The following is a 72,089-nucleotide window of genomic DNA, read 5'->3' on the forward strand; positions in this document are numbered from 1 at the left end:
TCACTCAGTCGTGTCCGACTCTTTGCAACCCCATGAAGTGCAGCATGCCAGGCCTCCCTGTCCATCACCAACTCCCGGAGTTCACCCAAACCTATGTCCATTGAGTCGGTGATGCCATCCAGCCGTCTCATCCTCTGTCGTCCCATTCTCCTCCTGCCCTCAATCTTTCCCAGCATCAGGGTCTTTTAAAATGAGTCAGCTGTTCGCATCAGTTGGCCAAAGTATTGGAGTTTCAGCTTCAACATCAGTCCTTCCAGTGAACACCCAGGACTGATCTCCTTTAGGATGGACTGGTTGGATCTCCTTGCAGTCCAGGGGACTCTCAAGAGTCTTCTCCAACACAGTTCAAAAGCATCAATTCTTTGGCGTTCAGCTTTCTTTATAGTCCAACTCTCACATCCATACACGACTATTGGAAAAATCATAGCCTTGCCTAGACGGACCTTTGTTAACAAAGTAATGTCTCTGCTTTTTAATATGCTGTCTAGGTTGGTCATAACTTTCCTTCCAAGGAGTTCAGTTCAGTTCAGTCTCTCAGTTGTATCCGACTCTTTGCGACCCCATGAATTACAGCACGCCAGGCCTCCCTGTCCATCACCAACTCTTGGAGTTCACTCAAACTCAAGTCCATTGAGTCCGTGATGTCATCTAGCCATCTCATCCTCTATCGTCCTCTTCTCCTCCTGCCCCCAATCCCTCCCAGCATCAGTCTTTTCCCGTGAGTCAACTCTTTGCATGAGGTGGACAAAGTACTGGAGTTTCAGCTTTAGCATCATTCCTTTCAAAGAACACCCAGGACTGATCTCCTGCAGAATGGACTGGTTGGATCTCCTTGCAGTCCAAGGGACTCTCAAGAGTCTTCTCCAACACCACAATTCAAAAGCATCAATTCTTCAGCGCTCAGCTTTCTTCACAGTCCAACTCTCACATCCATACATGACCACTGGAAAAATCATAGCCTTGACTAGATGGACCTTTGTTGGCAAAGTAATGTCTCTGCTTTTGAATATGCTATCTAGGTTGGTCATAACTTTCCTCCCAAGGAGTAAGCGTCTTTTAATTTCATGGCTGCAATCACCATCTGCAGTGATTTTGGAGGCCCCAAAAGAAGTCAGCCATTGTTTCCACTGTTTCCCTATCTATTTGCCATGAAGTGATGGGACCAGATGCCATGATCTTAGTTTTCTGAATGTTGAGTTTTAAGCCAACTTTTTCACTCTCCTCTTTCACTTTCATCAAGAGGCTCTTTAGTTCTTCACTTTCTGCCATAAGGGTGGTGTCATCTGCATATCTGAGGTTATTGATATTTCTCTCAGCAATCTTGATTCCAGCTTGTGCTTCTTCCAGCCCAGCGTTTCTCATGATGTACTCTGCAGTACATCATGCTTATTAGGTTAAATAAGCAGGGTGACAATATACAGCCTTGACGTACTCCTTTTCCTATTTGGAACCAGTCTGTTGTTCCATGTCCAGTTCTAACTGTTGCTTCCTGACCCGCATATAGGTTTCTCAAGAGGCAGGTCAGGTGGTCTGGTATTCCCATCTCTTTCAGAATTTTCCACAGTTTATTGTGATCCACATAGTCAAAGGCTTTGGTATAGTCAACAAAGCAGAAATAGATGTTTTTCTGGAACTCTCTTATTTTTTCAATGATCCAATGAATGTTGGCAATTTGATCTCTGGTTCCTCTTCCTTTTCTAAATCCAGCTTGAACATTTGGAATTTCATGGTTCATGTACTGTTGAAGCCTGGCTTGGAGAATTTTGAGCATTACTTTGCTAGCATGTGAGATGAGTGCAATTGTGTGGTCGTTTGAGCACTCTTTTTAAACAGTAATGTCTTTGTTTATTTGAAAAAAAAATTTTTTTTTTTAAACACTGATGAGGGCCCGAACTTCAACTTCTGGATGTTAGAAATTTTTTCCAACTTAATTATGAACTAACAATTGTGCTGTCACTGTTTTCAAAGTTGTCACTAAGATCTTAAGGCTTTTAGTGATTTCTGTGATGTACTTTTAGTCAGATGTTTACCATCATTACCTTTTATCCTTACATGGGCTTTGGAGAAAGACAGACCTGAGTTTGAATACTATGCTGCTGCTGCTAAGTCACTTCAGTCGTGTCTGACTCTGTGCGACCCCATAGACGGCAGCCCACCAGGCTCCCCCGTCCCTGGGATTCTCCAGGCAAGAACACTGGAGTGGGTTGCCATTTCCTTCTCCAATGAATGAAAGGAAAAGTGAAAGTGAAGTCACTCAGTCGTGCCCGATTCCTAGCGACCCCGTGGACTGCAGCCTTCCAGGCTCCTCTGTCCATGGGATTTTCCAGGCGAGAGTACTGGAGTGGGTTGCCATTGCCTTCTCCCGTTTGAGCATTTTTTAGTATTGCCTTTCTTTGGGATTGGAATGAAAACTGACCTTTTCCAGTCCTATGGCCATTGCTGAGTTTTCCAAATTTGCTGACATTGAGTGCAGAACTTTCACAGCATCATCTTTGAGGTGTGATTGCATCTTTCAAATAGCTCAACTGAAATTGAAATAGCTCAACTGGAATTCCATCACCTCTTCTAGCCCTTGGACTGCAAGGAGATCCAACCAGTCCATTCTAAAGGAGATCAGCCCTGGGATTTCTTTGGAAGGAATGATGCTAAAGCTGAACTCCAGTACTTTGTCCACCTCATTCGAAGAGTTGACTCATTGGAAAAGACTGATGCTGGGAGGGATTGGGGGCAGGAGGAGAAGGGGACGACAGAGGATGAGATGGCTGGATGGCATCACGGACTCAATGGACTTGAGTTTGAGTGAACTCCGAGAGTTGGTGATGGACAGGGAGGCCTGGCATGCTGCAATTCATGGGGTCGCAAAGAGTCGGACACGACTGAGCGACTGAACTGAACTACTAGCTTTGTTTGTAGTGATGCTTCCTAGGGCCCACTTGACTTCACCTTCCAGGATGTCTGGCTGTTTTGGGCTTCCCTGATAGCTCAGTTGGTAAAGAATCCGTCTGCAATGCAGGAGGCCCCGGTTCAATTCCTGGGTTGGGAAGATCCCTCCCCACTCCAGTATTTTTGGGCTCACCAGGTAAAGAATCTGCCTGCAATGTGGGTGATCTGGGTTCGATTCCTGGGTTGCGAAGATCCCCTGGAGAAGGGAAAGGCTACCCACTCCAGTATTCTGGCCTGGAGAATTCCATGGACTGTATGGTCTATGGAGTCACAGAGAGTCGGACACGACTGAGCAACTCTCACTTTCACTCGTATCCCCCTTAGGATATGCATGGAAAGTTCCCACTAAGACCAACATTCTCACTGGCTTCAGCTGCCTTTCCTCATACTTCTTTTCCTTTGCTGTTTCCTTTGCTTGGAAGATTCTTCCTACTTAGCTTTGTGTACAGGTATCTTGGGCTTCCCAGGTGGTGCTAGTGGTGAAGAACTTGCCTGCCAAAGGAGGAGATTTAAAAGACCTGAGTTCAATCCCTGGGTTGGGAAGATCCCCTGGAGAAGGAAATGGCAACCCACTCTTAATATTCTTGCCTGGAGAATCCTATGGACAGAGGAGTCTGGCGCACTTCTGTCCATGGGATTGCAAAGGGTCAGACCCAACTGAAGCGACTTAGCATGCACAGATATCTAATCCCATCCTTAACATTATGTATTCCAACTTCATCCCCAAAGGTGCAATCTCATTGACTCTTAATAATTTTGAACTCTTACAATATGACACCCTATGCTAATGTGGCCCCAGCCATTCTGCTACCAGTACTCCTCTCAAAGGGCACAGTTCAGAAGAGACCACATCTCCTAGAGTGTATGTCACACCAACCTCATCTTCTGCAGGCGTACACACACGCACAGGCTTATTCATCCATATTATATTGTGCCCCCATGTTAGTAAGTAGGGTTGTTCATAATATTCTGGTTCAGTCCTTTTAGGTCCGCTTGAAGTTAGATGTGACTCATTTTAGTCAATGAAACAAACCAGGTAGAGGGAACAGGTAAAAAAACCAAGTGTCTGTAAGACCCTAGTGTTTGGATGAGACAGACATGATCTGGACCAGCCAGGAGACCAGTATGGAAGTGGAGGGAGGGAGAGGTGTGTGAGAAGTCACAGGGACCAGGTTATTTAGGGGGCTTTGTAGGGAGATCATGTAAGGCCTTTGATTCTTACTGAGTGAAATGGGAGCCACTGACTAGGGATGGGGGGCAGGGGGTGGGTGGGTAATTTTAAGTGTGAACCTTTCAACCTGACCCGCACTGCTGAAGGACTTTTTTAAGCTTCCCAAGTAATTCTATCTTGCTGGCAGATTGCGATCCACTGCTTCAGAAAGGCCAGGAACAGATAATACTGTACAAGGGAAATCCTTATCATAAACCTCCTTTTGATTGCTTTCCCAATGGGACCTACAAGTGACAGTTAACACCTGAAGTTGGTTCATTTCCTTCTCCTAATACAGGGCCTTTGGAGGGACTTAATGGAGAGCAAAAAGAGACTTGACTAATTCATCCACTGTAATGCATCACTGACTACTATAAAACAAAGATGATTTATAGGGACTAAATTGATTAATTCTATTTGGAATTTCAAAACAAAATTTTAACTTAAAAAAGATACTTTACTTTAAATAACCTCCTATTGTTGCCTTTTGTATCTACTTTTCTGCCCCTCCTCCACATTCCCTTCCTCCTCCCAAGCCAAAAAGAAAAATGCCAACTCCATTAAATGACTGCAAGTTAATGTTTAAGAAAAATCAGATTCTAAGATTAAAAATTATAATTCTTTTTACATGAAGTATTCCAACTTTTATACCTGAACGAATGATTTCTGAACAAAAGTGTTAACTTTCAGTCCAAGAAACTAAAGTGTCAAGACAGTTCCAACAGATTTAGAGCACCAAATATGTGATCCTCAAAAACCTCTACTTCTTTCTTCCTTATCTCCAATTATGGAGACTCGCCCTCTAGGAAGTTTCCTTGGAGCCCTGATCCTTCTGAGATGAAGCATTTATTTACACTGTGGTCCTGTCAGATGTCAAATCCATCTGGTGGTGAAGCAGGCAAACCTCTCTGAAGGTCAGCTTGAACCAGTAACAGTACTGATGGGTACGGTGCAGTGGGCCTTGAACCAGGATATTTATACATGCATATATAACACACTTATAATCTCACTATCATTAAATAGTCCAGTCTGTATGTTTTAAAAGTCAGAACACATGATAAACCTTCATGATATCCAAGAATACAGAATTCAAAGCTTTCAGGTATTTCTAAAAAATATTTACAGAAGTCCTAAAGTAGAATGCATGCTAGGAACTTAGGATATTTAAGACAAAACCAAAGGGAAAAAACAAGGCAATCATTCTGGTTTCAGATAGAAAAGGAAATATTGAGGAAGGACATCAAGCAAGCTTCCTTTCTGTGACCTAGGCACAGAAACAGTTTCATTACCCTTAAAAAGACCTCTTTCCATTAAGGATCATTGCTGCAGAGTTTGGCAAAACACATCAAAAAAGGCAGGCAGCTATAAAACCTGAATGTCCCTTAGGGGTACTTTTATTTGTCTAATGCAAAGTTTAAAAAATTACTTCCCATGTGCTTCTACTTCAATCACTAGAAAATTTCTTAAAGTTTTTGTTAGGAATGTTCTGGAGACTTTTAGTCTTAAAAAACCATACAGTTTTGTTAGTAGGCAATTAAAAGACCAATGGCTAAAATAATTGAGAATAACTCTGCTCTCATAATGAAAGGAAAAATGAAATGTATTAATTGCTCAATCGTGTCTGACTCTCTGTGATCCCATAGATTGTAGCCCACCAGGCTCCTCTGTCCATGGAATTCTCCAGGCAAGAATACTGGAGTGGGTGGCCCATTCCCTTCTCCTGGGGAATCTTCCCAACCCAGAGATGGAACCAGGGTCTTCTGCATTGCAGGCAGATTCTTTACACTTTGGGCCACCAAGGAAGACAATGCCATAGAGGTAAACATTGTTTTCTTCATTAAATAAACCAACTATACATTCAAAATGTTAACACTGAGGATTTAAAAGACAATCCCAGAATGGTTTCAGGATGCTAATATGAGGGAAATACATAATCCCTTTGACTTAGAACAAAAACTTTTCTAGCAAACCTTTTGATTTTTAAATACTAGGCAATTTTAGCCACTTTTTAACAAAACAAACACAAATAGCAAAAAGATCCTTAGAAAGGGCACAGCTTGACTACAACCTAAGTCAGAGTCTGGTCATCACCTAGAACTAAATTAGAGCCTTCATCCACCTTTAACAAGGACTGAACTTAAAGAGTATGATTCTCGGAAACTTAATTGATTGTATGGATCCAACAGTCAAAGACTGAGTTGGAGCCATACATTTCAACAGCCTTAATATAATGTTTGAAAGGAACTCTTCACTTATCTCAGTTATGTAATATAATTTCCCCACCTTATCTTTTATGCTTTATTACAATTCTGCCTGAACATTTAAATTCAATTTTATTCCCTTTCTGGGTCACTGCTAGAATAACATTTCTCATACCAATGTCTATGCAGCAAGTTGGATCTATCCTAGAACAACTATAGGGGCTTTATGAAAAGTGGGAGTGACAAAGAATAAGTTAGTAATATGAATGGTATCTTAAGAGCTGTCAGTTAATTTCAAGGTAGAAATTATAAATTTGGTATTGTCTATATTCAACAAACTTCATATTTGCAAATGTTTTCAATGCTATAGCTTTTCTTTAAACTTGTCACCCAGTCCTAAGGATCAATTCTAAGGAGATATGATTTAACTGACATAAATGACAAGTGCAGGTGATCCTTGACCACCACCAGGCTTAACCGCACAGGTCACTTGCAGGCGGATTTTTCCCACTAACTATGTGCTACAGTACTACCCAATCTGGTTGGTTGAGCCTGCTGACGCAGAAACGAGGGTTTGGAAGGCCAACTGTAAGGTTATACGTGGATTTTCAACTGTATAGAGGGTCACGATTACTAACTGCCACATTGTTCAAGGGTCAACTATACTGACGCACAATGTGATCATTTAGGAAGTAATTTCAGAAACTATTAAATTGAGCCAGATAAAAACGGCCATTTTGGTAGATCAAAAATGATCAAATATTGGCAATTTCACTGAATCAAGTGTCTAGAAAAACATCTGTGTAGCTATAAGGAAGGCCATAGAGAAAATGATGTATCTGAAAGACCCAACCTGGTACCCCAACTACAGCAGAGAATGACACACATTTAGTGTGTTTAGCTAATGCACCATTTAGGTAACAGTAACATGAAACACAATCTTATAAAAAGCTTTGTCGATACTCTGAATAGCGTTATATTAGGTATGAGAATAAATATGAGTCTCATGTAGACAATAGGCAGCAGAACACAAATCTTTTACCAGTTTATGGTTAACTGTGTGGTTGTGAGGCAAGAAAACCAAATTCTACAGAGGGCATTCATGCCAAGGTTTTCAGGGTAGTTAATCTAATAATGAACTTCCCTGGTGGCTCAGACGGTAAAGCGTCTGTCTGCAATGCGGGAGGACCCTGGTTCGAGCCCTGGGTTGGGAAGATCTCCTGGAGAAGGAAATGGCAATCTACTCCAGTACTACTGCCTGGAAAATCCCATGGACAGAGGAGCCTGGTAGGCTACAGTCTATGGAGTCACAAAGAGGCGGACACGACTGAGTGACTTCACTTTCACATCTAAGAATAGACTTTTTAACTAGAATTAAAATGTCTGTGATTTGATGGGAATTTCAAGTCTGAAGTATTAAGTGATAACAAAGAAAAAAAGAAGGTACCCCAGTATCAGTTTCTCAGTATGTGACTAATTGAGAGAGACAACTGAAATCAACATTTTTTACTAAAAAAAACACAAAAGACCCCACAAAAACCTAGGTTCAACATTCAAAAGAATAACTACAAAAAATCAAAAACAAAACTGCAGAACACACTTTGACAAGTGAACGGATACTAGTTACGCATAAAGCAAACTAATCCTTATTTACTTCAATTTTACTTAGCTATAAGACTTGCTGCCTTTGGTTATGATGTCTCATTATTGTGTTTTCATTACAAATTGCAAATGAACAAAATAAGCCCTTGCAGTTCATAGAACTTCACTTACATCATCAATTCAATGTACTCTAAAATCCCTCTAATTATACAAGCTTATAAAATAAGTCACACTTTCAGACATGAATGAACACAGGGCAGAGGTAGTACAACCAATTTTCAGAATGAGCAGAGGAAGCAAGCACCCTAAACACCCAAGTGTCTACTGAGAAGGGCTCTACTCCACTAGCTAGGTGGAGAAGTCCTTTTCCAGGCCACTCCCCACGCAGTCTCAACTCTTTAAGGGAGTAAGAAATATACATTCACAACATGACAAATGAGATGTTCTTGCCAAGAGGAACAACTTATGGCTTTTTTTTATTTCTGGGATGTTTTCATGAAAATAACCATCAATCTGAACTTCCAGGCTTTCCGTTATCTTCCTAAAATCAGGGAGGGACAATTCTAGTTCAAATCATTATCAGATCTATCTTCTTTTAAGCAAATTAACCAAGTTCAATTGAACAAAAATTTTCTTAAGGTCTCCTAATGAATAAATTCAAAATTTCCAGGTTTCTTGGCAAAACAAAATGCTGCTTGCAGTATCAAACAATCATAGATACACACACATTATGCAATTGCCTGTTTATTTGGTGGCACCAGTTTTGCAAGCTAGAATTATTTCTATTTTCCATTTCATACAATCTATAACCACTCACAAGTTGAATGTGATTTCTTCAATGGACTTGAAAACAAAAAGTACATTCTTAAAAGTTAGAACTGAATTTACATACTTTCTTTGGACCAGGAAATGTACAAAATACAACATATACATTAATGGAGTTTCTTTAAGAGTCTGGATCACATAAACTACAAACAGTAGGTGAATTACTGTGGAGAATTTTGTTATACACTGTGTTTAGGAAATACTTCTGTATTAGTTTTACATGTAGGATTTTGAAAAATATATAATGCAACATGCTTTTAACATGGTCTCTCCACTCATAACATTTATACAAATTAATTGAAATAATTTCAAGAGTGAAACCAACCAGTATTCGGGCATATTACTATAAATAAGCTATTCTGCTGCAGATACGCTGTTGACTTAGGTAAGGGCTAATCAGGTAAGACAACAGTCTCTCTGTTTCAAAATTCCCACAAATGGGAATTACATATACTGTAACCAAACATCAATTCTGGCAACAAATGCAACAAGCTAATCCATTTTTTCATGGCAGTTATGTTTAAAAGAAATCTCATAATCCTGTACATTGGTGGCTGTACGTTAGATCCTGTTTTAAAATTCTGTATCAGTAAATACCTAATTCCTCAGAATTTGAAGTGAATTAAATACTTAATAAACTCTGACACAAGGAAGCTTGAAATCTTAAAACCTGAGTGAGATCTGACAGTCAAATGTGCTGTTTGTGAATATATTAAATCTATACTACACAGGTCAGAAATGTTCCATAAACATTTGTTTTACCTCTTGTCTGTTGAGATTCAAAAGTGGCAAATTTAGAAATGATGTTATCCTCCAAAACTAGCCCGGATACTAATCATTCTCTTTCCAGCCCTCAAGATACAAATTTTTTAAAGAATATGTTAATACTGATATTAACATAATTAATATCAATTAATCCTAGCCTAGACTCCTGTCTACCTCTTCTACCTTTTAAATATGGAAACTATTCTTTAAAATAGACTCAAATTATTTTGACATCCTTGATGTATTTTTTATGGGCTTTGAAGGAGAAAGGCTGATGTGCCCTGTTGTATTGTAGTATAGGGTCTCAACCAGGAGCCCATGAACCACTACAATACTGGAAACTTTGAGGAGTTATTTGCATTCTATGCATTTTCCTGGGTGACAAATTCCTAGGATTATTCATTCTCAAAGGGCCTGTGACCCTAAAAGGTTTAGAAGCATTGCGATAATTTGTGCCATTCATTATACCTAATTAAAATAGTACTAACTTTGTTCTGCAGCTACCCAATTTCTTACACAAATCTAACTTCAGATAGTACCTTACAAATACGAATGTTACTAAAAGTTCTTTACTGGATGAGGAGGACTATGTTAAAAAAAAATGTTTTTTAACAATTTTCCTAAACATTCAGTTCAGTGAGAAAGCTATTATAGAACACTGGCTTTTGGAACAATGAAAAGAACTGAAAGACTTCTTTTTCTCAGTTGTTTCTATGCTGGAGAAGCAGTATTTTTTTTATCATCTAACTTGCTAGAAAAATCAAACAATCTGCAAAAGCAAAGATTGGTTCTTGCTGGTTTATGTGATGCAACAGTTCTTATTAATATAAGCTAGGTCCAAGGAAGACTTTTCTATGGCTTTTTAAATAATTAAGAGTAATCTTCCTCTGTCCTCCTCACTGGCATCTTCCCACTCCTTTTCCCACATTTTCCCATTTTCAGCCCACGTTTACACAGTTATTAATTGGCTTGGTGAGGTAATGCACTAAGCTTTCTTGCTCAAGAAAATGGAATTGGCCTGTTTTGGTTTGAAAAAAAAAAAAGAAGCCACCAAGAGGGTAGTAGAGGAAATGAAGCAACATTTCCATAGGGGAGTGACATAAAAATGTCACTCTGTTGTTATATCAAGTTAACCTTTTCCCCCACTTTTATAAAAGTGTAAGCTGTCAACTACAATTTCAGTTTTAATAAGAGTGTTTCTAACTGGCAAACTCCTACCTGCTGGTAATATAATTAGGAAAATATGAGAGCAGAGGACACTAAATACATAAAACAGGGAAAAGGGAAAGAATCTGTGTCAAAGGGAACAAAAGTGGAGCCAAATGCCTTCCATCATCTTTGTGTAGCATTCTATTGGTAATAACACATAACTGAGACTTACTGTTCTGACCCAATGAAAAAATACAGTATTATTCTCATAATATTTAGAAAATGTATTCTTAAATCTTTCAAGCATATTCTGAAGTATTGTATATAAAAATTAAATACAACTCTAAACTCATACCACATTATAGAAAGAAGTAAAATTAAGCTTAAGTTTTAAACTATAAAGTCTTTCTAATGCCTAAAAGAAAAACTTAATTAGAAGACTAGATCACTTAATTTAAAAATGGTCATCTCACCAGCAGTATTTGAAAGCAAAAGTATATGCAACTCTGAAAGTTTGCTTTGAAGAAAAATCTAATGAGAAACATTTATATATGGAAATATTTACATAATATTTTCTAATTCCAAATCCTAACATAATACTGTACAAATGGCAATCAAAACATTAAAGGTTTAAACCTCTCATTCAAACTTTATGAATTAGAAGTATACAACACCATGAAATTCAAAATTAAAACAAAAAAACCCTGTAACCAGTTTCATCAGTTCCTTCAGAAACTACAAATAGAATTTCTATATGAATTTGTTCTGTAAAGATGGTCAGTAAAATTATTTAGAAAAAATTAAAACACAGTAATCACTTAGCTAAAATTAGATATTAACACTGGCAGTGTTTTTTCAAGAAAATACAGATTTTTGGTAAAATAAGGTTAGATAGATGTTTTTACTTTTTATTTTTTTAACTTTTTTGTCTGCACCATGTAGCATGTGGAATCTTAGTTCCCTGACCAGGGATTGAACCCACGCACCCTGCATTGGAAGCCTGGAATCTTTCTTAACTACTGGACCACCAGGGAAGTCCTAGATATATGTTTTCAAATGCCTTAAACTCCTATTCCCAGGGTTGGATACTTCTAAGAAATACATTAACCTTATTTCTATGATTTGCTGCTGTCAGCAGGAAGTCTAAGCCATTCGTTAAAGGCAGTCAAGCACACTGAAGAGACATGAGCCTCATCAATCCAATTTTATTTCTATGCAAAGTAAAATTTTCTTTTGAATAAGATTTTTAACTCTGAGGAGAATAAAACAAAAGGGTTTTCAAGTGACTAAGGAACTGCAGATAAGCTCTTCGGGCAGACCCACCTTGTTCAGGAAAGTATCTGGCAGAGAGCAGGTGGGCAGTAGCTATTTCTTGGATGAGTGATCCAGTTATGATACTAACATACATTAGATTATAAATTCTATTCAAATGTAAACTCCTTGAGAGCAAGGACCTGTTCATTTCTTGATAGTTCCAAGGTGCTTACCCTAGAAGAGCATGTTGCAATTAATACTTAATTTTGTAGAAAAGGTGAATGGATGGATGATCACTGAAAGTACTGCTATAATTCACATTATTTGAATTACATAGTTGATTTGTTCTTTAACCCAAATTTCTTAATTTTATGAAGTTAGTAAAAAAAAAAATTAAGTGAGCAGTACACTAATTGCACAGAACTCTAATAACAAATTAATGCATCATAATTAAAAATGAGTTTGAAACAGTTCTAAAGCTGAGTAAGAAAAATACCACTTAGATTTTTAAAATTAATGCTAATATTAAGAACTGCTTCTGTTATCTGTAAAAGTATACTCCCTAAGAAAGTGGAAATTAAGAGAGCCTACCTTGCTAAAATATAGCAAGAGATCAGTGAAATTATTAATGTTATTAGGGTAGCAAGAATCTGCTATACAAAATGAATGTCCTATTAAAAGCAGCAAAGTTAAAACATTTAAATGAAAGTACATTTGAATAGTATGTTATCATCACACAAGAACTTTTTCCCTCCAAAGAAAATATCAAACATATAAAAAAATAGAGGCATTGCCCTGAGTCGCTAATTAGCACACAAAAGGGGATAGGAGGTCAAAAATTTAAGTGGTACAAAAGGGAAATGCACGACAGAGGTGCAAAAGTGCCTTTAAAAAGTGTGCTGGTTCCCCACACACCATGAGCCCCAGGAATCAAGAAAACACACACTCTGCCGTTATAATGCTTACTTCCTTCCTGTACTTTTATAATGAAAAATTCTATCTAGTATGGCAATGTTGACTCACATGGAAAAGATTTAGTCTTCTTAGATCATGTTTAACACAGTTTTCTCTCACTTCCAGGCCTAATTTCAGTACTAATAATTCTAAGAGAGGAATTTTTAACCTCCTCTTTTTAAAAGACTCTCAAATTAAAAAGTCACTAAATATACTACAATGGTTTGAAATATAGCTTTCCATCACATATTTCAGTTATGATTTAAGATTTTGCATCTCAAAATCCTGTTCAAGTTTTTGAAATTTCCATAACTAAAAACTTGAGTCTACTTAAAAAATTAAGGAATTATAACAGGAATTTAATTTTCAGTACTCGTAATCTATACTAGAAGCACTGGTGTTCATTAAATGTACATTAGGATGCTTACAAAGTTGTAACTTAGAACATTATCATACTTTGTACCCTACCACAGATTTAGACATTAAGCATTTATGTGTAAGTAAAGTACAGAATTGCATCTGTAATTTCAACTGTTACGGATTTCTAAATATAAATAATACTTGTTTTTCTTCATGCTGGCTTAAGACATAAATTAAATACAATTAAGTTACATTTAATCACCTCACAAATAAGATGGATAATGGAAAGATTTTGCTGGTATGTAACTACTTAAGTCTGAGACATATCACATTATTGTTTCCAACACTTCTCTAACCTTACATTAGTTTTGAAGGTTATATATACAAATATGTATATTTCCAAGTTAGGAAAAAAAACAAATATAACAAAATTATACTACTTTTTATATACAGTTTTGATTTTATATTTGGTGTTGTATTTAAATCTTACATTTTAAGAGGTTTGTAGTGGGGAATCTGGGAAAGATTGAGGGAAGGAGGAGAAGGGGACGGCAGAGGATGAGATGGTTGGATGGCATCACTGACTCAATGGACACGGGTTTGGATAGACTCCGGCAGTTGGTGATGGATAGGGAGGCCTGGCGTGCTGTGGTTCATGGGGTCGCAAAGAGTCAGACACGACTGAGCGACTGAACTGAACTGAGTGGGGAGTCTGCTTACTGAATGATTAAATTAAATGGTGAGTACATACAATATTCAACCCAAAGAGACAAAAATACAGAAGAGCACAGAGCAGTAGTCTTTTCAATGTGACAGATTTTAAAACGTACTTTCACATGCTTAATCAGAGGAATTGAAACCTAAATTAGGTTATTTTTATATCTACAACTCTTTAAGCTGTTGGAACTTATTTTTAAAGGCCAACTGCTAATTATCATCAACATGCAGTATTTCAAATCACTAAATACATCTTAACTACCTGGATTCTAAAGACATGGGCCACTTAAAGTCACAGGCACGCACACACACACACACACACACACACACACACACACACACACAAACGCACACGCCCCTACCACTGTTAGATTGTCAAGCTTTGACAATTATTTTAATTATACAGTAGGCAAATTCAAGCTGATACACATCTTAATGAAAAAATAAGTAGCCAGAAAGAAACCCACTTAAAAATAGATCAAGGAACAACATAGACTTAAATCTTTTATAGTCTTTCTAATAGAAGGGAACCAGTTCCATCTATGCCTTGAGTAACAGTATTTTCCAATTAAGAGACTAACATCTTTCCCCATAAGAAACTTCTCATTTACAATGGTATGGTGTTTTAAAATAAGGGCGGAGTAAAGGAGGAATTACACATACATGATTAAATTTCTTGTTTGTTAAATCAAGCTTTATTGATAAAATGGAATTCAGAATATCTTACTAGGAACAGCAGCAGGCCCAGCCAATCATGATAGCAAAAATGTGGCAGTCTCCTACTATTTGTAGGAAGCTGCTGCTTATCAATTAGTAATTAAATGTAAGGACTTGTAAAAGAGGTGCAAAGAATCAAGGCATTTTAGCCCCAAGATTGATATTCTTATGAATATATTCTATTACCTGCAATACTCATGGCAACAAGGAGAGAACCTAAAAGACAGTTAAATGAAGGGATCAACTTTATCAACAATTCCAATCCCACTGCCAAGAACATTAAAATAGTTTGCAATTAACTCCCTGGATATTCAGCTTTGTAATAATATTCTGGAATAATTCTCCATAATCAGGTGCACATGTGAGTGTCTAGCTGACACGGCTGCTGCTCTTCCTGTCCCAACCCCAAGTCCAAACACAACATGACTTGAAAGGGCTATATATCTGTTGCATCACACAATAAGCCAAATATTTCTTATAACTTCGATAGTGATTTAAAGCAGTTCATAATTAAATATGAGCATTTTGTACAAGGACAATTACACTTTACAAAAAACAAAATCATACAACAAAAATTGCTGGAGTCTGATTTACAACATATGAATTATGGTTTGAAATCACGTTTACATAAGTCTCAAATTTACAACAACAAAAAAAATCAGTTCTGGGCTAGCTGTTGTACTGCTGAAGTTCTCTGGTGTAATCATTCTCACCCATGTCATATATGCCCTTCTTTAAAGTTGAGGATGGATGTTTAAAAGGTTCAATGAAGTTGAGCTGTACTCTCCTTTGGAGGTGAAGGTAAACTCCATGGCTAGATGAGCAGTTTTACCACATATCATCAGTTGATGTAGAGTCCTTTATTGAAGGAAACAAAGCAAAACAATGAACTAAATTAAAACTTAAAGATGCATTATTTTCTGGGTAATGCAGAAAGATAAGGTTTTGTAAGACTGATCTTTAGAATATAAATGTTTTCTATAGTATATATGTACATGTGTTTATGAAATATCAATATATAATCTGTTCCAAGAATTGTTACAAGGCAAAAGAATTGGACACAACTTAGAGACTAAACAACAAGAACCTTTTGGTTTGGTTTTGGAGTAAAATATTTAATATAAGATTTTACGATGAGGTTGACCAAATGTATTTCTAAACCAATAAATTACCAGAAAGAATTTTATTTTTCTCTTCAATAAACCCAATTTATTTTTAGAATATTATCTTTATAAATTTTTATTGCATGAAAACCTCAAGTAACAAGAGATTTGAGGATGCTTCATAATGCAGTATATAAAATATTTCAGAGCCAGGCTGAAATGATTTTAAGTTACCAGTTTTTTGTAATCACAACAGTACAATCGAATTGTAATAGAAAACTTAATTGAAGAATGTTGCTGTTGTTTAGTCACTCAGTCATGTCTGACTCTTTTGCAACCCCATGGACTACAGCCCATCAGGCTCCTCTGTCCATGGGATTTCCCAGGCAAGAATGCTGGAGTGGGTTGCCATTTCCTTCTCCAATAGATCTTCCCAACCCAGGGATCAAACCTGCATCTCCTGCATTGGCAGGCAGATTCTTTACTGCTGAGCCACCAGGGAAGCCCTAATTGGAGAATACAGCATTCTAAACATCTTTATATAAACAGAATTCTCTACTTTAGTATTTAAATGGAATGTGTAGGGTTCTTGGCAAAGAATGGGTATTAATGGAGATGGGCATTCTGAGGTTCTGTTGCAGCTGCTTACAAAACTCAGAATCAATTCAAGAAACTGAGCAGAGATACTCCCAACTTCAAAAAAATATTTAGTGGGAAAAAACTTCTGAAGTTGATTGCTTGAAGAGGCTTAAAAAAATAATTAAAAGGGACTTTCCTCCTGTTTGAGTTAAATGGCCACTCACCATGATTAATGTCCTCAAGCACTAGGACTGTGATACAGGCAGAGTTTAGAGCAATCAATCAGGGGTGTGTGTAAGAGAATGGGTGCAATAAACAGCTCTGCAAAAATAGGTAGCAAGGATATGCATTTAGAGTGGAAGGGAAGGGAAAGCAGAGGAGCTAAAATGTTACTTACGGTGTCATCATTTTTGTATGGATTCAGTCTATTGTAAACGGCTTCAATTACATTCCGCCTAAATTTAGAAAAAAAAAATACAGAAAGTTAATTCTTCAGAGCACAAGACTGCTTAATAACTCATAGCCAGGTGTTTATTAAAATGTCAAGGATAATCATTCACAAATTATTTTACTTATATTTCTTACTGCCAATAACTGAACCTTATCTTAAGATATTTGGGCCCCATTGTTAAAATACAGGTGAATTTATTCTAAAATGTACCATTCTACTAATACAATTAATAGAAGAAAAAAGTCATGGCTTGGGGGAAAAAAATCAGTCTATATGGTCTATGTCTATTTGAACTGGCATTTAGTTTTTTATAAGTCAAAAATGATGATACATTTCTTAAAAAATAATATATTCTGGTTAAGAGTTGAATGTTTTGAAGTAGATATAACTTCAACGTCTGTTATAGTAAAATAATTTAGATATTTTACATATAGGTTTCTGCTTTTCATAATGCCCCTTTAAAAAAGCTCTATTAAAACTGAAATGTCAAATATGACATTTCCCTGGCAAGTCTAGTAATTACTTTTTGAATAATATTTTATTAGAAATAAGAATCGGTAGTGGTACTTCTGAATTATAGCCTCCCCACTTACAAAACTGACTTGAAGCAATTTTATATTCAATCATTTCACAGAATATCTTATTGGAAGAAACAATTTCCAAGATATAAATGCTTCAAACAGGAAGTTTTGAACAATTACATGATATTTTTAAAAACATGGCTACACTCACAGAACAAGTAGAGAAACAAGGAAATTTGTCAATATATCTTTGTAGATCAATTACATGGATATCTGAGGTAAAAATGTCTTAAGCCTTGAATTGTAAAACTGTGTAAAGTCTCCACTGCAGTTTACAAAGATGTAAGGTTAATATTTAACACAGATTAAGTCCAGTTCTATGAACTAAAGTGCAGAGAGAAAAAAACAAGAAATGCATCTACCTATCTTCCTTCACACCAAAACCCAAGCAACCAGCATCGACATCCAAAAACATCAGGAAAATCAGATACAGAGAAATGGTCCAGGTGCAGGAAGAGACAGATGCTCATCCATGGGGTATTCAGTTATCCAGGGATTAACAAAATCAAATTATAGTAGGAATAATACTGACACCTGGAATTTTATAGTACTATGCAATTTAGTTTAAAATTTTATTTTACTGTATTATCTCATTTACACTATTATGAAATAATCAGTGTAATCTAAGCCTCCACTGAAGACAGTCTTCAGTATAATTAGTTACAATGATATTCTGATATCTATTCTAGATAAGCACCATATATCATTAACACTGAAAAGCAATGAACCACAAGTTAAACATTCTAAAGTCACTTTAGAAATTATGTAAATACAAATCTGACCTACGGACGCCAAACATTTTCATGTACTGAGACAAATGCTATGAGTATTCAAAATGTAACTTACTTGCTTGCCAGTTCACCCCCTGGTGGGAGGCTGGGTATGTTCTCACTCGCTAATGTGCGCATCACATGGACTAAGTCAGGGACGCCTTCCCCCTGCTTCTTTATGATTTCTGGGAATCAGAAGTACTTTTTTTGTAAGTGTTATTCAAACTTAATAATAATAATAAAATGAAACAAAGATAACTTAGGTTTTTAAAGATGGCATATACCACATCTGAGATTTTCTAAACTAGTACAAGGAAAGAAAAATCAAATTGAACTTTGAAAATTGATGACAAAAGGATGTATAAAACGATACAAGAGATACAATACTTTCCAGATTAACTTCAAAGACCAAATATAAACAAGATTAAAAATGTGAAAAAATTTCGTATTAAAATCAATAAAGTACATAATCGGGGATACGTGTGTACACATGAGGATATTCCTCTTAAGATGCCAGCTAGTTACTTCTGAGGAGATTAACTCCTCTAATTAGACTGGAAACATGTTTCCTGAATTTTGCTCTGAAAATACAATACACAGATTAAAAAAAAATAAACAATTTCAAGATCTTAAAAAAGAAAAAAGAAACCCTATAAGTATGTGGGATTTACTGATGATACACTAACACAAATCATATTTACATGTTTATATTTACAAAATGATACTTAAGTAGCATGGGCAGAATAGGTCATACACTTGAACACTACTCGCAGCTTAACTTCTGTCTAAAGTATCTTTAAGCAATAAACAGATAAATACCATTTCCTGTTGATTATCTGAACAAAGCCTACAGAATGGAAAAAAGTCTAAATTTCATGGTAAGTTTTTTTAAAAACAAAAAATTTGATAAACCATACAACTGTATTTAAAATTGTTAATTTTAAAACATTGTTATTAAATGGGAGAGTGATATGATCTACAGTATTGCCACGCAGATGCATATTGTCATTCATACCACAGAATACCAACCCATTGTGCACAACTTAAAGAGTGCTCAAATTATTCACTTTAAGTCCAAGAAGTCTTTACCTGGAGTTTTAGCATATTTATTCTAAACATAAGATCATGCCAAGAGTATTTGTGGTTATATGTTCGATTTTTTGTTTTCCATTATTTACACTAAGAAATTTTCTTTGTTATCATTGGATATCGTTCTCGTTCTCAATCTGTAAATACCGTTGAAAATAACAATGCATGTAAAGATCTTTCATTCTTCTATCAAGTTTCAAAATATTAATTCATCATTAAAGGCACATATTAAAAGACAGACGCTGCTACCCATACTTCTTTAAATGGCTCAAATTGTCCTTTTTAGGATTAAGGCCAAATTTTACCATCTCTTTTTTTAAACCAGTCTTAAATCTGAACAAAAAGCAAGGATCTCAGATTTGGTTTGCCAAGTTCCTTTATTGTATAATCTTTAACATCTAGTATATTTATTCTACAAGATTCTAATGCTGGAAATTTGCTGTACAAAAATAAAGGAATTTGATGTTTACCTAAACTGCACAATTTCACAATCTAAAGCTGTAATACACTTAACATACAGTCTCTGCTAAGCCAGTACAATTATTGGACAGATAACTAGATACAATATAAATGAACACTGATGATAAATTCAACTGATGTTTTCAAATCTAAAAACATTACCTTGAATCATCTATATTTGATGTATTATATACCTTCTTTGTTAAAATATAAAAGTTAGGATATTTTAACTGTGAAGAAAATTACAGGAAGACAAATTCTTTAAAAAAATAAGACTTTAAAAACAGTCATATCTCCTATTTCACATGGGACAATATATTTAAACTATCTGAGCATTTAACACTACACTAGCCTTACTTCTTTCTGCTTTAAAAAATAAAGAAAAAGGAATTTTTAAGAAATAGTCCTTTAACTGTTCTTGGACCATACATTTCAATTAGAATTGTAAAAAGACAGAATGCTTTTATTAAAGAATATATGTGTACAGAAGATCTACGTTTCACATGCTCATATATGCTGCTCCTCCTCACTTCCCTCTGCCAAGTCTGAGAAATTTTATCAGTTATCTCCAAATTAGAAACTTTAAAGCTTGTGTAGTCAGTAGCAAATAAAAATATATAAACAACACAGATATCCTCTTAAATTGGCTTAGAAGGACCACAGCCTTAAGTGGTATGGTTTAAATTATGAGCTACATCTTTTCACAACCCTAGAGAATCAAATATATTTCGTAGATCATAGGAGGAGAGCTTTTAAGCCTTTGTCCTTTTCTGTGGTGTGGACAGAGAAGCCAAAAGTATTCAATGCAAATAAAATGAGGTTTAGTAGGTCACAGCAATTTAGTGAAGGCATGTATTTAAAGAAAGAAAAATAGAAAAAGATATTCAGTGCCTGTTTTAAAAGCTGACTGCAGTATTTATCACTTTTTAAGACACAAAACAATTTTTACAATGCAAATAGCTACATTCTTTCTACGTTTTTAAATATAGTAGTGATTTTAATTAATATAATATTTAGATGCAGTCTCATCAAATCTACCTTGGTAAAGAATATTGTATTTCTGACATAATAATCTCCAATTGAACAGTACAAATATAACAAAACTTCAGCATACCCAAATATTGAGTATTAATGTAAATTTTGTTCAGATGGCAATTCTTGCTTGATAATAGGCAATATAAAACTTCACATTATAACATAAAATTACCTATCTAAAGCAATTATTTATAATTGCATCAAACTTAAGAGTGCACACTAAAGAGAAAAAGCAGCAATTCATTTCTAAAATTTGACTCGATTTCTTAGTAAATAAAACTAAAGTCGGTATTTCTTTAAATCAATAAGAAAACATGTACACTCAAGTTAAAGTGCCAATAAATTAAATATCAACATATCCCAATATATATTCCTCTTCAGATTTTGTATTTTTCTAAGAACAAGCAGTGTGAACCAATGTGCTGTAACTTGGTAGCATTCTAAATATTTTCTTACTGTATTATGTATAAATAACTCAAACTGATATGAATTATTTAAAACCAAGAATTTCCAAGACCCTTGGTAATAGTGAGGAGACAAACTCATTGAATAGTATGCTCAGTAAGTGAAATACTAAATACTACATATATACTATTAATAGATATATCACTATCAAGTAGGGGAGAGAAGTAAAAAACAAAATAGCAACTCTAAGACAGTACTGGAAATCAAAACCAATCACCATTCTAACACCAGACTAATTATAACTGGTATCAAACAGTAAAAAGAGAGAAAACAAAATTAAAGTGCATATTAATTTTAATAATGCAGGCACAACAGGATTTAAGTATATAGTATATCAATGTTTACATGGTATTAAAGGTCTTTAATAGTGTATCAATGTTTACATGCTATTAAAGGTCTTTAACGTGCAAAGTAATAACATTAGAAGCCCCCCCCAAAAATGCATTTTAACACTATCATAGGCATGTCAAGTTTTTCCTGCTTAAAGAAACTGTATAATCTACATACTTATTGCATATATGCAATAAACTGTAATTCTCTGGGGATACTTAATATTTATACCAAATAGCAGCTGCATCAATAATTATTTTAACACTTTTCAAATATTTGAAGGCAGCCTTTCTAATTGTCTCAAAGTAATCTGCAGAATTATGATAAATACACTTCTGTAATTTCCAACTTAATTTCTTGATTTTATTCAGTATTTACATTTCTGCCAGGTAGAGACCTAGTATGTCTTCTATTCAGGTTTATGTTGTCTAGGTGAGGCAGTTTATGGCTTAGGCAAGAAGCTTTGAAATAGTTTAAAATAAATTTTTAAAAGCTGTGGCACATGAAAGGTATTAATAACCAGGCTATGATCTTCAAGTTCTTATTTTAAAAGTCCCAAAGATGTTAAATTCATAAACACAGCTTTACACAAAAGATGGCATTCAAATTATCACCATCATAAATAATCTATTTATAATAAACCATAAATCAGACTTTCCTGGCATAAAATTATTCATGCCAGTGAATTAATCAAGAATTTGAAAGCATACAAACACTTTACCAAGTATCCTGAACAGAATGTACTGGGCCATACTTGTTATTTCTAATATAACTGTAATAGGACAGTAACAAATACCTCAACAGCTACTACAGAAACGCCCTTTCCACTTCTGTACACTAAACACCAAATGTCGAAGTCACGTACGTAAAGACCTAAAAGTTAACACGTTATAAAAGTTTGATTATGCTGAGGTTTTTCTTTAATAAAGCTACTTATTTTTTGTTAAATGATCCACCTTCTACTCTGCTTTCCAGGTATTTGTCCAACTCTTCCTCCTTCTTCACTGCTTCTGGCGATACTTTGGGTGCATTTGGAAAACAGATCAATATCACACTCATGTTGTCTCGACTTCCCTGGGAAGAAAAAAGTTTGAGAAAACATTTTGTTTCCTTTTTGCTCTTCAAAGCCTTGAGAACCTTTACAGCCATGTCAATTATGCTTGTTCTAGTGAAAACATATATTGTTTATAAGGAGAGAAAAATATATATGCACATGTGGAAGGGCACCCCCCCAAATACATATGTAGTACCTATGGTATATAGAATAACCAACACTCCAAAAGACAGGAAAGAAACACTACAGGTTAAACTCTACTGCAACAATAATTTTTTAAAGTTCTATAAAATAAATATTTCTGAACATTTACTGGTGGCCTACTTAACATGAAGTGATACCTAACACAAATACACATACACACATACATTGAATTCAACAAGGTAGAAAATACTAGTGATATTCTTTACAACATGATTTCATCTGTAGTTACACATATACCTGACAAATTTACATTTAAAATAAATTGTGAGACTAATTGATTTGCTTCATAATAAGTAGAAATATAGAATTAGAAATAAAACTACATATATAAAGTTTATAAACCAACTTTTAATTTTCATAATTAAAAAAAAAAGGCTTAACTTTTAGGAAGTACATTCATTTAGACACCTACATATTCAAAATACTATAATTACAATACTTGAATCAATTTTGGCCTCCCCACAAATCAGACTTTTCCTATTATTAATAATAACTGGGAGTTACCTTCTATAGAGCATAATGCAGAACAGATAAAGTGGAATCTGAGTCATAATTTACTAATATCTGAATCTGATAAGTCTCTTAAGAAAACAGCTTTTAATTTAGTTAACAAAGTATTGAATTCTCAAGTGCTAAAGGATAAACCTAACAAATGAATGCTACTTTGTCCCTTTTTTATAGTAAAAGGGACAAAGAACATAAGTGGCATTGTATTGTTCCTCCTAAATTCAGAAATTAACAGTGTGCACTATCAAGTTGTCGTTCTATTGATTTTTTTAAAACATATTTGTTAGATGTTACATAAACTTGATTTGTGTTGGATGTTACATAAACCTGATTTTTAATTAAGATTTTAAGTATAGCTGGCAGTTGTGCATATAAAACTACGAACAGTATTATGTTGACTTACTATTTCTGAGTTTTAAAAGAAAATCAAATATATAGCCTCCAAAGTTTTAGAAAATCAGCATTTTTTAAACAAACAAAAGAAAACCCACAAAGAATTAGTACGCATTATTGACAAAATACAACAGTGTGGCAGAAAGAACACTGCAGCCAAGTCAAGGGCTTGCATTCTAGTGCTAGTGCTGCAGCTAAAGGAGTAAGCTGTGTAACATTTTAACCTTCTTAAAAAGGGAGCAGCATGTTTATATGTATACATTAGCTCATTAATTTCATTCCCCAGTCTTATGAGTTAGATACTATTTTTCTCCATTCAAATAGCTGAGAGGGGCTGAACAATTTGTTCAAGACTGTACAGTACAAAAGTAACAGAGGTAAGATTTGATTCCATGTCTGACTCAAGGGGCTTCCCTGGTGGCTCAGAGGGTAAAGCGTCTGCCTGCAATGCAGGAGACCTGGGTTCGATTCCTGGGTTGGGAAGATCCCCTGGAGAAGGAAATGGCAACCCACTGCAGTATTCTTGCCTGGAGAATCCCATGGACAGAGAAGCCTGGTGGGCTACAGTCCACGGGGTCACACACGAGTCGGACACGACTGAGCAACTTCACTTTCACTTTCTGACTCTTAAGTCTGCAGAACCTTCTGTTGCTCATCTACACAATCCCATTTGATTATCCAGACAACCCCATAAGACAGGGTAATAATATCTCTCTCTTGAACAATTAAAGAAACTGATTTTCCAGATAGTTTAAAGAGCTTACCTGAAGTCATACACAGTCTCATACCAAGTTCTTCTGACTCCATGTCCAAGGCTATTTCTATTACATAACACCAAATCATCACTAAATCCTCTCTGTTGGTGCTACGGATTCATTAGAGCAGTCTCAAAGTATTTCCATAAATATACTGAGATATCACATGGTAAAATATTAAAATTCTAAAATGCCTTTCATTTACAGACAATGAGGCTTAACTCTCCCCATTCCTCTTTTGAAAACATTCACTTTGATACAGTCTTTTTACCTTTGATAATATTCCATATCAAAAAACTCAAGTAATTATGGTTACTAAAAAAGATTAAACATCCAGATAACTCTTGCATTTATGGTAACTGGATAATTTATTTCTAAGAAGTATTCCTATATTATTTTTGTAATTGATGAAAAGTATCCTGCAACTGTACCAAAAACTTATTTCTGAGCTATAGGCTCTAAGATGATTTTATACTATAGTAGTAATTAAGATGCCATAAAATCATTTTGTCTTAAAAAAAAAAAAAAAGTCTAGCTACCTTATACAAACAGGTGTCGACTACTTCATTGCAAACTTTCTCAAGGTCATCAGTGACTTCAAGTCTGGATCTTACAAAATCACAGAGCTCTTCATTTCCCATGACATCCCAAATACCATCACATGCAAGAATAATGAATTGATCATCTTCTTCAGATCTTTCAATATCATGGACTTCAGGCTCTGGTGAAACAAGCTGCTCTGTAGGACCTTTTCCATGGACACATTTGTAATCAAAGTCCCCAAGGGCCCTCGACACAGCCAGAGAGCCGTTCACACGCTGAATCATTACAGAACCACCTGCATTCTGAATTCGTTCTTTTTCCAGCGGATTACTTGGTTTGTGATCTTGTGTGAAGAAGTAAACTTTCCTGTTCCTACAAAGTAAACCTCTTGAGTCTCCACAGTTAATGAAATACGTGTGTTGAGGAGAAATTAAGACACCCACAGCTGTTGACCCACTCCTATCAGCACCATGTTTCTTCTCTGACATAACTCTCATATGTTCATCAATCTCCAGGAAGCCTGTTCTGATTCCATTCTTTACATTTTCCACAGAAGGTGCTCCTGCAGACCCTTTAAAATCCTGGTTATTGGTGATGTGATCTAACAAATGCTCACAGCAGTATTTGGCAACCTGAGAACCAGCATGCCCATCATACACAGCAAAGAATGACCATGTTTCAAGTCCACTTGGCAGACCGATCACAGCAGTATGTGCATCCTCCATTTCAACTCGCCAGCCTTGCATGCTGCTTAGCCCATATCGCAACCCATTACCCTGCCCCTGGGCATTATGTTTTTCCATCTTTGGTTTGTCTAAAAATGCTCCCATTATGTCTTGATTCTCTAGGTCTGCAAAGGAAGAGAAACAAAAAAGTTAATAACTGTCTTATAAACAAACTATCAATACATATCCAACAACCTTTAAGAATGAAGGAAATACAAATAAAGTTTAAATATTAGTTGAGTATTCAGGATTTTCCAAAGTTTGGTTCCAAATATCTAGTTTTATTCCTATTACACAAACCTCTGAAAAAGTTAAAAAAAAAAAAATCTACTTACAAGGATCCAAATTTGCATGCTCCTTCCCTTAAACCTTTCCTCCTGTCAGTGCCCTTAACCGGGATTTCCTGCCTTTCCTCCTTCCTTATATAAGTAAGTATACCCGTCCTTTATATTCTAGCTCAAATTCTGTTTTCCATAGGTTTTTCAGTCTTTGATAAGCCAATAAGTTATTAAATTACTGTAAGTGGTTCATCCTCAATTTTCAAGCTGCAAAGCCATTATACACACTTTATCTATTGTAACCTAACCTAGTGGTAATAACACGTATCATTATTATAGCACTTTATAATCACTCGGTATAAATAGTAAAGGAGATCAAAAGGTCTAGGACAGCACTGTGGACAAGTCTGAAAGTTTGGCTAACCTTTCCCAATAATCAAAAGCGAAAACCTCTGGCTTGGAATGGGCTTACAAGGCAGGAAGACAGTGTTCAGGATTCAGGTTGGTCTTTACTTGAGTAATAGCCTCGGAATGTAGAGACTTGGGGTCCAAGTTATCAAATGAGTCACAACTGAATGCAATCTGAAAGGAGGATAGGATGAGGTTTAATGAAGGTGAAGAGAGATGGGTAGGAGTGGGGAAAGTACCTAGGTAAATTAGGATGAACTTAGGAAACTGGGAATCTGTGATACTACGATGCTAAGGTCTGAAAAGAAGCTGGAAGAGAAAGAGGAAGAAGAAAAACAACTCAGGAACATTTCCTGGCAACGTCTCCCTCCTCCTTCATCCTACTAAAGCCAAACTAATACACAGCAGAGAAGTCTGGCTGATTGGTATGATACAATGATCTCCTGCCTACTTGTCCACTTTCATTACGGTTCCACTAATGGCAGTTAAATAACGAAAACTAGCCATTAGTCCTTTCTTACGGTGGTTTTCATCAAATTGATACACAATATGGCAAGGGTGAGTGTTTTGATGGGACAAAAGACACAATAGTAATGACATCTTAATAGCAGACAATGTGTAAGATGAACTCTAAATCATTCTAAGTTTTGCAAGCGTTACTTCAATTTATTCTCAACAAAACTCTGAGGTAAGTTATAATATTATGTTCAGTTTATATTAGGTTGATGAAAAAGTAATTGTGGTTTCGAACCCTGAATTTTAAATCATTGTAACCAGGCTCAAACACATCTTTATTAATCAAAATAGAAACCATTACAATCAAACATTTTTGCCAACAAGAAATGTTTGTGTATTCTTGTAGTGCAAAAATCCATGCTTGGGGGGTTCCCTGGTGGCTCAGTGGTAAAGAATCTGCCTGCCAATGCAGGAGACATGAGTTCGATCCCTGATCCGGTAAGATCACACACACCTCAGAGCAACTAAGCCCATGTACCACAACTACTGAGCTTGTGCTCTAGAGCCCAGGAACTGCAGCCACTGAGCCCAAGTGACCCAACTACTGAAGTCTGCGCATCCTAGAACCTGTGCTCCAAAACGAGAAGCCACCACAATGAGAAGCCCCCACATTGCAACTAGAAAGTAACCCCTGCTCTCCGCAACTAGAGAAAAGCCCACACATCAATGAAGACCCAGCATAGTCAAAAAAAAAAAAATAATAATAATAATGAAAAATCCATGCTTGGGGATTCAATCAACTCTTGGAAAGCATTTTCTGCCTCCTGCTGACTGTGGAAACTATTTTCCCTGCAAAAAGTTGTCAAGATGCTTGAAGAAGTGGTGGTTGGTGAGAAGTCAACTGAATGTGGCAGATGAGGCCCAATTTATTCAACTTCTGAAGTAAGTTTTTCAGAAACTTTGGGCCCTTTCTGTTGACCACTGCCAGCCAGCTGCAGGCACTGCAGTTTTTGGTGCATCTCATAAATCTGCTGAGCATACTTTTCAGATGTACTGGTTTTACCGGGATTCAGAAAGCTGTAGTGGATCAGATGGGCAGCAGACCACCAAACAGTGACCATGACCTTTTTTGGGTGCAAGTTTGGCTTTGGGAAGTGCTTTGGAGCATCTTCTTGGTCCAACCACTGAGCTGGTCGTCAATGGTTGTCATAGAAAATCCACTTTTCGTTGTATGTCACAATCCAGTGGAGAAATGGTTCATTGTTGTTGCATAGAATAAGAGAAGACAACACTTCAAAATGATGATTTTTTTTTTTGGTTTTCAGTCAGCTCATGAGGTACCCACTTATTGAGCTCTTTCACTGTTCCAATTTGCTTCAAATGCTGAATGACTATAGAATGGTCAATGCTGGGTTCTTGAGCAACTTATCATGTGTTTTAAGAGGATCAGCTTTGACAATGGCTCTCAAATGGTCACTGTCAACTTCCCGTGGCTGGCATCCTTGTCTTTAAGGTTCTCGTCTCCTTTGCAAAACTTCTTGAACCACCATTGTACATTTTGCCAGCAGCTCCTGAACCAAACGAGTTGTTATGGGCTGTCGCCACTGGTTTATGACCCATTTGAACTCAAATTAAAAAATTGCTAAAATTTGCTTTTTGTCTAACATCATTTCTATAGTCCAAAATAAACAGTAATAAGTCATTAGCAAAAAAACAAAGTAAGAAATGTGCATTATAATTACATTTATTTAAGAATGTATTCCAATATCCAATGGCAAAGTTCAACAATGCAAAATTGCAAGTTACTTTTGCACCAACCTAATAGATGAATTTTATTGAGACTAAAAAACTTGGCCAATGTCACTCATCAGAAAAATTTAGGGGAATTAGGACTCAAATTCAAGTCTGCCTCACTCTAAAGCACCGTTTACTACTAAGGCAATGGTCTCAGACATGGTTGTACAAAAGAACTTATCTGTGGACCTTTAGAAAAAAATCAAAATTAAAAAAAAAATAGAATTTCCAAAGTAGGATTGCAACCTAGGCAACTGTGTACCAGTGGTAAAGATTAGAGAGATGGAAAGCCTAGATTAGGAAGATAGAAGATGATAGAGCTGTGGTGAGGTTAAGTCATCTGCTGAAGGTCAACAGCAAGTTGCCTCATCTCTGTACCTCAATTCCTTTAGCGAGGCTAAAGGGGAGGTGGGAGGGGTTACAGCCAGCCCTCCATATCTTCGGGTTTCACATCCGTGAATATGGAGGGCTCACTAAATTCACTGTACTACCCTTATGGAAGGGACTTGAGCATCCACACATTTGGTATCCACAGGGGCTCCTGGAATCACTCCCTGTGAATAATGTTGGACAACGGTATACTTAAGACACTCGATATCACTAATCTAGCATTCTTTCTTCATCTGTACAGTGGGCATATTAACACTTACCTCTGAATGTTGCTGCAAAAGTTTAAATGAGGTAATGGGTGCAAAGTAGTTACATTGAGTATAGCAAAAATGAGGAACTCTGCAAATGGAAACTATTTAATTATTACTACATTCTCACACACACAGCCAATCTAGATTCTGTTATTACCTAATAGGGACCTTACACTTTTATAGAAAAGGCCAGTAGTTATTTCCTAAATATACACATGAAACTACCAAACAAATGATTCATTGAAACTTTTGAAAAAATATATATTAGGAATGTAAAAATATAACAAACCAAGTCAATCATATGATAAAATTTTAGGTCCAGCTCTGCTGCAAATGCAAAAATACAAATTAATAATTTTGTGTCTGGAGTCTCACATACTGAAAAAAAGCCATTTAGAAATCTTACCTCCTTGAATTCTGAATAATTTGCAGAAGGCTGGTGAAGCGGTTATATAAAAATAATACTTATCAGAAATTATATATAAGTAAGTATCTTCATAACTGTCATAGTACTTTGTATTGAAATGTTCAGATCGGCTAATAATGCTAGTGTTGTGATGCAACCTAGCATGTGCTCAGAGTTGACTAAATAAAAGTAGGCCAAAATGCAGGCTTTAAAAAAACAACATAAAAGGCAGACAGGCATGGAAGACAGTCACCAAGGAAAGCAGAAACTTCTTTTAGTGTCATTTTTTCCTGTGCCTACTCTATTTAATTTGTTTTCTAAATTTCTAAACTACCAAGGGTAAATGACCAAAAAAAGAGGAAAGAAGAGGTAAAGAAGAAGAGAAAATAAAGGGAGAAAAGAAATCTCAACTTTTAACTTTTATTTTTGGGACTAACAGCAAACAATAGGGCACTAATCGCAGTTTCTGGCAATGCCAATCTCAAATACTCAAGCTAAATAAAATATATTAATAAGCAAAGAACAATAAGAAGATATATTTTTAAAGATTCAGAAGTTAAAGGTGGGAATGGGCAGGAGGGGAGGGTGGTGAACTCAGTATCCATTAGCTCCAAACTAGAAAACACCCATCAATTTATGAGATGACACTGAATGAGTAAAACAATTGCAGGCTGTCAACCAAAGCAAAAAGAAACAAACCACTCTGAAAGTAGGTTCATGGAAATGAAAAACAATTAGTGAACTAAAATTTTCAATAGAGACAATGAATAGCTAGATACCACAGTTAAAACAATAAACAGAAAACCAATAAATGAGATCACTTCAAGGAATTCTTTTAGAACTCAGAAGTTCTTTCCTCATCTTGATTCCAAACATACAAACCCACCCCCGTATGTACCCATCCTACCCTCAGACCTTTCTTACATTAGAGTACTCCATCCTCTCACTTAAGTTAAATCCTTCCATTATAGTTTTGGAGACTAGGCTTCAAAGGAATCTTATATGACTTATATGTCTTCCCAGGAACCCAACACTACTATTCTCTTTGACTCCTTTTATTCCTCTCCCTTCCTACTGCAGTACAACTTTTAAAGATATTCAAACGTTACCCATTAAAAGTAAGTATTTAGATGACTCACTCCCTTTAGCTACCTCCTGCTTCTTTCTCTACAGTTGAGACTCATTTTAAAAGTGTTGACGCTCCAAACTGTTGTCTGGCCATTCCATCAAAAGAAGTTCCTCCAAACTTAATCCAATGGACATCTGGCTGGCTGCTCACAGCAGTGATCAACACAATACTCTCTTTAAACACTGTTCCCACTGGCTTTTCAAGATGCTACACACTCCAAGCTTTCCTCCTACTCCTAGCTCTTCCATCCATGTCTCCTGTACCTCTCAAGCCATTAAATATAAGCATTCAAGGCTTAGATCTAGGTTCTCTTCTCACTCTATGCTGGCTCCTGAGGTACCTTTATGCATCTTTTTTTTTTCTTTCACAGCTTTTGCCAATGCATGTTACCATCATTCATCAAAATGAATAGAAACCAAGGACATACCTTTGATATCTCTTTCTACTTCATCTCCCATCATCATCAAGGTCCATGGATTGTACTACTTATATTATTTAAAATATATTTTAGATATATTATTTACATAGATTTTCAAATCTGCCCAGTTTCTTCTCTAACACTAGTCTTCAAGCTATCATTCTCTCTCAATGCGTTATTCTTCGAGGTAGTGTGTGCTCCGTTGTGTCTGACTCTTTGTGACCCCCATGGATTGTAACCCACCAGGCTCCACTGTCCATGGAATTTTCCAGGCAAGAATACTGTAGTGGGTTGCCATTTCCTTCTCCGAGGGATCTTCCCAATCCAGGGATTGAACCTGGGTCTCCTCCCCTGCAGGCAGGTTCTTTACCATCTGAGCCACCACAAAAGTCCAACATAGTGTTTTAGGTCAATTGTATTTTAAACAAAACAACGCAAAATAAGACAAAATACCCCAAAACAAAAAAACAAGCTCATAAAAAAATATCATATTTGTGGTCACTAGGAGTGGTAAGAAAGGGAATTGGATGAAGGCAGTTGAACGATACAATCTGTTTAACAGTTACAAGATAAATAAGTACTAGGGATGTAAGGTACAATATGATTAATATAATGAATGCTGCTGTGTTTTATGCATATATATATATGTTGTTAAGATAGTAAATCCTAAAAGTCCTTATCACAAAAAATTTTTTCCTTTTTTAAATCTAGCAAGGAGATCCAACCAGTCCATCCTAAAGGAAATTAGTCCTGAATCTTCATTGGAAGGACTGATGCTGAAGCTGCAACTCCAATACTTTGGCCACCTGATGCAAAGAACTGACTCATTTGAAAAGACCATAATGCTGGGAAAGATTGAAGGCAGGAGAAGAAGGGGGACGACAGAGGGTGAGATGGTTGGATGGCATCACTGACTCAATGGACATGAGTTTGAGTAAACTCTGGGAGTTGGTGATGGACAGGGAGGCCTGGCGTGCTACAGTTCATGGGGTCGCAGAGAGTCAGCTATGACTGAGAAACTGAACTGAACTGAGATGACAGATGTTGAACTAAACATTACCACTGTGATTATCATTTCATGATGTATGTAGGTCAAATTATGGTGCACACCTTAAACTTACATAGTACTGTATGTCAATTATATATGAATAAGAGTGGAAGAAAAAGATAATACAAGTTTCACCATATCATTCTGTATTAAAAGTTATTCAATGACTATCCTCTCTTTAGGGGCGATAATGAACTGCTTACTATGGCTCGCATGAAATCCCTGAGTGGTCAGGAGCTCATCAACCTTTTCCAGACTTACCTTGCTTCATAATCCTCCCCACTCCATAACCACTCCACCCCAACAACATTCTCTACTCCAACCATATGGCTTTCTTAAACTACCTGGCACTTTTCACCGGTTCCTTCCTCCAAAATAACAAATAAATGCCACCCCCTCTACTTAAAAAGCCAATCCTTCCCTCTTACTCATTCTTAGATCTTAACTCAAGTATTAGGTCTTCAGGAGAGACTCCTTCAAATACCCTGGATCAGCTCCTTCAGCATGGAGCACACAGCAGACCTTCAACAAACACAATAAAAGAACTCCAAAGAAAAAAGCAGATGCAAATAATAAGTTTGCTAATAGAAAGAGTACACCCAGGGAATAAATATAAACATAAAAAGTAAGGCTTTCTGATGGAAAAAATAGGCTACCTACTGTTTTGCTGTATTAAAGTCAAATAATATGGTATCATTTGTTTCTTTTTGTTTTTAGTCCCCAGGGTGAGGTGTGTAGGAGGGTGTTAGTAAAATTTTGTTTTTCAATATATAATCCAATAAATGCTTGAGTTTTAATGTTTCAAGTGTGGTTGAATATAATATATAGTTTTGGTTTAAGCATATAGTATTTTTGATAAGTTTTCTGTCATTATCTGGCATAAAAATATTTACAGCACATAAATATATGTAAATTATCATTTTAGACAACACCTTCACGAATTAAAAAAAGATGCTCATCTTATTTTATTCCTTATGCTTGCCTTTGTCTGATATTAAAATTTCAACCTTTGACTTTTTTATTTACTTAGTATATTTTGCTTACCACAAAGTTCTATATACTGGGACATATTATCCAATGAGTTTCTTGTTTTGATTAATCTCCTGAGAGCATTAACCTGCCTTTAAACAGATTTTATAGGAATAGTACATGTATAATACCCCTTTTCAGTGCTGGTATATTTGATAATATCTTTCAATTATCTTCATAATAAATGCCAACTTTGCAGGATCTAGATTTCTTTATCCTCAGCATTTACAGGTATTACTTCATTATTGCCTATCATCTGACATTGAAAAGAAGTTTGAGGCCAGCCACATTTATTTTTTATTTTTGGCATGTTTTGTCTAAATTTTCATTTTCGTTTTAAAAATATTTTAACTTTACTGGAGTATAGTTGATTTACAGCTTCCCTGGTGGCTCAGACAGTAAAGAATCCACCTGCAATGTGAAAGGCCTGCATTTGATTCCTGGGTCAGGAAGATCACTGGAGAAGGGAATAGCCACCCACTCCAATACTCTTGCCTGGAGAATTCCATGGAGAGAGTAGCCTGGTGGGCTATAGTTCACGGGGTCATAAACAGTCAGACATGACTGAGTGACTAACACACACACACACACACAGAATTGATTTTACAATGTTGTGTTAGCTTCAGGTGTACAGCAAAGTGATTCAGTTAAACATAATATATATACATATATTCATTCTTTTTCAGATTCTTTTGTCTTATGGGTTATCACAGAATATTGAGTAGCGATCCCTAGGTTATATAATACGCCCTTGTTGGTTATCTATCTTACATATAGCAGCGTGTGTGCACTGAATCTACTTAAGTGCCTAGAGCCTATGCCCTGCAGTGAAAAGCCACTGCAATGAGAAGCCCACGCTTCTGCTCTCTGCAACTAGAGAAAAGGCGGCATGCAGCAACGAAAGACCCAGCACAACCAAATGTAAGTACTTCAATAAAAATAGACACAAATTTTTTTAAAGGGAAAAGGAACAAAGAACATGGACAATGAAATTCATGAAATAATGCAAGTGGCCAATAAATATATGGAGCAATGATAAATCTAACTAGCCATTAAAAATAAATTTGCTTTTCACACATTAATAAAGATCAAAAATTCATAACTATTGGCAAAGGAGTAAAAATATATACTTCTCATAGGTAGGAGAGCAAAGTGGTACTTTTTTGAAAGATATGCACCATATACATTAATTTTAAACGATGACTTCCATTAAAATCATGTTGTATATTCATCCTTTGAAGTGCTCCTCTGTTCCAGTTGTGTTTTTAAATACATTACTATAAAACAGAAAATTAAGAGGACCAAGCCACCTGCTAAAGATAAATTTCTACAATACAAAGCACCTGAGGAAGCTGAAACTGTGAGTCTCCCAGGCTCAAGTAACAGAGATGCATAGAAGGCTACATCCCATAAGGACAATAACAGAAACTATAAATGCCCCCGTGCAAGGCTGGGGCAGAAACCAGGCTCACGGAAACAAAGGCCCCAGGTGGAGGGGCTCCTTGCCTGTAAAAGGAGCAGGGGAAAGCTACTTACTAACCATTGCATGGAAATTTAGTTTACATGTAGTTACATGTTCCTTCAACAGAAGAATAGACCTTCTTTTGCTTTGTGTTTCTTGGAGACATAAGCCTGATTCTGATGTTATCAAGAATCAAGGGAACCAACCCTCTAATATAAGACATGGTTTCAGGTTGGAACATGCAAAACACACTAGGTAAGGGTGAAAAGAAAGAAAACAAACAAACAAACAAATCCCACTTAATATGAAACCAAAACACACCAGGACAACTAAACTAAGACGGACAGCCCACAAACACCAACAATTGCAGGAATTCAACCTAGAAGAAAAAGTAGCAATCAGAAAATAAAATGTGCACATTTAGTATCCTTCCAAAGCTAAAATACAAACAAAAACAATAGACATGAAGGCGGAAAAAAGATAAAAAACAGCCAGAAACCAAACCAGAATAGGTGGCAGTGAGTGAGAGCAAGCAAGAACCTGAACATGAGAAAGTATTCACTGAGAAATAAAAACAACCAAGGTCACATAAATCAGCTGAGCAAAGTCAAAGCGTAATTAGTAAATTGGAAAATGTACCTAGGAATTACCTAGAAAATAACACAGAAATTAAGGAGAATTAGGAAAAAGCAGTATGTAAAGATATAAAAGCTAATAAATTTTCTAGAACTGAAGAAAGATGAGTCTTCAGATCAATAATTTATTTAAAAGAATACCTACAGATAACACAACATACACACACCTAGGAATATCATGGGAATGTGTTCAGAATATCAAGTATGGTAAAACAAACAACAAATACTAACATCTACATCATACTTGAAATATGCAGGGCTCCAAATGCTTTCTATGAACATAATCATCATGACAGTCCCTGTGATAGATACTACTTCATTACCTCTGTTGAGAACTTGCCCAAGGTCACCGAGTAAATAATGGTGACAGGATATGGAAAAGGAATATTTTTTTAAATTACCAGAGGAAAACATTACATACAAAGGCGTAACAATTAGGTAGAGACCAGACTTTCAGAGTTCCAAGTTTGCCAAATTTCGTAATACAATGAAATAATATCTTGAGGGTGCTGATAGGAAGGGGGGAAACTATTAATCAAGAATTTTTATTTGAAAAAAAAAAATGTGTAAAATATACTCTCAGACAAAACCTAAGGACATTTACAAGCCATACTCTGTTGCTAAAAAAATTACCAGAGGATACACTTCAGCAAGAAGAAAGGTAAATCCTTTAAATACAAGGAACAGTAAGTACAAAATCTAGTAAAATACACCCCATAGATTGTAGCTTGCCAGGCTTCTCTGTTTCTGGAATTCTCCAGGCCAGAATTCTGGAGTGGGTAGCTGTTCCCTTCTCCAGGGGATCTTCCTAACTCAGGGATCGAATCCAGGTCTCCCGCATTGCAGGTGAATTCTTTACAGTCTGAGCCACCAAGGAAGCCCTATAAATAAGGAAATGAAATTTATGCTACAAAAGGGGAAATAGAATTGTAGGGAATGATACACATGATGGAGTGAATGTTTGGTGTTTAATCAAATATAAGCTCATAAAAAAGTCAAACATACAATGAAACAAGTTGTCATGAGTAGGAATTAACATAGCATATATAACTCCCTTAGTGTTGTAGGAAAAATGGGGTGTGAGAGGATGGTCATATTCCAGGTCTCGAGTGAGTCTGTGGGACAGGCCACCAAGTGAAGGGTTCTTGGCTTCTCATTGTAAAGAATTCAAGAATGAGCCTGAAATTAGGGTTTATTTAGAAAGACACACACTCCACACACAGAGTACAGGCTGTCCCTGAGGGTCAGAGAGGCAGCCCCAAGGCATGGGGTCCTCTAGGAAAGTGAGAGCCGCTCTGGGAGATACACATTCCACAGACAGAAGGTGGTCGGTTTGAAAAGGTGAGAACTTCCTGCCTCGGGGTATGGGGGTGGCCAGTTTTTATGGGCTGAGTAATTTCATAGGCTAAGAAGTGGAAGGAATATTCTAACTATCTTTGAGAAGTGGCAGATATTTCTAGGAACTGGGGTACCATCCACTGTTTGGCCTTTAAGGGCACCCTCAGAACTATCACCGTGCCTGTAGGTGTGCCATTTAGCACATGCTAATGTATTTCAATGAGTGTGTAAGGAGGCACTAGGTCTCTCGGAGCTGAGTCTTCTGCCTACCCTCTTGGGCCTTCTAGGTTCCAACCAGTGTTTGTGGTATCCTGCTCTTCAGGGTTCTGTCATTCTTTTAATGGTTGTGCCCTGCCCGTTTCCTTCCTGTCTCATAAGGACTTCACATATTAATAATAGAATTAGTGAATTTAAGATACAAAATAACTATATATGAAGTGTTTAATAAGATTAAAAAAAACAGAAAATGAAAAATAAGAAATTTAAAAATTACCAAATTGGTAAAGAATTAAATGCCACTTTTAGAAGTTATAAAGATTGTTTTTTAATTGGTTGGGTATGTAAATTTGGTGCAACCACTATGGAAAACAGTATGATGGTTCCTCAAAAAACGAAAAATAAGAGTTGCCATATGATCCAGCAATCTCAGTCTTGGGCATATACTCAGACAAAACTATAATCTGAAAAGATACATGCACCCCTATGTTCACGACAGTGGAAGTGTTAGCCGCTCAGTCGTGTCCAGCTCTTTGCAACCCCATGGACTATAGCCTGCCAAGCTCCTCTGTCCATGGAACTCTCCAGGCAAGGATATTGGAGTGGGTTGCCATTTCCTTCTCTGGGGAAGGTTGGGGGGGGGAGGGTCTTCCCGATACAGGCAACGAACCTGGGTCTCCTGCATTGCAGGCAGACTCTTTACCATCTGAGCCACCAGGGAGCACTATTTACAATAGCAAAGTCAGGGAAACAACCTAAGAGCCCATCAATAGATGAATGGATAAAGAAGATGTGGAATATACATACATGAATATATGAAATGGTATATTACTCAGCCATTAAAAAGAGTGAAATAATGTCATTTGCAGCAACATGGATTGACCCAGAGATTATCACACTAAGTGAAATAACTCAGAAAGACAAATACCATATGATCTCACTTATACATGGAATCTAAAAAATGACACAAGCGCATCTACAAAACAGAAGCTGACTCACAGACACAGAACAGAGTTGTGGCGCCAAGGGGGAGACAGGGTAGGGGAGGGAAGGACTGGGAGATTATAAATCAACTTCAATAGAATTAAAAATAAATCAAAGTAAAAGAACTGTTGACATTAAAAACTCAAAGGATGATTTAAAAAACCGATTATAAAGAAATGCAGTAAATTAGCTCATTAAGTTGAGGAAATGTGAAAATTACATTCACTTCAAAAAACCTACAACCAATGGATGAGAGAAAAGTGAAAAAGAAAACTAAATTCTCCAACGATAATCAGTAGTATAAATATAAATAGTCCTCTAAGAAATTTAAGACTTGGACATTGCAGTGCTCCTGGAAACTCTGGAACTATTAACTAATCTCTCTATTCATGTCAACTACCTGTAACATAGGAGTTGTAGAGTTCCCTAGACCCTATTATCAACATTTATTCCACTGAGAGGATCAGAAGACGTCAGTAAAATAATGGTACCTTATACTATACAGTAAGGCTTAATCTCATTCAACAAATGCTCTTCTGGTATCTCATATTTTCTAAATATACTTAAACAATAGCAATCTAAATTTTCACATCTTCCTTTAAAGATAGAAGTTTCGTACATGGTACATCAGTTTGCAGTTCACAGGTCAAGGTCTTTAGAATATTACTCCAATCTTGCTCAAGACTAAAAATATTTTCACAGGTATCTCTGGTTAAATATTCTTGTAATAAAGCTCAATTTATAGACTAGTAGTTAAATCAACAAGTACTCTTAAGTTTCTCCTTCTACAGTATAAATAATCTATAAAACAGTCATATATTACATATACAGTAATTCTTTGTAAATAAAAGAATACTTGCTATTAAAGCAAATTATATGCAGTCATTTTGTAAACTTGGTTTCCAATATTAAAATCATTCACATAAATCAGATAACACATTTTATCTGTTAAATAAGAAATCTCAACTCCTATAAAGAAAACATATTTAACTTATATGCAGAGTACATCATGAGAAATGCTGGGCTGGAAGAAGTACAAGCTGGAATCAAGATTGACAGGAGAAATATCAATGACCTCAGATATGCAGATGACACCACTGTTATGGCGGAAAGTGAAGAGGAACTTTAAAAAGCCTCTTGATGAAAGTGAAAGAGGAGAATGAAAAAGTTGGCTTAAAACTCAACATTCAGAAAACTAAGATCATGGCATCTGGTCCCATCACTTCATGGCAAATAGATGGTGGAAACAGTGTCAGACTTTATTTTTTGGGGTTCCAAAATCACTGCAGATGGTGATTGCAGCCATGAAATCAAAAGACGCTTACTCCTTGGAAGGAAAGTTATAACCAACCTAAACAGCATATTGAAAAGCAGAGACATTACTTTGCCAACAAAGGTCCGTCTAGTCAAGGCTATGGTTTTTCCAGTGATCATGTATGGATGTGAGAGTTGGACTGTGAAGAAAGCTGAGCGCCAAAGATGATGCTTTTGAACTGTGGTGTTGGAGAAGACTCTTGCGAGTCCCTTGGACTGCAAGGAGATCTAACCAGTCCATTCTAAAGGAGATCAGTCCTGGGTGTGTTCATTGGAAGGACTGATGTTGAAGCTGAAACTCCAATACTTTGGCCACATGATGCGAAGAGCGGACTCATTTGAAAAGACCCTGATGCTGGGAAAGATTGAGGATAGGAGGAGAAGTGGATGACAGAGGATGAGATGGTTGGATGGCATCACTGACTTGATGGACATGAGTTTGGGTAAACTCCGGGAATTGTTGATGGACAGGGAGGCCTGGTGTGCTGCGATTCATGGGGTCGCAAAGAGTCGGACACGACTGAGCGACTGAACTGAACTGAACTTACTGAACTTCTCTTCATCAGCTGTTTCTTAAAAAAATGTATATATAAAACATTATAAGCATATTTCTGATAAGGATTTCTATGCTTTATTATAAGCATATTTCTGATATAGGATTTTAAACATATCAGCCAAGTGGTCAAACACAGGTACTAACAGTTCCTATTAGTTTGTGTTCCCTTCCCCCCAAAATTTCCTGCTTCATTACAGGATTTTACTGACTTTAAAGCTATTATGTGGGAGTCCAGATCTTTGGGAGGACTGAGTACCCCTAAAATCTCATTAACAATTCTAATTCAACCAGAAGGTCTGCTCTATCAAATCAAGTAAGATTTTCTTTGGCAGCAGCAATTTCTCAATTAGTGCCATTCTCTGGCTAATTCTAGAACTCTGAAGCAGCCCAATAAGGGAGCACTCACAATAGAATTCTGCTCCTTCAATCCAGAAAGCCCAGGGGCACAGTGAGATTTTTATTCTCTGTGGGATTTCTCTAAAGAATAATTCCAAGGTGATAGGAATTTCCCAGTCTGCACAGGTTCAAACTTGAGGATCTTCAAACAATCCAAAAAAAACCTATGACTATGGTTCAAGTTCAACGTTTCTACGAAGTTGTGGAAAGAAAATAAAGGCATCATACTTCATCAAAAAATGGATTCATCATTTGTGTTTCACAGACATATGACTAAAATTCAAAATTTAGAACTGAAAATTTCCTATACTTTTCACTTTTCTTATCTTTTAATATAACATTTTTACCTTCTGTTTTTTCCCTCTAGATCTTACTCTCTTCTAAGCAACCTCCAATTTTTTTATTCTTCTGCCCACAAATTCAATCTCCTTGAAAATTTTATACCATTTCTATTCTTGCTCTTTGTCCCTCCCAAGCCTGAGCATCTATCTGTTTTCCCTTTCTTGCTTTTAATTCTTCCTCATTCTCGTGTTTATGACAGAGTAAGAAGGCAGGGTACAGGCAAGCCAGCTGCAAAGGAAAATATTTCAATGAATTCATGCAAGTCTGAGTTTATGAGGTAAGAGAGAAATGGCTATTAGATCAACATATTAGGGAAGCTAAGGGGCTACTGAGCAACCCACAGTGAAAAGCACTTCTGGAGGTGAGGACCATGTATTCCCTGAAGTTACTAGTGAAGAGTCTGATTTTTGGTTTACATTTGGATAGTGTTTACAATTATTGAATAATTTGTCCTGGTCATAGAAGGAGGAAACAGTCATTATTTAAGCTATAAAAGGAGGTTAAATTATTTCTAGCTGGCTATCTCATGAGATATACAAGATGTTTATCAAGGCTAGAAATCACTGATCAAAAAGTTATCTGGATCCCATTTATATGAAATATCTAAACCTACAGGGACAGAAAGGGGATGAGTGGTTGATAAAGGCTGGGGGAGAAGAGGATGGGGAGTGACTCTTAACGAAAACCAAGGTTTCTTTTGGGTGTGATGAAAATGTTCTAAAATTAAACTGTGGTAATGGTTGCACAATTCTGTCAATACACTGAAAACTACAGAGTGGTAAACTTCATATGGGTGAGTTTTATGTTATTTTAGTTACATCTTAATAAAGCCATTTAAAAAGACTACTATGATTTTTTACCATATGATCATCAAGAGATGCGGAAAAAAACTTTTGACAAAATTCAACACCCATTTATGATAAAAACTCTCCAGAAAGTAGGCATAGAGGGGACATACTTCAACATAATAAAGGCCATATATGACAAACCCACAATAAACACCATTCTAAATTGTGAAAAACTGAAAGCATTTCCTCTAAGATCAGGAACAACACAAGGATATCCACTCTCGCCATTAGTATTCAACATAGTTTTGGAAGTCCTAGCCATGGCAATCAGAGAAAAGAAATGAAAGGAATCCAAATCGCAAAAGTAGTAGTAAAACTGTCACTGTTTGCACATGATATGATACAATACACAGAAAATCCTAAAGATGCCACCAGAAAACCACTAGAGCTCATTAGTGAATTTGGTAAAGTTGTAGCACACAAAATTAACCCACAGAAATCTTCTACATTCCTATATATACTAACAATGAAAGATTAGGAAGAGAAATCTCGTGACTTCCCTGGTGGTATACTGGGTAAGAATCTGCCTGCCAAAGCAGAGGACATGGGTTCGACCCTGGTCCAGGAAGATTCCACATGACGTGGATCAACTAAGCCTGTGTGCCACAAGTACTGAGCTTGCACTCTAGAACCCGTAAGTCGCCACTCCTGAACCGCAAACCATAACTACTGAGCCTGTGTGCCGCAACTACTGAAGCCCGTGTGCCTAGAGCCCTTGTCCCACAACAAAAGCCTTCACAATGAGAAACCCGCACACTGCAACTAGAGAAAGCCTGTGAGCAGCAACAAAGACCCAGCTCAACCAAAAACAGAATAAATAAATTTAAAGAAAAGATTTTAAAAAAGAAAAATTAAGGAAACAATCCCATTTATCACTATAACAAAAAGAATAAAATACCAAGGAATAAACCTACAAGGAGGCAAAAGTCCTAGGAAACTATAAGATATGGATGAATGAAATAAAAAACACAAACAGATGAAGAAATATACCATGTTCTTGGACTAAAAGACTCAATACTGTGAAAATGACTATACTACCCACAGCAAACTACAGATTCAGTGCTGCTGCTGCTGCTGCTGCTGCTAAGTCGCTTCAGTCGTGTCCGACTCTGTGCGACCCAATGGACGGCAGCCCACCAGGCAGCCTACTAGGCTCCTCCATCCACGGGATTTTCCAGGCAAGAGTACTGGAGTGGGGTGCCACTGCCTTCTCCCCCTTATCACCATAAACAAAAATAAATTCAAAATGAATGAAAGACCAAATGTAAGGCTATAAACTATAAAACTCTTAGAGGAAAACATAGAACACTTTGACATAAATCAAAGCAAGATCTTTTTGGACTCACCTCCTAGAGTAATGAAAATACAAAAATAAATGGGACCTAATTAAACAAATGCTTTTGCACAGCAAAAAGGATCATAAGCAAGATGAAAAGACAACCCTCAGAATGGGAGAAAATATTTGCAAATGAAGCAATGGACAAAAGATTAATCTCCAAAATATACAAACAGCTCATGTAGCTCAATACCGAAAAACAAACTCAGTCCAAAAAGCTGGGTGGAAGATCTATATAGACATTTCTCCAAAGATGACATACAGATGGCCAACAAACACATGAAAAGATGCTCAACATCACTAACTATTGTTGTTGTTTAGTTGCCGCGTCACGTCCAACTCTTTGTGACCCCAAGGACTGCAGCGCATCAGGCCTCCCTGTCCCTCACCATCTCCTGAAGTCTTCCCAAGTTCATGTCCATTTTCATCAGTGATGCCATCCGGTCATCTCATCCTCTGATGCCCCCTTCTCCTCCTCCTCTTCACTAAGTATCAGAGCAAAACAAATCAAAACAACAAATGAGGTACCACTTCACATTGGTCAGAATGGCCATCATTAAAGAGTCTACAAACAAACACTGGAGAGGGTGTGGAGAGAAGGGAAACTCCTACACAGCTGGTAGGAATGTAAATTGGTACAACCACTATGGAGAACAGTATGGAGGTTTCTCTAAAAACTAAAAACAGAACTACCATATGACCTCACAATCCCACTCCTGGGCATATACCTAAAGAAAACCACAATTCAGAAAGTTACGTGCACACCGATGTTCACTGCAGCACTATTTACAATAGCCAGGACATAGAAGCAACCTAAAAATCTCTCAACAGAGGAATGGATAAAGACATAGGCGGGTGGGAGACTGGACCTGACATACACACACTGCTATGTATAAGACAGATAACTCATGAGAACCTACTGTATAGCACAGTGCGCTGTGGTGACCTAAATGGAAAGGAAATCCAAAAAAGAGGGGATATATGCATACATATAGCTGCTTCACTTTGCTGTACAGCAGAAGCTAAACATAGCATTGTAAAGCAACTATACTACTGTAAAGTAATTAGCCTCCAATTAAAATAAATAAATTTTAAAAAATTAAAGAGAAAAATATAATTATAAAAAAATTTAAAAGAATTACTATGATTTTATATGGCTTTCTATTTATTTTATTTTGTATAAAAGGTTTAAAAAGATGACATTATTTGTAGCAACATGAAAAAGACGATATTAAATTTTTTTCAGATTAAAAAAGTTATCTGAAAGTTTCTCAGCTGTTCAGTATCTCTTCATCTTACAGCTTCAATATTTACTTCACTCTTTCAACTAAATAATTACTTAACCTCTGTCAATAAACTAAATTTCACCCAAATGAATTCTAATACAAAATATTGTTAATTGAGTTAAATATACACTAATTTAAAAGTCCAAATTAAAATCTTAAAAATTAAATTTCAAAAAGCAAATCAAAGTTGACTAATCAAACCAATGAAAACAAGTCAGATAAAGCTCTTATGCTAAATAGTATTTCCATAAAGCTCATGACACAAGTCATTTAGTACCCAAATTACAGTCAGTTTACACAGATATTAGCAGCAGTTTCAATTTCACAAAGTGTGAGACAGAGCTTGCCACTTCTGATGTTTCCTTCATGTTTCATGATTTTTTAATTTATCACCACCTTCCAGACATGCTATGATGTGAATCACACTCTCCATAAGATACTCTTCTTACACTTCTGCAAAGCTATGTAGAAATTACTATACAATTTTTTAAAGTAAACTTTAGAAGTATACAATTGCCTGAAGAATACCTAAGCTTAATTAATCAGTGACTTAGAGGATTTAGTGACTATAAAATTAGATACTGAGCTATTTCTACTAAACATTATTTTTTTTTTTTTTTACGCAACATTCATTATATTTATTTTACTAAATAGTATGCTTCAAAAAAACACAAAACAAGCCAGAAAACTTTTACTTAAAACTAGTCCAGTGAGCTGGATGGGTTGACACCATCCCATCCCCTTCTGTCTATAATATATGCAGCTGAAACTGTATCAGACAGCAAGCACTCAAGTATATGTTGCCTTCCTTTTGAACATGAATGAACTTCTCTGAACCAAGAGAGACAAATGAAGTTTTACAAGATACAGGCACTTTATGTTCCCAGTTTTATAAAGAAGTCATGTGAAAATACTCAGTAAAAGCAACTGGAACAGAGAAAGCTTTAGGAGTTCTACCATTAGTTATAGTGACTTACACTCAAGGCAAACAAGACAGCATCAAACAAGTAAAACAAACAAACGAAAAGTTTAACTGGGGTTAATGAACATATATGTAAAAAAGAAATCCAATTTAGTGTAACTGGAGAAAACGGCCATTTGAATCCAACTTAAAGATATGCCAATAATGTGATTTAACACATCAAATCTTTATGTACCTACGTAATTGAGTAACACCTGAAAGCTTTGCAAGAGTGGGTGGTTAGTGAGAAAAGCAAAAGGTGCTTTTGATTCCACAGTTATCTGATAAAATGAAACAAAGAAATTTACAAAAAAAAGTACCAAATGATACTTTAAAATAAATAGTTCATCATTTTGATGAATATATACACGTAGCGTCCACTTCTTGGGGATTTAGCTATCTAAAAGTGGCATGTCACTATCCAGAGGTGCAGGAGCGAGTTCACATAAATAAAACAGTGTGGCTTCACTAGCTTCAGCTTCAGTCAATGGCTCCAGGCGAACAAGCTTACTTTGGGTTGGTTCTGGGTTCATTATAGTATAAGCAAAATATTAAATGATTTAGATGGCATAGAGCTATTTAGTTTTTAAAGTTTCCTAAGACTGTTCTGGTATTCACAATCTCAATTTGCCTCATCTGTTAACCATTTTAAATTTCTCAGTTTTGGGTAACTTGTCTAGATATTCAGAAGTGGATTCAATTCCCAGTTTGCTGTTTTTTAATCCTTGCATGTTTGAAGATTCACACACTGGCCCAGAAAACAATAGCTGACTTCCTCAACCAGTTCAGTACTTTTTCAAAGGAAACATGTCTCTTTTGTTCATAGGTATCAATATTTAGCATTACATAGTGACATCTGATTAATATATGACATCATTATCATGACTTCTCCCTTGTCAACAGCACTAGAAACTGTTTTCTGTCAAGGAAAAGGTATTCTCATAGAAGTTGACCTATAAACAAATTGTATCCTACCATTTCCGTTGTTATTCTACAGAATGCATAGTTCTAATTTACCAGTCAAAAACTTGATTTTCAGATTACTGTTCACTAATGACTTTTAAAAGTTTCTCAACATCATTAGATACACATTCATTACTAAAATGCCACATGAGATATGCTGAAGGAGATAAGAGAAAAGATGTAGTTTTGACTAGAAGCTACAGCCTATACATTCTCTTTCCCTGGGTTGTTATTCATTTGCTCATTCAACATTCATGTATGGGTTTTTTTTTTTTAAAGACTTTTTAAAAAAGACTTTTCTATGTGAGAAGCAAAGGGTAAGGAAATTTAAACTCAAAGGATTAATTTCCGGGAGCCAAGTGTGATTTCAGACAAAAATATCTTGAACTTAAGTCTGGGAGTTTTACAGTATAAAATGAACAATCCCATTTGCATTTAAAGAGATCCTTATTCTACTGACTGTAGTACACCAGTACAAGATCACTCTAGATGGCTGACTGGCTGTTAAAGTACTTGCTAACAGTATCAGGAAGTATTTATACAGACAGAGAAAATGAAGATGACATATATGGAGTAACAGAATTAAATTATGGGTTGACCACAAAACACAAGCTGCCACTTCTAAGATCTGCCTCTTGATGTCCAAAACAGCCTTAAAGACTCCTGGCAAAGACAATACTCTACTGCTTTATGAAAAGCAGTAGAAAAGTAAAAAGTAAAAAGCAGTAGCAAAGCAGTAGCTTTATGAAAAGTGAAAATTCTGTTACTATCTATTTATATTCTGAAGCATGACAGAATACTGCAAAAATGTTTTCCAACAGTCTGGTTAAGTTTTGCAATTCTGTTTGTAAAACTAAACACACAAAAACATATATACATTGCCACTCCATGCTTAGCCTCATTGTTAATATTTTCATTACTAAATTTTGTTAACAAAATAAGCAAGCTGCATCTCAAACAGCTGTTGTTGTTGTTGAGTCGCTAAGTCATGTCTGACTCTTTTGTGACCCCATGGACTGTAACCTGCCAGGCTCCTCTGTCCCTGCAACTTCCCTGGCAAGAATACTGGAGTGGGTTGCCATTTCCTTCTCTAGGGGATCTTCCTGACCCAGGGATTGAACCCACATCTCCTGCTTGGCAGGTGGATTCATCACCACTGAGCAACCTGGGAAACCTGCATCTCAAATAGACATGCCAAATATGACACAATTTTCTACCACTCATAATCAAAGACAAGGAGCAATGCTAAAAAGCCAAGACATTCAAAGTTGGTAATGAACTATGGTCTTATTCTCTGAGGGAGTACAACAGTTCCTATATAGCATATTTTAATATAAAATAATTAAGCCACATACAGCATGACTCAAAACAAAACAAACAAAAAACCTATTTATCTACATCCCTGCCTGACAAGAGTATTATCACAGATGAACACAAAGCACCAGGCTAAATTTAAACTGGATTATCTGTGACCTATACTGTCTCATAGTCTGCTATATTTCTGGCTCATATTCAATTTTCTTTGTCCTGTGGGTAGGCATGGCAACCTACTCCAGTATTCTTGCCTGGAGAATCCCATGGACAGAGCAGCCTGGCGGGCTATAGTTCACAGGGTCGCAAAGACACGACTGCAGCGACTGAGCACACACACACATGTTCATCAGAAAATGAGCAGGGAGACTACAAAGAATAAATAATCATATATTGAGCGCATATTTAAAACAAATGAAACCTGATCCCTGTTTTCAAGGAATTTACCTTTAATAAACCTTATTACGAAATGTTCTATTTATAGTATAATATCTATTATGAGCCCTTGTGTTTAAGACTATCTTCTTAAACTAAGAATTTAATTTGAATAAAGGGCTGATGAAATCATTTATGTCAGTGGGTGTCACAGAAGTGAGCATGAATTAAATAAGCCATAAGACAAAATTATGTATGACTTGTAGGACTAGTTGTATTATAGCTTTAACTTACAAGTGCTTTTTATATAAAAAATTAAAGTTGTTTTTGATGAAAAGTTCTAAAGGAAGCTGACATGACATGTGATACTGTCGTTTTCAACTCTAGTTTATACTTACACCTCAGATTGTAACTCACAAGATTCACTCTTGTGAATTCATAATTGTCTAAAGTTATTTTCACCAGGAAGCAATGAAACTGCAGTGACACACATATATAATTACTTGAAAAGTCCAAGGACATGTATTTGGCTTCTGTTATTAGCTGTGAAAATTAACCTTTGTCTTAACTTCCTCACCTGTTGATACAAGTAGTAATAGTACAATATCTATCTCATACAGACAGTTATAAAAGATTTAATGAGCTAGTACTTCAAAATGTCTATGATAATAACTGGCATATAAGTGGTCAGTAACATTAGCTCTCATTGTTACAAGCTAATGTCAAAGCCAGAAAAAGTTAAGAGGCACACAAAGAATCAAATTCGTGATTCTGGTCTCGTTAGTATCATGCTCCAATTAATGGATCTAAGCAATCACAGACTCCTTATATACAATTATCCACTCAAAAAATTCAATAAAGAAAACTGTACTGTCTATTTTCTAAATTCTAGAAACAGTTAACAATTTGATAAAGCTTAAGTTTAGCTTAGAGATTTATATGAATACAGACTATTCATATATTAGCCATTTGTTTAAAAGTCAAAAGTTGATAGTTATTTCCATTTTTACTTATTTAAAAAATATTTTATTTAATTAAAAAAATTTTTTGCTGCACTGGGTCTTCATTGCTTCGGGCTTTTTCTAGTTACTTTTTGCACTGTGCAGGCTTCATTCACTGCAGGGGCTTCTCTTGTCACGAAGCACGAGCTCTGGGCATTCAGGCTCGGTAGCTGCGGCATGTGAACTCAGCAGCTGCAGCCCATGGGCTCTACAGCTTGGGCTCAGTAACCGTGGCACATGGGCTTAGTTGCCCGGCAGCATGTGGGATCTTCCTGAACCCATGTCTCCTGCATTGGTAGGAGGATTCTTAACTACTGGACCACCAGGGAAGTTCCTATCTCCCTTTTTAAACTGATAACATTGTCTAGTTGCTGTGATTCCACAATTCCTTTCTGTTTAAAAGAATGCCTGATTATAATAATTGCAAATATAACTCTGGAAAGGGATGAATGGGATGGCTATGAGTCCTATTTAAACCTCAAAGCCAAAACACAGGAAGGTAAGATGAAATCCTTAGATTCAGAGTCAACATAATTTTCTACACTAACATAACAACTCTGACACCGTTCAGATTTGCACAATCTTCATGCAGTTAAAAATGTAGGTTTCGGGAGTTCCCTGGTGGTCCAGTGGTTAGGACTTGTCTTTTTCACTGCCAGGGCCCAGGTTTAATCCCTGGCTGGGGAACTAAGATCCTGCAAGCCAAGTTATGTGGCAGGAAAAAAATATATATATAAGCTCAACCAAAATAATATTTAAAAAGAGAGTGAGAACAGAGTCAGAAATATCTGCCACCAGAAAGCCTGTAACTTCTTCTACCTCTGCTACAGCAATCACACCTACCTCCAGGTAGATTTTGCCTAATAAAAAATACCTGAATGTCCACTATCCACAGGCCCTGTGCCAGGCTTTGGATACAGTAAAGATATTGTATTTTTCCCTTCTGAATTTTATAAGTAAATTGAGCACACAATTATAATTAAAACACAAATACTTCATAGTAAAGTATATGATTAAAGCTGTACAAATAATAGATGATACTATGGAAGTACAAAGAGAAGAGAAATGAAACATTCTGGAGATCAGGAAAGGTTTTGTGGGGGAGAAAATACTAGAAATGAGCTTTGATAAAGAAGAAAACAAAAGCTGGTGAAGGAGGGATAAGAATTCTGAACTATCAATTAGCATGAGCAAAGCTCCACTGAGAGGGAGAAAGTACAGGGTGTGGCCCAGAGATGGCAGGGGTGCCAGTTTGGTTGAAATAGATCAGTCCTGAGGTCCAACTATGGAGAGTGTCAAAGCCAAACCAGGAATTCTAAACTTAATTCTAGAGGCAAAAGGAAGTTACTAAATATAGAGCAGAGAAATAATGTGATGAAAATAGTATTTTAGGAAAAATTGCGTGATGCTTTCATGAATGGAGGAGAGAGATGCAGTACAAGATGTTAACAGGAAAGACAAGTTTTGAAGTATTAAACATGGTTTGGGAATGAATTAATAAGACCTGAACTGTTCCAATACAATTTTTCAATCTTAAATAACCCAGGACCCACATACAAAGCCTAAATGCCTTTTTTGAAGACTATTTTTTTTTGTTTCATAAGAACTGAGTTACTTAGAATAATCTATGTCTCTCACTCTCTTTTGCATCTTTTCTGTAGTAATACTCCTCTTGCCCATTTCTAATCATGAACCGTTTCCTTTTTAAAACTCCAACCCATGTCCTCCGTCATTCACTGATCATTCTTGTCTGAACATTCACCTTTGCTTTATTACTTACTCTTTATTCTCTATTTAACCATCAACTCCCACCTAATCATTAACCTAATTTATCTCCAGCTTCATATAGTCAAATAAATCTACTCATATGCAACTTTCTTTTCTATTATCTCTTAATTTTTAGTGTACTCATATACGAAGTCTATATGCCCACAACATTTACAACCTCTTCTAAAGCCTCCACTCAATCTCCTAGTTTGTCTTTCAGGCTCACTGCTAAAGCTATGCTCAAAGACCACCCTCTCATACTCCCATTCCCTCATACATACACCCACTCATACTAAGTTTCTATTCCCCTAAGAATCTCTAGATTTCATATACTCAATAATAGCAGCTACCACTTATTTCTTCACAGTAGAAAACATGTCATGTGTTTTACACGATCATCTCATTTAATCTTCGAGATTACCTAATGACAGAGCTTCCCTGGTAGTCCAGTGGTTAAGAATCTTCCTGACAATGCAGGCGACATGGATTCAGTTCCTGGTCTGGGAAGATCACACATGCTGCAGACACACTACTAAGTCGTGCGCCACAACTACTGAGTCACCATGTACTGCAATTACTGAAGCCCATGTGCCTAAAGCCCATGCTCAGCAACACCGAAGCCACCACAAAGAGAAGCTGGAGCACAGAAACGAGAGTAGCCCCCGCTCACCGAAACTACAGAATGCCAGCGGACAACAGTGAAGACTCAGCGCAGTGAAACAAAGATTACCTAATGAAAAAGGTTTTTCCATTTGACTTTGACAGATGAAGAAAACTGAGGCTTAGAAAAATCAAGTAGCTTGCTGAAGATCACCCCACTAGTAAGTTTCACCATGTTCTCTAGAGCCTTCAATATAGCTCCACTGACTGAATGCACTCAGAAACATTTCCCCAAGTCCTTCATTACAGGTGATCAACTATTTGACAATTAATATTGATTCCATTTCTTAGTCTGAACAATGATAGTTGAACACATAAAACTGTTTATCTCTGTTGACTTTGAAACTTTGGGAATGAGAAAATGATCTTAACTTCTTAAATTTCTATGGAATGTTTTAAAAGGGACTCTTGCACTGGAAGACTTATACTACATAAATTTGTAAGGTTCCTTTTAATTCTAGGAATGTGTATCAGAAGCATAACATTCAGCTTTTCAAATTTTGATTCCTAGGAACAACAAGGATAATCTAACTGGGAAAAGTCTGCTCAGGAGTTTTGTATTTACAGATCTGATTCTGGCACATTACTTACACTCTCTAATCCTACATTTCTTCATCTGCAACACAGAGATAACATCATATGCTTTAGATGGTTGTGGTGAAAATTAAAGCCTCATGCAAATAAATGGTCAATAAATTACAGATTTTATTATTCACTTTCCTATGTATCTAGACGTAGTTTGGTTTCATAGGATTTTAATTCAAATCATATCAGACATGAAAAAAGCCTAGTGACTTTCAATCCATATCCTAAATACGAATACTACATAAACTAAGAAAATGGAGTCCAGATAAACATATTAAGAAATATAAAAACTGAAACTCCCTTCTTTATCATTTACTCAACAAATGTTTAAAACATCTCTTAATTTATAAACATAGTATCAACAATCCGTGAACACACATTAACATTCATTATCTTTCCCTCAGTTTTCTACAAAAATTCTAAAAACTCTTATCACATTTTAGATAAAGGTATACAGAAGCTCTTAATTACTTTCTCTAGCTCCTTCTACCTACCTCAGCAAAAGAAAAGTTAGGTAAAGATACACAGATAGCTAGGACATCAAAAAGTCAAAATCATCAAGAAATATATTCTAGAGATTCATAATAAAATATAAAATTATTACTTGTGCATAAGAGCAAATTAGGCATTGGAAAGAACAAAAGAAAGAATATAGGTAATCAAACTTGTGATTCTGATATTCAGTTCAGTTCAGTTGCTAAGTCTTGTCCATCTGTTCGCAACCCCATGGACTGCAGCATACCTGGCTTCCCTGTCTATCACCAACTCCTGGAGCTTGCTCAAACTCATGTCCATTGAGTCAGTGATGCCATCCAACCATCTAATCCTCTGTCATCCCCTTCTCCTTCTGATACAGTTTAACCCAAATTACTTTCATATAACACTAGTTAATAATCCCAAGTCAGAAAATTTCCTGGCTAACAGTGAAATAGAAAATGAAGCAATTCAATCTTTAAAAGTTTGTCACCAACATATGAGATGGAAGACAGAACATATTCTGGAATAAAGTTACTAACCAAGGTACAGGAAGGCACAAACTTTTACCTAGTTGCTTCACAATACCTTTTCCTTCCCCTAAGGTCCATATATTTCACAGGGCCACACCTTGTTTTATCTTCTATTTGACTCTTACAGGACTCCACTTGCACAAATATTCTGAAAGGGATGCCTCCTTCCTCTGATTGGGTAAGGATGGAAAGTAGTCAAGAGGACCACTCAGAGTCAGGTGCCCAAGTGTCATTCAGGGGATCATCAAAATATCACCTTACAATTAGTTATTTAATTGTATCTACATGATCACCAACTCACATCTTAAGAGATTAATCCAGCACTCAGGCATGAGCATTTCAGGGATAACAAGCTCCCTATGGACATATGTCAGTCTTTAGTTTTAAATTTTCAAACAAATAAGCATTTGCAGTTAAACCAGAATCAGCTACACATGCTATTAGCCATTCTAATAAAGTCTAAGTGCTATGTGAACAAATTCAAAGACTGTATAGGTTTTTTACTAACTGCTTAGCAATATTTACCATGTGAAAATACACTGTACTATAGATTTCTTTGAAAAAACTGCATATTAGAGAACAAATTTTCAAATGAAGGTTTATTAACGAGTCAAGATAAGCAAGACCCAGCTTGAACTGACAGGAAAACCTGCACAATGTGTTCTTAAAATGCCCTTCACATCAAATTACCAAGGGTCCTGTGCTTGTTCAAACCTGTAGGCTCAACCATCCTTTGTCTCTTGTGGAATCTCCATCCGCCTTCCTCCCAAGAGCTTTTCTAGACTTCTCACTCCCAACAGAAAAATCAGCAAAGGCCACCCATAGGAATATCTTTCCTAAATAATAATCACTGACTTAAAATTCTTTCAAGAAAGACACAACCCTGAAAGAAAATCAGTGTCAGAATGCTGAAACATCTAAGTGCCTGGCACATAACAGGCATTGGGTCAAAGCCTATTAAATACACAATGTTGAGAATAAGAAACATTCGATAATCTACCCCTTTGGCTTTGCTGATGTTTGGAACACAACCACGACCAAAGAATTCTTGTCTCCTAGAGCAGTGTTTCTTTCAACAGTTTATACTGTACTTATAGACATCAATTTTGTTCTTCAAACTAAAATATAAACCACTTTTATATGTTAACACACACACACATCACATAAATAGAAATTCTGATGACTCAAGTATTCGACCATCCTATTTCTCAAATATATACTGAAGTTTACCAGTCTTAATATACCTCTCCCATAAAATAATTACTTCACTGATGTGAAAAATATCTAGTGATATCTAATCAAAAATGTCTTAACTTCTATGTGCAGTTCATTATAGTTTCCAAAATGTAGTATAGCTGTACCTTGCAGGTTAAAAGTAATCATCACTTTATGATTGAATGTTTAACAGATACTTTTGAGTTACACGTAAGAACAGACCTAAAACATCAAACAAGAAATGTTACTTTGTGCTTCAAATTGTCAAAAGAAACAAAATCAATCAATAAAATCAAAAGAAACAAAATACACTTAACAAAACACGGAGTGGGGTGGGTCACTATTGCCCTAGTCAGTTTCCTAATCTCTAAAGAGTTACAGAACCACAGACTTTGGAAAAGGCCCAATATGTAAAAAGATAAAAACATTAAAGTGAAATTGTCCGAGTTAAAGAGCAGGTGGGGAGCACTCCCTGCTGAACTCCTGAGAGTTCTGGAACTCCTAAGGCTCAGAAGAGCACTGTTAAAAATCTGATTCTGTTCAGAGTTCTTTGCACCTAAAAAGTGGTTGCGTTTAAAACCCCAACGTGCAAGCTTGAAAAGATTAAACCTTTTCCTCGGAAAAACTTTTTTAAAATTTCTAATTTCCTTTAGTAATGTCAAAATCATCTACTCCGGGAAAACAAAAACCACCTCCCATGGGTTTTTACATCTCCCATACTCTTCCAGTCACTTCTTAAGATGCATTCGGCTTATTACTCCAATCAGAAGAAAATTTAGAGTTGGGAGTGGGGTGGTGGGCGAATAGACTTCCTGGCTTGCACAACTTAAGTATGACCTTTGTGGATTTTTAAGCACCGCGGTACTTGGGGGGAGGGGGGGGGCGGGAAACAAACCTCAGGTGATGAGATTTTCAAAACATATCTAAAACTGCGGTTGGCAAAGGCTCTCCACAGCCAGCTGTCCTTCAAGAAAATACTTAACATGTACAAGCAGAGCAGAACCACACCTCAACTAAACTCTAGCATCAGGAACTTTTATACGGTTAAAAAGATAAATCAGTTCGATTTACTTCAATGGATTTGTTCGATGCCTAAATAATGAATGAACTGGAGGCATCACTGACTTGAGTTCTGAAAGAACCTCACTCTCAGCACGGTCTCCATAAAAACCTGAAGCAAATTCCCCCAAATTTAGTGTTTCGAAGCCAAGTCCGGTCCGAAGGAAGCCTCTCCCCGCTTCTATCTCTCGGCCTCGCTCCAAGGGTTGGAGCCCAGGCGGGTGGAGGGGCCGGACGCCCCCTCCCCGCTCGGGAAAAGTTCCGCCGGCTGCTCTCGGGACAGGCCGGGCCGCGGGCCTCGTCCGCGTCGCCGCTACTAACATCGAGCCGGGCCTGTGCGGCCGGAGGGTCGCGACCCCTCCCCCGGCCGCCGCCACAAACGCCCCGCCCCCGCCTCCCCGCCACCGCCCTCGCGGAGCGTTAACCCCTCGCCGCCCGCCGCCGGGCTCCGGGGAGGAGGCCGGGCCAGGGGGTGGAGTTGTCGCGTCTCCTCCCGGGAGCGCCCGGGCAGACGCCCGGCTTGTTTACAGGCCCCAGGCCCCAGGCCTGGCCACCGCCGCGCAGGCCCACGCCGCCCTCCCTCCCGCCCGCCGTCGGCCCGAGCGTCGCGCTTACCCGGAGCAGCCGCGGACGGGCAAGTCCCTGGTCCGCCGAGGCGGCGGCGGCGACGGCGGCCGGGGAGGGGGGGAGGGGGGTCACCGCGGCGGCGGCCGGCCAGGTCAGGCCGGGGAGGGGGCGGAGGAGGGGAGGAGCCGGGCTGCGTCCGGGCCCCCGGCTCTCGGCGCCCTCGCGGCTCAGATCATCCGGGCGTTGGAGCGGGAGGCGGAGAGCGGGTCCGGGAGGAGGAAGAGCCGAAGAGTCATAGCTTTCGCGCCCCACCTGCCTGGCGCCCCCCACCCCCCCTCCCCAACCACCGGTTCCCGAGCTGCAGCCGCCGGAGCACCCGAAGCTGCAAGCCGGGCGGGCGCCGAGACCACAGCTCCCTCCCTCCCGCGCGCGCTCCCGCCCCTAGCGCCGCCACCGCCGCCGCCTCGAGCGCGTCCCCGCGCAGGCGCGCTCTCGACGGCGCCGTGCGGCCCTTCCCCCACGCCTCCGACTGCCCCGCCCCGCCCCACCCCTCCCCGTCGGCTCAGCCCTCGCTACAGATGCGGCGCGGTGGAGCAGCTGGAGAGACCCGGATGTCGTTGGGCAGGAACCGCAGCGCCGGGCGGCAAGCGGGCGGGGGGGAGGGGGGAGGGGGGCGGGCGCAGATGACGTCACTGCCCTACCCGGTATCTTTCGCCGCAGTCGGCTTGCTACCCCGGCCTCAGACCGAGGCTTAAGGGAGCATCGCGAATCCCGGATCGGAACCGGAACCGGGGCCTTAATCCCCCGGCGCTGGGTTGGACGGAGTGTGCGATTGTTAGGAGCCCCAGGAATCGAGATGCCCTCCAAGCCTGGCAGCCTGCCGACGGGAACTCAGACGCTCCCCAGGGGCATCCCGGCCTCCCGGCGCGGCGCTACCATCTGTCTGCAAATACACAAACCGCTCCCTGCTTAGGCGCAGTCCACAGAAGCCGGAGGACAACCCCGTGCTTTCGACTTCTCTCGGGCACGATCGCGGCCTGGTCGAGGCCTGGCTGCTGCGGCTCAAAAGTTAACTCGGTGTCAGGCCGCCGCCAGACCCCCTCCTCCAAGGCTCCACGCCTCCAGAGCCACCCTACCCCCAAGGGACCCTTGGAGACACTCGCAGGTACCCCAGCCACACCTCACATCTCGAAGGGCAACTACCCGTACACCGTACTGCCATCCACCCACATGCGAGTGCAACTGATACACACACGAGGCACATGCTCTGAGTTTCTGGCCGGTTTCCAGTCTGTAGCTCTTGAGGGTCCACATTGTATTTATTTGCACTTGTTAGACAGTCACGTGATTCTGTCACTGAGGACTTCCAACGACCTCCAGTGAGGTTAAAGAAAGGAAAGATATTTCAAATTCCGGAAGACAATAAAAAGGTAACAGCTGCTTATATTAAGAGTTGGAGATCTGCTAAACCTAGTTGAAACTGAAAGTTCAGGTGACCAAAATCCAGCTCAGCTAGCTAGACCACGGAAAACCGGACCCACGCTGTTTGCAGACGCTGGGGATAGAATGACAAACCCTAGGCAGCCAATGAATCAGAACTGAGGAGCAGTACATCACCAGCAGGGTCTCCTATTGGCTGGGGTGTCCTTCCTTTCTCTTGTCAGAGACTTAACCTGTTCGGAGATTCGACCTACACCACATTTGCAGGAACAGAAGTTTAAAGATATGAGATTTAAAATTTTTTAAAGATTTGAGATTTTAAAAAAGATAGATTTGAGATCTGAGATTTAAAAAGATGCTCTGGTAAATACAAAGAAAAACTAAACACTTCATTATTAGAGGCAGGTACTTTAAAAAGAACAACTGAAAATATTATCCAAATAGTGTTCTGGCGGATAAGGTAAATTTGTGATGGGGCCTCTCTATTTTATCCCAGGATCTTGTACCCTACTTTGTATCTCCTAAAATACAAGTGTTTAGTTTGTATCTCCTAAAACCACTTTGTTGCTCCAATTCTTAGATCAAAAGCAACCCATTTATTCTGTCCCTGTCATTTAGCTTAGGCTTCCCTGGTGGCTCAGCTGGTAAAGAATCCTCCTACAATGCCAGAGACTTGGGTTCTATCCCTGAGTTGGGAAGATCCCCTGGAGAAAGGAACCGATACCCATTCCAGTATTCTGGCCTGAAGAATTCCATGGACTTAACAGTCGCAAAGAGTCAGACACGACTGAGCGACTTTAACATGAAGTAAAGTGAAGTCGCTCAGTCGTGCCTGACTCTTAGCGACCCCATGGACAGTAGCCTGCACCAAGCTCCTCTGTCCAAGGGATTTTCTAGGCAAGAGTACTGGACTGGGTTGCCGTTGTGGCTCAGCTGGTAAAGAATCCGCCTGCAATATGGGAGACCTGGGTTGGGAAGATCCCCTGGAGAAGGGAAAGGCTACCCACTCCAGTACCTGCCCTGGAGAATTCCATGGGCTGTATAGTCCATGGGGTTGCAAAGAGTCAGACATGACTGAGTGACTTTCACATAGCTGCTGTAAAAGCTGTCTGGAGTTTTTTCAACATTTTTGGGAAGATTCTGTTCCTTTCACTTTCAGGTGTGGGACCTAATAACAGTATCAAACAATATCACCCAAAGATCACTGGCAGGCCACTTCTTCAAGGAACTTCAGTGTTATTCTACCAAGTATCTTTGGGGTTAGGATTTCTTAGAGTAAGATGAAGATAGGATCATTTCCAGGTATACAAAGTAAAAATAAAGTTCACTTATATATTTGGTCCCAGTATTATCTGAGGATATATTTCCTAATTAATTCTCCCCACATTTGCTAAAAGAAAATAGAAGGAAATTAGATCAAATATCTTTGAAATTGTACCTAATTGGAATCCATAATGCTTCAGGCATGGATTGCTAACATCCATGCTAACATCCACATGCTCACAGCATGAGTAGCATGCTAGTGGACTCATTACCATTCTAAAATGGAAAGCCCATGTGCCTACCCCTATTTGGAGCACCCTTAGAAAACACATTTTCTTATTCATAAGACAGAACCTGGGTCACCAGCAGCACTGTTGAACTATAAAGAGCTCGAAGGTCTTGCCTGTCATTCTGCTTCCTTCCTTTAGGCTTCCACATCTTTCTTCTCTCTGTTCTACACTTATAGAAGAATCTGAGTCAATTATAACGGAAGAGGTAGAAAAATAGGAAATATGAGCATAAATAATTTTTTAAGGAGTCTGTAGTGTACCATAGACTGCCAGTCAAGCTGCACCTTCCCACTATTTCTTATTTCTGAATACAGTTTGCAGGAACATTCAGGTATTGAAGGTATTCATGAGGAAACTCATAGGTTGTAAGATTAACAGTTTAGAATTTGGAAGAAAGATATCTTAATATGATCTAAATAAATGTGTAGATGTGCTTGATGTTAAATGTTAAATGTGCTTGATATAATAGCCTCTTCCTTATTATTAATGTTATACTACATTTTATATTCCCTAAATATTGTACTAAATATTCCCTAAATATTATGCTAAGGGTAAACAAAATTAAACTATTAGAAGAGGGGAAAGTGACATTGAAAAAAGAAGGTTAAAATTTTCTTCTCTTTTCAACTATAAGGCTTTGCTTGGGCCTCCTACACACATTTGGGATGTTCATAGTCACTTTTGGCAAAACATCAGTAAGAATATATTGCCCTAATCGTACTTTGGTAATTTTTACAGGTATATTGTAAAACTGTTCTACTCTGCTTCAGAAATCTGTTTGTATTTCAGTTACCAAAGAGGAAGGTGATTTTCTGAAAGGTTAGTTTTCAAGTCCTGGATTTAACTGTGTGCCATTAGACTAGTAACTGAGAGGCTTGGGGATGAGGACAGGCAGTGATGAATTGGAAGCTTACTCTGGTCAGCAGTACTCCTGTCTTTTCCTCCATAATCAGGATTTTTTCTTAAGGTCTACATTTTTTGTAAAGCCAAATTACTATTGTGAATCCATCCAAGATAGTCACCTAAGACAGCCTGGCTTGGGCTTCTCGAAATGATCTCAGTGATGTAAGTAGTCCCTCAGGTGAGGACCTGTGAACCCCTCAGCCGAATCATCCATCCGTTCACACTGAGGCCAGTCACTACCCAAGAGCCGCAAAGCCAAGCAGAACATACACTCAACACGCTTCCTCCTCCTCCTTCACTACCTGTTGCACGTATTTTTCTCACAGATATCCTCTTCTTATGTCCTCCTCTTCTCTCTTTTCTCCTTCTTATTCTCTCTTTCTTCTGTTCTCTTCTTGTCTCCTTTGCTCTTCTTTTTTTCATTTTTCTTTTCTCACTTTTCCTGAGCCTAGTAGAAATTACAGTTTCTGCTACCCACTTTCTGCTGAAGAAATACATATGAGCTGCTAGGCCCCTATACTAATTTTGTTGGGAGGGATGAACCCCCCTCACCTGACCCTCCTTGCTCCATCCTCTCTGACCATAGCAGGTCATGAAAATCAGCTGTTTAAAGGACAGTCACAGAATGAACAGGATTAGAGAATCTTGTCCTGTATGACATCACTGAGGTGGCCCCACTGGGGTGGGGCAGACAGGAGCCAGCAGGTTGGAGCTGCCATTGTGGCTACTCCTGGGCCCTAGAGAAATGTGGCCACTGGGAGTGTCACAGGTCAAGCCCTGGCTAATCTTTAGGGTAGGATGTTGCCTTAAGAGACTGTAGGTGGCCCCAGCCCCACACCATCGTGTGGACCTTATTAGACAAGTTCATCTGTTCAGTAGCTGCCTATTATGTGCTAGGCACTGTGCTGGATACTAGGGGTAGTTTATGACATCAGTGAGCAAAACTCTCAGCCCCAAGCAGCTGATGTTATAATGAAAGATATAGACAAAGAAGTAAACAAATGAACAAGGAAATTACAGGTTGTGATCAGTGCTGTGAAGGAAATAAGTAAGGAAATAGACTGGCGAGAGGACTTGAAACAAGTATACAGGGAAGACCTTTCTAAGAAGGCAGGATTCGAGCTGAAGGATGAGGAGTCAGCTTTGTAATCAACCAGGGAAGAGCTTTCCAGGCTGAAAGATCACCAGAAACCAAGGGCCTGATGTGGGAAAGGGCTTGAGAGAATAGTTGTCTGCAGACCAAAGAGAAGTTCAGAATGCTCAGGCAAATATTTTATAAAGTTGCTCAAGTTTAGAATTATAACTTAAAATATTTGAGATACTTAATCCAGTTTACAGCTAGGAAACCACATTGAGTAGAGGGGCACAATTCATACAAAATAACTTGCTGAATTGATCTAGTCCCAAAAGGCAAAGCAGCTTTGAGAAATCAAAATTAAAAATCAAAGGACTTTCATTCAGCTATTGAAATTAAGAAGCATTCTGCAATACCATAAAGAGGTCCCTTCAAACTGTCCAACGGGAGCTAGAAATGAGTAAACTGAAGTTTAGAAAAAAATGTTTTTCTCCCAGTTTAGATAGCTATTCTTAATAAGACTTAACAAAAATTTGGACTTCTTGAGAACAATTTTTCCAGGAGTTTACTGTCTGTTGTGGGCATTGCAGAAGATCTCACACTAAAGCATACTTTTGAAAGCTGCACATATTTTGGAAGAGAAGGGGATGACAGAGGATGAGATAGTTGGATGGCATCACTGACTCGATGGAAATGAGTTTGAGCAAGCTCCAGGAGTTGGTGATGGAAAGGGAAGCCTGGCATGCTGCAGTCCATGAGGTCGCAAAGAGCTGGACACGACTGAGCAACTGAACTGAACTGAACAATGAATGCCTAGTTGAAAAGTAGTGATGGAATGACCGTCATAATAAAGATTTTTTTTTCTGTATCTGACTCTACAGTTTACAAAGCCCTGTCACTTAGACCAGCCAATTTTATCATCAAAATAACCCTTGGGCAAGGCAAGAACTGCTCTCATCCTTTACAGAAGAGAAAACTGAGGATCAGAGAGCTAGCTAGCAATTGCCCAAGGTCATCAAAAGTAATGACTGGTACCCAGGTTTTCCCTTGTATCCTATAGACCAACCCTAGCTTTTATATGTAGTAATAAAAGTAGTCAGGAGAGTCAGGGGTAGAAAGAGCATGGACTTAGAGTCAACGATGGTGTTCAAAACTGGTTTATACTATCTCCTGAGAGCAGAGTGTTAAATTTCTAGGAATTTTGCCAGTTTGTTAAACACAGCCACTGTTAAAAATTAAATTATATAAACCTCCAATTATATTTTAAACAAAGATGATATATGGTATTGAAACAAACTCACAGATATAAAAAACAAACTTATGGTTACCAAGGGGGGAAGGGGATAGAGGGATAAATTAGGAGTTTGGGATAAACATACACACACTACTATGTATAAAAATAGATAACCAACAAGGACCTATTGTACAGAACAGGAAACTATATTCAGTATCTTATAATCTATAAGGGAAAAATATCTGAAAAAATATGCATATGTATGTGTTTATACGTATCTATAAATGAATTACTTTGCTGTACACATGAAACGAACACATTGTAAATCAACTATACTTCTTATCTAAAATAAGAAAAAGATAATATATATTAGAAACATATATTTTAAAATATCTAAATACATGCTGCTATTATCTCTGCTCTTGAGGTACTTACGTGTATTGTGCCTGAATGGTAGAAATACTCTATGATGTGTTACTGCACATCTCTTCCCAATGCCACATTCAGTGACTTCACTTTGGGAGCTTGAAACTGGCCGTGGAGGGAGCATTTACATGATGGCAATCGGCAAATGCCACAAATCAAGAACTGACATTGCTTTGTTGATGGTCTAGATAGAAGAAAGTGACAGAGGAACTGTTAATAATGCAAATTAAATGTAAAAAGCATGTTGCTAAAGCTGTTAGGTGGTGAATGGCACAAGGACATTCAACTCAGCAAAGAAGTCATATTGTTGGTAAATAAGTTCCCATATACATCTTTATTGTGTCACTTTTATCTTAGATGAAAATATTAAGGGGACGACAGAGGATGACATGGTTGGATGGCATCACCTACTTGATAGACTTGTGTTTGAGCAAGCTCCAGGAGTTGGTAATGGACAGGGAAGCCTGGCGTGCTGCAGTCCATGGAGTTGCAGAGTCAGACACAACTGAGCAACTGAACTGAACTGACTGATGTCAGAACTACATTTGGGTGGTCTATAGGATACAAGGAACAGCTGGTTGTTAAACATTTACCAGCATACCACTGGGTCTGCTGCACTATGCCAGCTGGGCCACTTACAGATTTGGTGACCTTAAGCTTGTCACTTACACTATTAGCCTTGGTTTCATTCTTCACAGAATACTTCCTCTCAGGATGTATTGTGATATTTAAAACAGATGAGGTGCTCTTGACCACCACACCCTTCTTTCTCCTCCTTGGCAGATCCTTCTCTCACTAGAGTTTGTATATAGATACATTCGTTCTCAGTCTCCCTTGCAGCCTAGGGCAGCACCCCAGCCTGTATGTCAGCGCACACTGCTATATTTCAAATAGGTTACAGATATGACAAGGTATTGATCCCTTAAGCCTTCAGAACATTTGAGTGAGGCTCAGCTGCTGAAACCTGAGATGGTCCCATCTGGCTAAAAGCAATTCTACTCAGGCACTCTCTATGTCATAAAACATTGCTTTATTTATTTCTGTCACTGTAAAAAGAGTTGGGTAGCGCTGCCTTAAGGCAGGGATGTGTGACGCAATTCTGACCAATGGAACCTGAGGAAAAGTCTTGGGGGTATGGATCTCAGACTGATTTTCCTCCCTAATAAAAAGAGTCACACAAGAGAAAGTACCCTTAGGTGTGTTGTTATCTCTATAGGTGAGCCTGGAACCTCTGGGCTGTCTTGTAAAGGACCAACTGATGAGAAGGGGAATGATGACAAAAGTCTGAATGCTACACCCTGTTGAGCCGTTGAGCCATCACAGCAGTTGCATACTATAAACTTACACTTAAGGGGAATATTAATTTTCCTCCTTGTTTAAGCCACTTTTCTTTTGTATTTGGGGTTTCCTCGGCAGCTTGTAGCTAAAGGGCTTCCCACATGGTGCTAGTGGTAAAGAACCTGCCTGTCAATGCAGGAGATGCAAGAGACGCGGGTTCGATCACTGGGTTGGGAAGATCCCTTGGAGGAGGGCATGGCAACCCACTCCAGTATTCTTGCCTGGAGAATCCCATGGACAGAGGAACCTGGCAGGCTACAGTCCATGGGGTTGCAAAAGAGTCAGACAAGACTGAGGCAACTTAGCATGCATGCATCAGAGCTAAAAGCACAAGCACCCAAATACTCTAGAAGAGGTGGTACATCCCCAACACACAGTGAGTGTTCAGTAAGGTTGTCTAATAACCAGACTGAATCCTTAGCCTATAGAAAAAGCATGGTCAGCTGTAAACTTATTCTCTAAACATTTGAGGGATTTGTTCACTACTTATGGTTCACCTTTAAAGTTTATCTTGATTCTTGCTTAAACATGCATTAAATTGGGTACTAAAAGCAGTCATTGAAAAATGAAGTCATTTAAAGCTTGAGGGCAACTGGACACAGAGATGTTGATATGAATTTTCTTTTCTTGAAGGATCTTGGAAACTAGAGCTCGGTTGCCTGAAAGATGACATAATCCTTTCATGTTCTGCAGAGCAGTCCTAGAACCAGTGCTTGGGAATTACAGAGAAGACAATTTTAGCTCAGTATCAGGGGAATAAATTTGGCTTTGTTCAACAGTTCAGTCACTCAGTCGTGTCCGACTCTTTGGGACCCCATGGACTGCAGCGCCCAGGCTCCTCATTCCTCCATTATCTCTCAGAATTTGCTCAAATTCATGTACATTGAGTCCGTGATGCCATCCAACCATCTTATCCTCTGTCATCCCCTTCTCCTTCTGCCTTCAATCTTTCCCAGCATCAGGATCTTTTCCAAAGAGTCAGCTTTTCACATCAGGTAGCCAAAGTATTAGAGCTTCAGCTTCAGCATCAGTCCTTTCAATGAATATTCAGGATTGATTTCCTTTAGGATTGACTGATTTGATCTCCTTGCAGTCCATGGGACTCTCAGGAAGAGTGTTCTCCAACACCACAGTTCAAAAGCATTAATTCTTCGGTGCTCAACTTTCATTATGCTACAACTCTCATATCTGTACATAACTACTGGAAAAACCATAGCTTTGCCAACCTTTGTTGGCAAAGTGATGTCTCTGATTTTTAACACACTGTCTAGGTTTTCCATAGCTTTCCTTCCAAGGAGCAAGTGTCTTTTAATTTCATGGCTTCAGTCACCTTCATCAGTGATTTTGGAACCCAAGAAAATAAACTCTGCATTGCTTCTACTTTTTTGGGGAAAAAAAGTGGCTTCTATTTGCCATGAAGGGACTGGTTGCCATAATCTTAGCTTTTTTAATGTTGAGTTTCAAGCCAGCTTTTTCACTCTCTTTTGCCCTCATCAAGAGGATCTTTAATTCCTCCTCACTTTCTGCCATTAGAGTGGTATCATCTGCATATATAAGGTTGTTGGTATTTCTCCTGTCAATCTTGATTCCAGCTTGTGATTCATCCAGCCTGGCATGTTACGTGATGTATTCTGCATATAAGTTAAATAAACAGAGTGACAATATATAGCCTTGATGTACTCCTTTCCCAAATTCAAACCAGTCAGTTTTCCAGTTCTAACTGTTGCTTCTTGACCTGCATACAGATCTTGGCCTAGAATGTGCCAAACTCCATACAAGGCCTCCTTATGAGTGTTATTTAATTCTCACAATAACTTTGCAAAGGAGATACCTTTTGTCCATTTTATAAAAGAGGAAACTATGGCTAAGAAAAGTGATTGTTTACAGACCTAGGACCCTCTAATTCCACAGGGCTGCTTTTTCTGTTACAGAAGCAGACTGGGCCTTCTCCTTGAGGTCCTTTCCATTGCATTTTCTTATCCAGGAAAACAGAACAATTTCAACAATGATGTTCTAACTGAAGATGTCTTGGTGAGATGGGAGAGGAGTTATATTGCATGTTACATGGCAAAATATTTCCAAGTTCCATGAAAAATGATCACTTACCCTGAAGTTTTGCATGGGCTCGGTAGTTGTGGTGCATGGGCTTAGTTGGTCTGCAGCATGTGAGCTCTTTCCGAAACAGGGATCTAACTCATCTCTCCTGCATTGCAAGGTGGATTCTTAACACTGGATCACCAGAGAAGCCCTAGATTGTTCTTCTTATAGTGCTTCAAAAGGACTCCAAGCCCTATGTATTTTATGTGTTATAGTATTTCTAATTTTTATATTATATACTTAGGTCATCTATTTTATTTGATCAATAAAACACTTGGAACATGCTAGGCACTACTCTCCATCCTAGGGACATTGGGGTGAAAAAGAAAGGCAATTTTCATGGAGCTTACATGGGGTCAATAAAAAACAAACAAGGTCATTGCAGAGGGATAAATACTATGAAGGAGGGAAAGAAGAGTATGATGCGGGCAAGCGGGATGGTAGACTAGTCGATCAGAGAGAGCCTCTTAGTGGAAGTGGCAGTTGGCCAGGCCTGAATGACAGGAGGAAGCCACCATGTGAAAATCTAAGGGAAGAGTGTCCTAGACAAAAGCAAAGGCTCTGGGGGTGGAAGGCATGTCAAGGACCAGACAAAACTCTGGGATGGCTGGGGCATGGTCATGGAGGGAATGCTATGTAAGAGGGTGCCTTTAGGCCACAGTAAGGATTTTGATTTTAAGTGTGATGGAAAAACCACTGGTGGTTTTTATGCAGGGGAGTGAAGTGATCTAATTTGTTTTGCTCTTGCCACAGTATGGAAAAGAGATTCAGAAAAGCAAAAGTGGAAGTAGAAAAATCCTTTCATCTCAGTTTCATAAATCCTTAAAGAGGAAGTGAAATTAGCTTTCAGCTTTAAGTGGCTCAGAGTGATTACATTTTGGTGGTAGGAATGTCTTTTAGAGAGTTCTTGTCACTGGGGCTCATGTTTTCGTTCCCTGGGAACTATACTTAGATATTTTTGCAAATGACTCATCAAGTAACCTTACTTGGTAAGTTCAGTGAAATGTAGCAAAGAGTACCTTGTAGGAAAAGCCACATTAAGAGTAGGTAAAATAGACCCTCTTTTAAGTGATTCAGCTTCAGGTGAATAATTACTGTCCTCAAAAATATTCTCTAAGAACCTCAGTACTCTCCCCCTCTCCACTCACCATTCTCCCAACACACACCTGAAAGCTGAAGAATAAAATTCTGCTAGTTAATTTATACCTTGTGCTATCCAGTGGGGATGATAGTTTAGGTGTCCCGTAACTTAAGGCAGATATTTACATCTTAATGTGAAAGTTTTTACATCTTTCGTAAAAGTAAAGTCTTAATACTCTAGAGGAAAGTTGCCTTGACACATATTGGTGAGATAATGTAAAAGAAATTTAAGAAGGGATTTTCCTCAATAACACCAAAGATGAATTCTCCTTCTACAACCATACCCAGGTTTGATCTTCTTGCTCAGGGAGCTGTGAAAGAAATACACATGTTTAGTCTTCTTATTGGCTACCAGGTTTTCTTCATTTAACTTAATGGCCATGTATTTAGTAGTTTTCCAAGTAAACCTAGAATAGGCCTTTGGGAAAGGACCATGACTAATTTTATGGTTAATATTATGACTAGTGCATTATATTTATCCAGGGCTTCCCTCGTGGCTTAGCAGTAAAGAATCCACCTGCCAATGCAGGAGACACGTGTTCAATCCCTTGGTCAAGATTCCCTGGAGAAGGAAATGCCAACCCGCTCCAGTATGCTTGCCTGGGAAATCCCATGAACAGAGGCCTGGCAGGCTACATACCGTCCATGGGGTCGTACAATGTAGCAACTAAACAAGAACAACAACAAATAGATATCCAAAACTAACTTCATAATAAAAATTATTATTGTTATTACATATTATATATAGTTATTACATATTGTACATTACATATATTATATATTGCATTTGTAGAATCTGTAGTTGCCACATTGATGTGCCAGATAATTTCTGCCTACAGTGCCAAATTGAGCCTAGATACTGAATGGTATAAGCACCCACCACTGGAAAGAATAATCCATCATTCCAAACCAAGTGCTGGTTAAAAACCTACTATGTATCAAACTCCATTGAACATGGAAAGGGATGCAGACAATCACTGTTGTAATATATTACAAACCTCCTATTCACCAGCCTTTTAAATACAATGTATCAGTTCTATTAAAAATACCTGTTAGAAATAATTTGTTGTTCAAGTTACATTTTATGACAATTATAAGCTCTTGAAAGAAATAATTAATAAGATACATGACCCTGTACTTTTAAAGCACTGGGTATACATCTCTTGGGGGTCAGTAAAATTACTGACCTTTATCCAAGTAGGCAAGACATACAAAACTCTTTTGTGTTGTTAATCACAACAAAATGATGGAAAGGTTAAAGGGAACAATGTGAGTACTTGAAACATGGGATGCCTAGAGAAAAATCTTGGCTTGATATAAAATACCAGTGACTTATATGGCCTGGTGAGTCATGTGTATCATATCTGGGTTATGTACCCATAAACATTGGCTTAAAGGCAGTCAAACTATTTAGACTGTCATCACTAAACTCATCACATGTCAGTCCTGCCTGAATTCAAAAGCAAAAGCTAAAATACAGAAACGCATGGAATTGACAACGTATAAATTTTCTTCTGTCTACACTTAGATTCCCAAAGGCAATGTTGCAAAAGGGTATTTAAAAGCCCAAGGTTGTAATTCTATCTAATTTGGATTAGTTAGATCCATCTTGGTTATTTAATATTTGCTTGAAGCCCATTAAGGGCTAGAACTTTCACTGACCTTCTCAATAAAATAAATTTATTGTGTAAATCATAACCCACCACCTATGAAAAGAATTAAATTAGTCAAACACCAAGTACAGAATAAAAACATAGTATGTGATAAACACTATTACATATGGCAAGAGATACAAATAATATTTACCATTTATTGAGCACTTTGTTTTCCAGAATCTTTATGTCTATAATCCTGACAATATCTCCTCAAGATAGCTGTTTTTACTATATTTTACAAATGAGAAATGGAGGCTTTAGAGGAATTAAGTCACTTGTCCAAATTCTCAAATTTGAACCCTGCTGCTGCTGCTAAGTCGCTTCAGACTTAGCTTCTGACTTAGCTTCCGACTTGTCCGACTCTGTGTGACCCCATAGACGGCAGCCCACCAGGCTCCGCTGTCCCTGGGATTCTCCAGGCAAGAACACTGGAGTGGCTTGCCATTTCCTTCTCCAAAGCGTGAAAGTGCAAAGTGAAAGTGAAGTCGCTCAGTTGTGTCCGACTCTTCGTGATCGCATGGACTGTGGCCTACCAGGCTCCTCCGTCCATGGGATTTTCCAGGCAAGAGTACTGGAGTAGGATGCCATTGCCTTCTCCAATTTGAACCCTATGTGACTGCATTTTTTTTTTTTTTTGCTATTTTTTTTTAATAATACAAAACTGAAAGTTAGCATATAATGTTGGTGTCTATTCAGACATCAAGTTATACAAAGAACCTCTGGCTTGGGAAGACAGAACACAGGTTTTAGTCTTGACTTTGATGCTATTTCACTGTGTACAACTCAAGAAAGTCATCCCATCTTTTTGAATTTCAAGTTTCCACATGTGTAAAATAAAGGTGGGGAACAAAATAATCTTTGCAGTCCCTTCCAGCTTCAGCATTCCACCACTCCGGCAAGAAAACAACCGTGACTCTACAAATGGACATCCATTTCCGCAGACTGATAACAGTAATCCACATTTCTTTAGGAAAGACCATCTCCTCCCCTCTCAGTATAATTCCTTCCTCTGACCTCAGAATCTCAGAGTGGCAGAGGATGAGATGGTTGGATGGCATTACTGACTCAATGGATGTGAATTTGGGCAAACTCCCGGAGATAATGAAGGACAAGGAAGCCTGGTGTGCTGCAGTCCATGGGGTCACAAAGAGTCAGAAACTGCTTAGCCACTGAACAACAACAACAAAATCTCCTCCTTTCTCAGTATAACTCCTTCCTCTGACCTCAGAATCTAGTGCCAGTTTGTGTATATGACCGAGGTGGAACAGTTAGAGCAAATCTCAGGAATTGTTTGGGAGACAGAGGAAAGACACTATTTCTCTGTGATTGCTAGAAGTAATGATGAGGAGAGTTTGGAGTGACTTGGGGCATGCCCAAAGCCAGCTCCTTTTCTTGGAGCATTCAGTTTCTTGAGGCAATAAATTCTCTGTTCTGTTAAGCTAGTTTAAATGGAGGTTTCTGTTAGTTGGTTCACAAATGTCATGATAAAGGTAATCCTTGAAGGATGGGTTAGATTTTCATTGGGAGGATACTTTTCAGTGAGGAGAAAGCTATGTCCAGAATCCTTGAGATGGGAATGACTCTCTTACCTGAACTGGAAGCAAAGTGTGAAAAAGCAATTAGATTTCTCAAAGGAAAAGTAGTAGGAGGCCAATTTGTCAAAGATTTTGAAAACCTCTAGGAGGATTTAATGGGCTTCCCTGGTGGCTCAGACAGCAAAGAATTTGCCTGCAATGCAGGAGATCCAGGTTCAGTCCTTGGGTCAGGAAGATACCCTGGAAAAGGGAATGGCTGCTCCCTCCAGGGTTCTTGCCTGGAGAATTCCATGGACAGAGGAGCCTGGTGGGCTACAGTCCATGGGGTTGCAAAGAGTCAGACACAACTGAACAACTAACACTTTTGCTTTTCAGGGGGACTCTAGACTTGATGGTTATGTCAGACTTGTTTTTCATAAAAGGCCCTTATATTTATTTGTTTGAAAAAAGTTCTATTTCTCCTCTTCCAAGTCTTGCTGTTCTCCCATCGAGATCTTGGGTGAGTCTTTACACCTGCCCCAACAAATAGGATGTGACCGAAGTGACACTGCATTGCTTCCAAGGCTAGGTCATAAAAGGCAATACAGTTTCTACTTAGTTCTCTCTTTTTCAGCGTGTTTACCCTTAGAACCACACGGCCATGTTGTAAAGGAGCCCAGGTAACCTGGAGAGGCCATGTGTAGGTGTTCTAGTTGACGGCCTATGTAAAAAAGAATTTGGCCTTTGTTCCCCATTCCTAGGAAGCAGTCTCTAAAACCTTGGAATTTCCCAAGTGATAGGACAGTTTTTATTATTCATCATGTTCCTTGATATCTTATGCTAATGAAGTGACTAATGGTCGGCTCTTAGATAGTTTAAATAAATTAGATGACTCAGGATGGAAGCTGCCCATTCAGAAAAACCAACCATGTGATAAGGGGGTTGGAGTTTTGAATTGGGTGATATTACACCAACCTATGGGCTTCCCTGGTGGCTCAGATGGTAAAGAATCTGCCTGCAATGTGGGAGACCTCGATTCTATCCCTGGGTTGGGAAGATCCCCTGGATGAGGGCATGGCAGCCTAACTCCAAGATTCTTGCCTGTTAGAGGAGCCTGGTGGGCTACAGTCCATGGGGTCACAAAGAGTCAGACACGACTGAACAATTAAGCACACACACACGCAATGTCAACCTAAGGGGAGTGGATGGGAGCTGGAGCTTGAGTCACATGGCCAATGATTTAATTACTTATGCCTCTGTAATGGTATCTTAATAAAAATTCTGGACACTGAAGTTTGGGTAAACTTCTACAGTTGGCAATACTCTGCATATTTTCACATATGGACGTGCTGGCAGAGTGACATGTCCTAAATCCGTAGGGAAAGTTCACATCTGGAACTCTCCTAAGCCTCACCTATGTGTCTCTCACTTTGGCTGGTTCTGATTTGTATCCTTTAATTTAATCATAAGTATAGCACTTTCCTGAGCTCTGTGAGTCATACAAGTGAATTATCCATTCTGGGGGTGTTAATGGGAACTTATGAATTTGTAGCCAGCTGGTCAGAAGTGAAGATGACCTGGAGATCCCCAAGCTTATGACTGGTATCTGAAGTGAGTATAGTCTTATGGAAAACTATGCCCTTAACCTCTAAGGTTTGTTCAACTTTGAGTGGTTGGTATCTGAAGTCATTATAAGTTGTGGCTTAAGTGCAGGCTGACATCAAGAGAATCAGTCATCAGATGTGTGAGTCAATAAGCCTTCAGTTAATTTCCTAGTCATCAAGTTACTGCTAACCTTTGGGCCTTCCAGCTGATGTTTTAGACAATATAGATCAGAAAACATAGTCCAGATGTAGGACATCAGGCCTTCCAGGTAAAGTAGGACCTCAGGCCTTCCAGCTGATGTCCTAGACAACAGAGACCAGATACATCTCAACTGTATCCTGCCCAGATTCCTGCCCCATAGAACCCATCAGCATAACAAATTATTGTTTTATGTCACTACATATTAGGGAAATTTCTTACAGAGCAAAAGATAACTGGAACATATTTTTGTACCTGTGAGTGGAGTGGGATTGTAACAAAACTCAGAACACAAGGTGACAGCTTTCAGACCACGTGGCAGGCAGAAGGTGAAAGGACAATGAAGAGCACTGAAGTCTAGTCTTGAAGACACTGTTAAT

General features: G+C 38.1%; 1 protein-coding gene across 2 annotated transcripts; it reads right to left on the minus strand.

The window, feature by feature from the left end:
* Positions 1 to 7,845: 7,845 nt before the first annotated feature.
* PPM1A (protein phosphatase, Mg2+/Mn2+ dependent 1A) lies at positions 7,846 to 55,762 on the minus strand. Of its 2 annotated transcripts, XM_070377759.1 has the most exons (7): positions 55,580 to 55,700; positions 26,443 to 26,600; positions 25,012 to 25,865; positions 22,516 to 22,633; positions 18,258 to 18,366; positions 16,777 to 16,834; positions 7,846 to 15,555 (listed from the first exon to the last, which is right to left on the minus strand). In XM_070377759.1, the coding sequence occupies exons 3-7, from the start codon at positions 25,843 to 25,845 to the stop codon at positions 15,526 to 15,528; spliced, it is 1,149 nt and encodes a 382-aa protein (XP_070233860.1). In that variant the 5' UTR covers positions 25,846 to 25,865; positions 26,443 to 26,600; positions 55,580 to 55,700; the 3' UTR covers positions 7,846 to 15,525. The 2 variants fall into 2 exon arrangements, with proteins under 2 accessions (XP_070233860.1, XP_070233861.1); XM_070377760.1 differs by lacking the exon at positions 26,443 to 26,600 and having other exon boundaries at positions 55,580 to 55,762.
* Positions 55,763 to 72,089: the final 16,327 nt, after the last annotated feature.

The sequence above is a fragment of the Bos mutus genome, chromosome 10 (assembly GCF_027580195.1).
Source record: "Bos mutus isolate GX-2022 chromosome 10, NWIPB_WYAK_1.1, whole genome shotgun sequence".
NCBI lineage: Eukaryota > Metazoa > Chordata > Mammalia > Artiodactyla > Bovidae > Bos > Bos mutus.

Coding starts and splice junctions, on each gene's coding strand:
- PPM1A (XM_070377760.1), bottom strand. CDS start 25,845: ATGGGAGCATTTTTAGACAAACCAAAGATGGAAAAACATAATGCCCAG. Junction 18,367..22,515: donor CCTGGAAAGCAGAGTAGAAG/GTGGATCATTTA, acceptor TCTGATTCCCAG/AAATCATAAAGAAGCAGGGG. Junction 15,556..16,776: donor CATACAAAAATGATGACACC/GTAAGTAACATT, acceptor CCTTCAATAAAG/GACTCTACATCAACTGATGA.